This window comes from Perna viridis, chromosome 3, assembly GCF_037379345.1.
Source record: "Perna viridis isolate PV_CMFRI_1.1 ecotype Kerala chromosome 3, ASM3737934v1, whole genome shotgun sequence".
NCBI classification, from domain to species: domain Eukaryota; kingdom Metazoa; phylum Mollusca; class Bivalvia; order Mytilida; family Mytilidae; genus Perna; species Perna viridis.
This window is the reverse complement of record NC_142447.1, coordinates 58,885,990-58,958,078: the sequence shown is the minus strand read 5'-3', so window position 1 is coordinate 58,958,078 and position 72,089 is coordinate 58,885,990. Positions and strand designations below refer to the sequence as shown.

At 33.7% G+C, this 72,089-nt stretch overlaps 2 protein-coding genes across 7 annotated transcripts; both read left to right on the top strand.

Moving 5' to 3' along the window:
• The first annotated feature begins 8,684 nt into the window (after window positions 1-8,684).
• LOC148623130 (uncharacterized) lies at window positions 8,685-10,773 on the top strand. Its single transcript, XM_088573672.1, has 3 exons — window positions 8,685-8,763; window positions 9,067-9,156; window positions 9,379-10,773. Exons 1-3 carry the CDS (start codon window positions 8,757-8,759, stop codon window positions 10,623-10,625), a joined length of 1,344 nt encoding a protein of 447 aa, XP_088429798.1. The 5' UTR covers window positions 8,685-8,756; the 3' UTR covers window positions 10,626-10,773.
• Window positions 10,774-21,950: 11,177 nt separating this feature from the next.
• LOC148623129 (uncharacterized) lies at window positions 21,951-60,949 on the top strand. Of its 6 annotated transcripts, none has more exons than XM_088573665.1 (23): window positions 21,951-22,265; window positions 28,278-28,345; window positions 29,409-29,971; window positions 30,832-30,911; window positions 33,276-33,319; window positions 35,680-36,196; window positions 37,374-37,423; window positions 37,848-37,937; window positions 39,499-39,621; window positions 41,064-41,189; window positions 42,902-42,973; window positions 43,774-43,865; window positions 44,119-44,205; window positions 45,356-45,445; window positions 46,056-46,175; window positions 51,165-51,339; window positions 51,600-51,740; window positions 52,467-52,555; window positions 53,017-53,087; window positions 54,702-54,925; window positions 58,246-58,396; window positions 59,519-59,595; window positions 59,887-60,949. In XM_088573665.1, the coding sequence occupies exons 2-23, from the start codon at window positions 28,294-28,296 to the stop codon at window positions 59,895-59,897; spliced, it is 3,045 nt and encodes a 1,014-aa protein (XP_088429791.1). In that variant the 5' UTR covers window positions 21,951-22,265; window positions 28,278-28,293; the 3' UTR covers window positions 59,898-60,949. The 6 variants fall into 6 exon arrangements, with proteins under 6 accessions (XP_088429791.1, XP_088429793.1, XP_088429794.1 ...); XM_088573667.1 differs by having other exon boundaries at window positions 28,268-28,345; XM_088573668.1 differs by having other exon boundaries at window positions 26,945-28,345.
• The last annotated feature ends 11,140 nt before the right edge of the window (window positions 60,950-72,089 follow it).

Genomic DNA, 72,089 nt, shown 5'->3' with positions numbered 1-72,089 from the left:
AGGAAGTGTAAAGTAATCTGGCTCCTAACATCTTTGACACCGAATGTTCCAATTGTATTACTTTGGTCTACCAGTGTCAGTACAGGTTGATCGCTTGACTATTCAGTGCAGTGGTAACTATGCAATTAGGTTTACAACTTACTAGTGTATGTAACTAATTTACTACCGTATATACCATTTGATATAAGGTCTTCATTGAAAAAACGTGTCTGTTCCGTCTCTGTTTCGTTTGTTTTTTTACGTTTGATCACGATGGATTTTTATACGTTGTTGAGGTCTTATGTAATAAAATGACTTGTTGTCCCCGGAAGCACACTGGTTGACATGTATGTTGTCATCCCGGAGAGTACACTGGTTGACGTTGGATGTTGATATCTCCTTCCCCTCTTATTTAACTGTAGCTACTAGTATTTTTAAAACTAATGAAAACTATATTAATTTCATACAAATGTTTAATAAACTCAGGGTTCATTAATGAGAACAATAACTATTAAACCAAAGTAACCTTGACTTAATGATTATGAAGATCATATGGTTGAGTAAGCATTGAAGCTTAGGGCAAAATTACAGATTTAGAAATCACCATAATTTGACGCCAGATCACATTCCTGTTGATTGACATAATACTTTATGATTGAACAGTAAATTGTCTCACGTCTAATAATAAGAATTAAGTATTCATTATAAGAACAGATGTACTACCTGTACTACCAAGTATCATTGTAAATCAATTCATCAATCATGTGTATTGTTTACATAATGACATCGAAACAATTGGTTTTTGTTGTTTCTGATAATATTTTTAAGATGCTAAGTTAACTTTTCAGCACCCAATCGTCAGTGATCTTCAACGCAGAAATCAATTTATAGCCAAAAAAAGATGGTTGTCCTTTAAGGTGTCTTTAATATGGCTTCAATAATTGAACCTCTGAAGTTCCTAATGTCATTATTTTTCCACTATCATGAAAACATGTTTTATAGACAATCAAAATAGCATACCTGAGATTAAATTAAAAATGAAACTTCAAAGCCTTAAAGATTCATCGAAAATAGAAATCTGTTTACACTTATACTTCAATCAGGAACATACATCCATGGCATTATTTTAAATGTCTTTAATTTAAAAAAAAATGTTGTTTTCTGTTTTGTTTGTTTGTTGGGGTTTAACGTCCGAGCAGCAATATTTCAGCTATATTCAGACGATGAACATGAAATTGATGATAAAATGAACATGAAATGATGATGAAATGAAAAAGGGATGGGACACAAGGACAATTGGGTCGACAAATTTTGATGGCCACTGGAAATAGGGAGAGGTGGGTAGGGTCGGGCAATTTAGCCTCCTGTGGCGGAGCCCTATGGTTCCTACTCCGGGAAAATACCACAGTAGGGTTCTATAACGTGCGAGGAACGTGGCATCTTTCCCAACACGGTGCACCACTATGGTTTGCGGTCAGGTTTTCCGTATTATAGCCTGACAACCCCAGCATGTAACACGCCAGGGGTACCCCATTCCACCACCTGGGGCACACATCCCAGTTGCTCTGTGGGCAGAGCGTCCTAGCCCCCGGCTAGGGTTCTGAGCACTATTTAGTCGCCTTTTACGACAAGCTTAACGCTGCTACAGGCCTATTCTTTAAACACCCGGACCTGCACGGGGCTGTTGTTTTCTGCATGACCAATCTTTGGCTTGTATAAAAATGATAATTATAGATTTTGAGTCAGCGCAGGCTAAAAAAACTAGCTATCTCTTCTAAAGTAATGACGTTTATAGTCTACTACAAAACACACTCTGAATGACAGCTAACAACAAATTTACTTTAACAAAATAGTAACTAAATTATATATTTAAAAAAAACCAACTCCAACCAGATGAAATTGCAACTCTTAGGTGAAATTATCTACTCAAATATGAACCATGGCCATCGTAAAAACTTATGAAGTCTATTTTTACTCAATATTGGTACAAAATGTTTGACACTGTATGTTAAGTCAGTGCAACTTCATCAAGTTCCAAACAAAAGTACGTTAAAACGAAATAACCGTTGCAGGACCGGAAACATAACTTTAAAAAGAGCAATAATAGATAATATTTACTTATCGAAGTAGTCGAAAACAAATCATCTTTGTTTATAAAGAAACTATATGATTGATTGATTAATTGTTTAACTTCATTATTGTACTGGTTCACTTTCTATTGATTTTTAATCAAAATCCGATGGATTTATTTATCAACTGCCATTTAAAGATTTATTCATAAGGAATACGATTTTCAAATTATTTTCTTTTCTTTGAATTTTGTTTACGCGAATGGAGATATTCGACCTCTCATTGCATCTCCACATAAACACTTGACATTTTCAGTATTATGCTTTAATCAGGCCCATTTAGTACATGACCTTACTACTCCATATCCGATCCAATGGAATTGCATACTGACAGATTATTTCTAATGTTGGTAGTTTTGATGGTATTGTCATTCATTATCTAATATGCTCTGAGCTAGATTTTAGTAACAGTCTTTGACCAGTTATCTCATTTTTTCTATACTGTGTTTATTGAGATATTCCATAACGCTGACATTTGCAAGATGATGGTCATTAATGTGTATTTGTGTTGTTTTTTACGTTTTGTTTTTATATTGAAGAAGTGTCATCGTTCTGTTACCGTGGATTTTATTACTTTTAAGTCGGGCCTTACAGAGCTTTTTACACTTGTTAGAGAACTTTTGGTGATTTCTGAAAGCAACTACTACATTGTATTTAGGATGTATCCTGATGCATTTGTTGCGCATCACTATATCCGTTCTTTTTTCTACCATATAGACAGAAACAAATTTTCAATTAAAGAATGCTTGCAGTTACTGAAAGCTAGCTCAAAACATATCTTAGATTAAAAAAAACATCAAAAGCATCTGCATTAAAATTTATCGGTCAATACAATACCAGTGGAGAAGTAGTAACGTCAAGCGCAAAATGGGCAAAAGTTGGAAGCGTGCAAATACCCCAAAGTGATTTTTTTACGTAAGGATGCAATAAGGGATGGAATACATGTTTTTCTATTTGTGAAAACATTGTTCAAAGAATAGAAAGTTATTTAAAAAACGTACCCTTTAAGAATAAATCTATTTAGGGCAATCGATAAAATTTCGTTTGAAAACATGTGCTTTATAGACCATATTCCCGTAAAAACTAGGTCAGCAATGTCATTTTTAATTAAGAACCTGCAATTGTTAATATATTTTGTATTTTTTGTAACGGGATAATGTTATGTTCATTGAAATCTTACACTATATTACAAATACGAGCAAAACGGACAAGTTGTGAAATGTAAATATAATAGGAGGATGCTTCAGAAATATCACCATCTAGGAATGTAACATTTACGATAGGAAAATCATAATCACTTCTTTTGTCATGAATTTTAATATGAAAGCTGCCATTTACTTGTTTCATATCTGAATAAAGAAAAAGTGTACGAGTACTATTATGGTTAGACTTGGTCAACTTAAGCTCCTTTGGGGAGATTTCTTGATTATTCACGACCAAAGTGGCATCAAGTCGTTAAAGGTATCAAAATGTATTATTAAGTTTGTGCAGGAGTTTAGCAGTGAACTGTGATTCGTAACAGTTAAGAGAAATGTCAGCTTTGAGACAAGTACAATTAGTACACATTGGAATATAACCTGTCTATATGGAGTATTACTAAGTCGAATAAAAAAATGTCAATTAATTCAAAGCACTGATATCTAAAAATTCCATCCCGTATTGAATCACTAAAAAATGCATCGTAGTCATTACAAGAAATTAATTGAGAGCTAGATTAATGATAGGACCATTTAATTCAGTACTGTCACTTTCTTAAGTAAGTTTTATGTGCAGTCCTGTTCACAAGGAAAAAATATCAGAACTATCAACCGAATCATATGAAATTTGGAAATTATGAGATCGAAATAATACTTCAAATGAATTTTTACTCTTCAAAAATCATTTACACCAGAATTTTCATAAAAGTTATGTAAAAAATTATTACAATTATTACCAAGGTTTTGATAGAGGTCAATGTAGATGCATTTAGAAAAATTGTAGTTGTATATTTGCAAAAGGATGAAATAAAACGCAATTTGAATGGCTTTTTGTGAAGTTTTAGTGTTCAGTAAAGAGTTGGAAGTTCGACAGTCATGTGAACAGTATTTTATTTCTTATTGTGGAAATTGGTAAATAATCCGAAAGATACATTGTATATACCTTTTTTTTTAAAATGATATTCAATTTTGATATCTGCGATTGTCATGAATTTAATTGTTCAGAGATTTTATCTGCCTTTTTCTCTTTAATCCAGTGTTGGCAATAGACATTTAATGGCGATCCGATCTTTCCAATACATTTTAATTGGACGATATTCCGCTTCTTTTTTTCAAAACCCCATTTACTCATCCCTGTCTTCAACGATATCTAAGTATAATATGGCCACACAGTTCATATCGAAATCTAGAACTAGTATAAAATCAAGATAATGGGCAATTTGAACAGAAGTGTAATTAAAATGATATTTCTAGTAGGTGTCTTGTAGGAATAAGATACATTGTGGGTTCCAGATTTTTCAAATTACAAGAATAGTTTCAGTTATATCTACATAAGAATCCCAAAATATACTAAACAAATTTAGAAATAAATTCTTAAATTAATAGAAAATGTCTTTTAACGTATTCGGGTTTTCAATTTTAGGAAACACTTCATAGTATCAGTAAAAAATAATGATAAGGGCGACTTAAAATCATAAAAGCCCCGTGCAGGTCCGGGTGTTAAAAGAATAGGCCTGCAGCAGCGCTAAGCTTGTCGTAAAAGGCGACTAAATAGTGCTCAGAACCCTAGCCGGGGGCTAGGGCGCTCTGCCCACAGAGCAACTGGGATGTGTGCCACAGGTGGTGGAATGGGTTATAATACGGAAAACCTGACCGCAAACCATAGTGGTGCACCGTGTTGGGAAAGATGCCACGTTCCTCGCACGTTAAAGAACCCTACTGTGGTATTCTCCCGGAGTAGGAACCATAGGGCTCCGCCACAGGAGGCTAAATTGCCCGACCCTACCCACCTCTCCCTATTTCCAGTGGCCATCAAAATTTGTCGACCCAATTGTCCTTGTGTCCCATCCCTTTTTCATTTCATCATCATTTCATGTTCATTTTATCATCAATTTCATGTTCATTGTCTGAATATAGCTGAAATATTGCTGCTCGGACGTTAAACCCCAACAAACAAACAAAATCATAAAATTGCTATCGTTTAACAAAGCTTTATGAACTTTTTTCAGTCAAAACTGTACACTCTCAGTGTACGAAAAGATTTTTAGGAAGACAAATTACATTTCATAATTTGCATTCAGTACTGGTAGCGTTTCCTATTAAGCAAGCATGTGCACTTTTCAAAGTTGCATAGCATTCCAAGTTGAATCATCGCATATGAAAAGTAAGCAGAAAAAACAACTATTTACAAGCACATTCCTGGGAATTTATGTCATCATATGCGGAAAATTAGTTTTCTATGAATTAAATGTAAAATAATTAAAATTCAATCCATGAAAAGCGATAGACAACAAATGAACTTCTATTTCAGTTTAACTGTTATTTATTTTACATTGAAGCCGAATTTATATCTATGTCGGTTACTCTCCGCTGTAAACGTGCTGTATCTTTTTTTTTACAAGAACACCATTTAACTTTTTTATATTTATCACGATCATGCATTTTTAGAACCGACACGATCTTGGAATAATCTTAATATTACTATACAGTTTACGACTGAAATGTAAAACTTATAGCGAGAATGGTGATATGGTGAATATGTAAACTTACAGCGAGAATGGGTATATGGTGAATATGTAAACTTATAGCGAGAATGGGTATATGGTGAATATGTAAACTTATAGCGAGAATGGGTATATGGTGAATATGTAAACTTATAGCGAGAATGGGTGAATATGCCAAAAACGACAACAACCTCTCAGAGATGCAAAATGTCAGCTAGCTCATGATCAGCGGTACGTTTTCCAATCATGACACGCACATCAAAGTAAAATCAAGGAGAAGGAGACTACCAAGACTAAGTAACTAACAATACACGGGAGAACTGTAGGAGATAAAATACATTGATCCCTATTTCTACAATAGTATAATGACGTTCAATCGTGACTATTTGTACGTGTGAAATTTAATATACTGGCTGGGGTATATATATCTAATTCATGTTATAACAAGGAATTAATTACAGTCAAAGGTTTACCAGTAAAGTTAAGGAAATTATTGGAACAAGAAGAAAAAGGAAGTAGCGATAATTTATTCACTTTCGTGTTCTGTTGTGTATAATATTTATTTTTTTTCATCTTAATTTCCGTTTCCAAATCTAGGAATTGAATTGTCATTAAAATGTTGTGTTTCTTTTTCTTTAAGATAGAAGTCTTATAACGAAGCGACATATTTTATCACTTCTTGTTGTCAGTGATTTTACGTTAAACGTGCGTCACGCCTAAATGACCAGCCTCTCGATTCTTGTCCTTGTGATGCCATTTATTGGACCATATTCTTGTCCTTGTGATGCCATTTATTGGACCATATTCTCAACATATAAAAATGACGTCATTTAGACCTGTCATAACCGTCGTTACATACATCATTCGAGTGATAAACTATGTTTGATAGATGGGGTTTTAAGTAAATGATTTACGGTTTATGTGGTACTGTCAATGCTTGTTATTTTGTGAATGAGTCATTGTTAAATTTTTCAGTCTATACATCAAACATTTAGACTGGGTAATTATTTGCACTTTTCTTTGAATCACAATTTAGTCGACTATCTAGAAATTAGATTGCTTAAAAGTGTCACTGATAAACTGATAATAAATATCCAATGACGTCCACTGCTAGAAACAAAAACATTTACTGAATACAATCTTTCTAAACATAGTACCAACCTCTTACTTCTGGTTGTAAGTTCTAGCATAAAAAATACCGACTGATAAGATCTAGGCAAAAGAAATACTAGTACTTAGTCAAAAAGGAAAGTCAATATAACAAGATAAGGAGAATGGATATAATGAATATGTCATAGAGACAATAACCAAGACGGGATGAAAACTACCAACTCAAGGCAACCCACTGGTCTTCAATAAACGATGCGGAAACCCTCAAACCACTGGGCAGGCTGTAGTAGGCGCCATAACAACTTTATACCCCTAAAACCACTGGGCAAGCAGTAGTTGGTCCCATAACAACTTTATACCCCTCAAAGTTCTGGGCAGGCTGTAATTGGCGCCATAACAACTTTATACCCCTCAAACCACTTGGCAGGCTGTAGTTGGCGCCATAACAACTTTATACCCCTCAAACCACTTGGCAGGCTGTAGTTGGCGTCATATCAACTTTATACCCCTCAAACCACTATGGGAGGCTGTAGTTGGCCCCATAACAACTTTATACCCTCAAACCACTTGGCAGGCTGTAGTTGGCGCCATAACAACTTTATACCCCTCAAACCACTTGGCAGGCTGTAGTTGGCCCCATAACAATTTTATACCCCTCAAACCACTTGGCAGGCTGTAGTTGGCGTCATATCAACTGTATACCCCTCAAACCACTGGGCAGGCTGTAGTTGGCGACATAACAACTTTATACCCCTCAAACCACTATGGGAGGCTGTAGTTGGCGCCATAACAACTTTATACCCCTCAAACTACTGGACAGGCTGTAGTTGACCCCATAACAACTTTATACACAGGTACAGTTGCCTCCATTTACACCAGCAACATAAAGTAAACTGAAAGTGAAACCGAAACAAGACATGTACAGAGATTCCTGACTTAGAACAGGCGCAAAAAATGTGGCGGGGTTAATGTACTTTGGCGTGATCACAACCTTACCATACTACACAAAACTGGTCACTGTGGAAAAATATTACACAATTAAACATACTTAAAAATCAGTTAAAATGTCTGAGTTCCTTTTCAAACATAAATAAAGAAACTGATCGTACGTCATGCATTCAAATGCACAAACAAATGACTACTAACAGTTAACTGACATGGCAGCTCCAGACCATATAACAATAACGCGTTTATTCGTGAAAGTCGCACGGTTTTTTTTTATCTGCGAAAGCTTTCTTCCGGAAAACAGAATAATGTTATATCTTATAATTACAGTTACGTCACAATTTGATTTTATGATAATGGAGAAAAAAATCACAGCTCACACTTAGAACAAGTATTTATGGCATGGTACATGTATGTCAGAAAAACGCTATAATAGGCATACTTAGCGGAACAAAAAATATTTTTTAAATATCAGTTCATAATTGGCTAGGTTAGATATTCTTGACAGTGTTAACATTTTCTACATTTTCTCGGTAGATATTTTCCTGCTAGCAAGTTTAATTTTACATGTGCGGAAAGTGCTGTACAATCACAATAAACAATATCTCCCACAAGTCTTAACTAACAATCAAGTAATTGTCAAAAAAGTTATGCTAATGATGTGGTGGAATAATCAATCAGGCATTTCGTAAAATGTAGACTACTAGTATCTATATTTAGATATATTTTGAAAATACCTTACAAAATACGACAAAACAACAAAGCAATTTGTCAAATCGACTGTCTGGTAAATTATATAAATATCGGAATATCTTTTATTGCAGATCAATTGAGACTTGTTGTATACTACATATAAATATAAATATAGGATTTTACATTGCTGTGTAATCGTTATGCTTGGTATGTTTTAATTTATTACAAGTACATTTTAGTAGCGTCTGTGTGGAGTTGTTTGTATGAAAAGAGTTTGTAGATAACTTAATTTTTTTTCACTAAATGAAAATAAAATGTATAACATATATGTTTTCATTATTCAATTAAGATGGTCCTTTTTAAAGTGGTGATTTTAGAATGGTCCAATTTAAAGTGGTGATTTTAGAATGGTCCGATTTAAAGTGGTGATTTTATAATTACATTTGCTTTCTTGTTGTTATATACTTCTTGAGTTTTGTTTCATAATGTTTTAACGCACTTTTTTTTCAGCACAAACAGCTATAATGGAAATGTTACTGATGCTTTGTCTCTGTGAAGCAGCATTTTTCTGTGGGATATCTGCATATCAAGTTTCTACAAGTACGTATTTCAGTGTCGACCTTACCGACACAAAATCCTTTTTATATCATTCAGTTGTATTTGCCGAAACTATCGATGATTTGCATTTTCTTTCTATAATAACTACTGGTTTTAGTTTTGTTTGCTCTTATAAACTTTTATCGTTCACTATGTATACCATATTCATATGATTTTTTGTTACTTTTGTATGCATTACATATGTCTCGTATATTCTTTTTCCAGATTATAATCAACAAAAAGCACATCAACGGATCAAACTTGTTGGCAACTCCGAACCCATTACTGTAGCCTCTCGGGTAGTAATCCCTAAGCACAGTCCAAAATTAATGAGGGTTCTAAAACGTCCAGGAGTGTCGGTGAAAGATGGATATTCGTCTTATCAATCAAAGCCATCCACTTCTTTTACTTCTTTCAAAAAGTTTTTCAAAGGCCACGAAGCTCTTTACCGAGAACTAGACACTAGATCGTCTCCCTTTCTATGGGTAAACGATGCAGGAAAGACTTTTACTAAAAAGCCTCCAGTCGGTGAAACAGGGTTATTTAGTGCTAAATCAGCAATCCATCAAAAGCCCATTCCCAGTCCGACGGTTTCCATTCAGCCTGATCAGTATGATCGTTACCAAATACGGAATGTCGAATGGTTTACTCCACAACTACAGAGAACTATTCAAAACTTACGACACCAGATAAGATACACACTCAATCAGTTAGGTGTGTCAACCAAAGAAATAAATCCAAGTGAAAAGCAATACTTTTCTAAGGTCAAAAGTCTTGTAAAGGGAACGCCTCCTGCTACAAATACGATCAATGAAAAATCCACACAGTATCACAAGGACTCTTACAGTACGCACAGTAATCTTATCAGACGTAAAATCCTTCCACATCAAAGATATGTTGCTAAAAGTCTATTTACAACAGAGGGTTTGTCTAGAGAAGGGGTCACGAGGCGACGTATAAACGGTAAAGTTTCACCCAAGAAGATTCAGTCTACATGGACTGGTGAAAGAAAAGGAAATGCCGTTGTATTAAACTACAATCAGAAACAGAAGATATCACTCAATGACAACGTAGTAAACTCTTTAGTTAAAAATGTTGCCATTGTTCCTCCACCATTAGAACCTATTGATAAATACAGCCAAATCGGTGGTAGTCATGGTAACACCGATACATGGCAAAATAGTAAAATTGCTAGGATAGTCGATAAAATGTTGGTGGTACCAAAAGAATTTAACGTTGTAAAGACTGAAACAAGAACAAATTCGATTAAAAATGGAATATCGTTAAAAGATAGAGTTATACAAACTGGAAATAATAGTTCCAGGTTTGACATTACGGCTAAGGAAATTGGGGATCGTCATTCAAACATCGAACAAGAGAATCCCGAGACAAACATTTCAAATAAGCCTTCTAATAACAACATCAATGACAAAACACTAATGCAATTACTATTTCCTGATTCTTCTCAGTAATTGTTAAAAGACCAAAGAAAGTTGAACTAAGTTAACAGACATCTTAAACGAATCTTAAAAAATCCACTTCTCTCTGTTATCCATTCATACGAACTCATTTCTTTAATCCATATATGTTGCATGAATTGTACGGAAATGTATGTTTTGATTCGAAGCTTGTATTTGTGATAATCATTATACGTTATTCGTTTATTATTTCATTATTTAGATAAAAGTAGTATTTTTATACATCTCTGAAATACTTTTATAAATTTGTATGTGTTTATTTAATAAAAAAAAAATGAAAATTTCTTTCATCTATTGATCGATTGATTGCTATTTAATATTTCAGAACGTGCGTTATAACGCAAAAGATTAATTGTAGTCTAATGGTAAAGGTTACGATTTTCAAGTTATTGTCTATTCATTGAACCTTGTTTTCACAAATAGAGATATCCGATCCCCAATTGCATCCCTACATAAAAACTGATTATTTGAGTACTATACTGTATCAAATCTTCATTACTTGACTACAATCAGCTGGTTAAGTTTTGATCATATAACACTCTTTAATATGTTCTATACATGGGAGATCAGTTTTAACCTCTCACAGAACTGCCCTAGAAATCTCAGAAGAACAGTTCTATGACAGATTTAGAACAGTTCTAGAGCAAGCTGACATTTCTAGCATAGCCGGCTCTACTACTTGAACTGTTCTAATAGAGACGACTCTGTCAGATCTGTCAGAAGAGCTTGCTCTAGTAGTAGAACTGTTTTCTTAGAGCCGTTTCTGCTAGCAGAACTGTCAGAAGAAATGGCTCAAGAACTGTTCTATGACACTTTAAGAACTGTCCTAGAGCCGACTCTTCTGACAGTTCCCTTGAGAAGTTAGAACGGATCTCATCTGTACCTCTCAGTAACTGCGAGCATTCTCTAAGTGGATATCTCATTTTGTCTATATGGTGTATGTTGATGTATTCCAAGGAGAGAATTGGGTGTATTGTGAATTTTATGGTGTGTTTGTTAGCTCATTTACTTTTGTTACTTTGTATGTATGACTTAAGTTACTTTATGTTCTTTGTTGTGTATGTCTGTTTTCCATGTCTGGTTTTTGTCCCTGGATTATGTTCTTTTGATTACTAGTACGTGAGCAGAGATAACCCCCGTGCACACCCCACTCATCAACCAAAATATGATTTTCAGGTACCGTTATACCGCCCATTTCAGAATATTTTTGTCGCCAAAAAATTCACTGAAGCATTTTTGTATTTTTCGGCTACTCTTTATACCTCGTTGAGGCAAAAATCAATTTTTTGAGTATTTTGATTCTACGACCTTCTTCTTTCTTCAAAGCAAAGTAAACTCACATATATATGTATCATCACGTAGCCCAATGTCTCAGCTTTACAATGGTACCAATATTGTTGCAGTAACACTTAGGGATTTGGGGTCAAATAAATACAATGTACCCCTACCCCGCCGCAAAAATTGCTTAAATTGGACTTATTTTTCAATGTCAAAACCCCTAAAGTATTTATACGTGAGTAAAAAAACGGTTTAGTTGGTATTTTCTGTTTAGTATTATCACAATTTAAACTTCTATGGTTCTTTTGATGAATTTTGCCGATTTTCGTAATCAGAATTTATCCAAAAATGCAAAAAAAATGGATTTTCGAATTTTCCGTAAAAGTCAGATAAATTCTACTCTACAAGTTATTGCTCGACTGAAACGTCTCAAATTTGGTATCAAAGGATAGATACTTTTCTATATAAATAAACCACAAAAAAAACCTAATTTTCAAGAAAGATTTTTCCAACAATGGTAAAAATATTACCCCTGCCCCTAGAAAACTGGTCACAGTATCAAACAGAATTCTCATTCACATCCTACCAAGAGAGTAGAACTCATATTTTAAGCATTCATTAAGATAAAGATGTATAAAATATATCTGATCAATTCAGGCGCATAGTTTTTCCTTTTAGGGTGACAATTACTATAAAATCGGAAAAATGGGAAATTTAAGAATTTCTTAATTTTCTTCCATATCACCTGTTATTGTCTTTTTTTCAGAATTCCGTAGTTTAAACAAGCTTTTTTTTTTGTGATACAGCAAATTAATGAAATGACTAAGTTTCAAAATAAGCCTAAGAGATAAATATTTGAACATTTTCATGTCATGTTAGGTGGGAAAATGCCACCACAACCCATGAAAAAAATGCCTCAACATGAATTTAAATGTTATTTTTGGCAATATTTTTCGTACAATAGACATGTTGGGTTCTGTTGTTTTAATTAGCGATGTATCTGACATATCTTCTCATTTCAGGCGCCATTTTTTCAGTTTCAATGTAACAATAATGAGTTTTTCATAAAAAAGGGAATTTTCTTAATTTAATAATTTTACATATAATTGTCAATTTTTTTTTCAAATATCGTACTTCAAATCAGCTTTTGTATATTCAAACACAATTATATAGTGCCTTAGCTTTCTAATAAACCCGAGTAATAAATATTTGAACTTTTCCAAGACCAATTAGGTGAAAAATTGGCACCCATACCTCATCATGGACCAAAATGTTAATTTTAAGCATATAGTAGATAAAAAAGACATGTTGGGTACTTGTGTTTTATATATCGATGTATTAAACATATGTTCTCATTTCAGGCGAGAAATTTTCAGTTTGAAGCTGACAATAATGAGTTTTTCATAAAATGAGGAATATTCGGAATATTCTTCCATATCACAGATTATGGGTATTGTTTTTCAAGTTACCTACTTCGAACAAGCTTTTGTGTATTTTGGGCTTTTGACATCGAAAAATATGCCAATTTAGACTATTTTTCGGCGGGGTAGGGGTACATTATTTACATTTTACCCCTAAACTCTAAGTGTTACCGCAACTGTTTTGGTATGAATGGAAAGCTGAGACATTAGGCCATATGATAATACCTAAATATGTTTAGTTTGTTCACACATGCTATCCCAGGAAGACTCAGACGGTCAAACAATTGAGTCTAAAAAATCCTGGCTTTTTGACCCAGTGAGGTACAAATATAGGCTTATACTGAAAAAGAATCCGAGAATATTCTTTTGCGACAAATTGATGCGGTAATGGGAAGTATAAAGGTATCTAAAAATCACCATGAAGTTGATGAGTGGGGGGTGCACGGTGGACCCTCCCAGTCCATGGATTACACCGCTATAACCTTGGCTCCCTTAATCACTCTTTTACCTTATATTATGGGGGTGGTTAATCTGATAAATTTCATGATGAAATGGGTAGAAAGAAAAATTAGCTTTTCGTCCTTCTGGAACAATGAAACAAGAATGCACATTGTCCTAACATGTTGGACAAGGAGGATGATTTGTTGGAAAATCATGAAACAATTAGGATTTCAAGTTTCTGTGTTTACAGTGAAAAATATTCAATTTTATCGGAAGCCATGTGCATAATAAGATGCATTACATTTGTATGTCAGGTTTGAGGTGTTTGAGGTGTTACTAAAAGACATTGATAGAAATGTTAATCTAATTGAAAGCCGATCTCGCAGCTCCCGGTTTTCTGTTATGTCGCGTGTGAGCGACATAACAGAAAACCGGGAGCTGCTAGATCGGCTTTTAATGCTATTATCAAGTTTATTCCACTGCATAATAGTGTTCGCAATAACATACAGACTTTCGTTGTATGTTTTTTAACTAACTTTGGGGGATTAAAAAAGGTTGAAGTAAATCGTCAAAAATCACACATCTTTTCAGTTGAATAATTACATTGTAGTTTCAGAAAAAAATATATTGTGACTATTTATGGTTGTATTTTCACAGATATGCAAGGAGAAAATTGAGGCGAGGATGGATTGTAGGACATTTAAGTATCAGTCTATGTAAAATTCAGACACTACCAATGGCAATTTAATTAAAAACCGATCTCTTAGCTCGCGTGTGACATAACAGAAAACCGGGAGCAGCGAGAGTGGCTTTTAATTAGATTGTACCAATGGTAAAGTGATTAATGGTGTAGAAAAACCCACCAAACAAATGACGCTTTTTCAGTCTACATATGCTATATTTTCACATAACTATAATCATTTCTGCATTCAGATTCGCACTTTTTAGAAAATCATGCATTAATCTACCACTCATATCAACAAAATGAAACCAAATCAAAAACGATTACGCTTGCAAAGTGGCAATCACATGTACAATCTATACTCGGCGTCACATAAATAACATGCTGTTAAAATTTGAATAAAAATATTTTCTACTACTTTATTGACACCTACCATCGTTTAAATTGTCTTAAATGACTTGCTCATTCGTTTAGCCAAACGGCTTCTCCCTAAACATTGAATAGTTAAATTCCGGTCAGATTTTAATTCTAGGTGCCAATATTTACATTGTAAAAAGTCGGCCATGTTTACAGTGATCGGGTTGCTAGGAGATGTTGTTTATGTTTAAATGGTTTGTCCAAAAACCGAAGAACCCAGAATGCACTTCGGCGTTATTTCGGATATCTCGGATTTATTTTACGCGAACAACGTACAATACCGAGAAGTTGATCAAGCAGACGATTGTCACTGGAGTTCGACGGGAACTTACGAACTTCGTTTGTAAACAAATCGTCCCGTAAAAACCAACATGGCGGATATTAGTATGGGATTTTCCCGTAAGGATTTGTTACGCATGATTTAAGCTAATAAGCGACTTGTTTTTGAGAAGCTGTTTGGCTAAACGAATGAGCAAGTCATTTAAGACAATTTAAACGACGGTTGGTGTCAATAAAGTCGTAGAAAATATTTTTATTCAAATTTTAACAGTATGTTATTTATGTGACGCCGAGTATAAATAATTTTATCTCAAAAGCGCAACAACCAAATGAAAAACTAAGACACGTTATGTGATCTGAATAATAAATATAACTGAATTCGGTGGGTTTTTGAAACACGAATCACTTGTCTGATTTTATAAAGATTCTAACGAATATAAATACCAAGAGAGATAACCCAAACTCGTCGGTGCATTTAACTGAATAACGGCAAAAAATACCGGTCGAAGCATTAACAATTTGACAAATATGTAAAAATCCAAATACATAGCCAGAGCGTGAAAATAAGACACATTTTTGTACATACACAATGTAGAAAACCGAATAAAATAGATGAAATAGTAAAGGATAAACTTTACAAAATTATTATACATTACTGGAATGACACTTCGATCTGAAGTAGCTGCGGCATGTATGCGTTGCGCACGGTGTCAATCTGAAGCAGCTGCGACATGTTGCGCGCGGTGTTAATATCGTTCAGTGTAACGTCAAAGATAAATGACGTTTCAATAAAAAAAAAAAAGAATGTGCTAACGGTGTGTTTTTGCTTTGATATAAAAATCCTGCTGAACTTGAGTTCAAATAAAGAGAGTGGCTAAAATGCATTTGCCAAATAAAGAATTGATATTTTTTGCGTAAATTAAATCATCATACATTCATGATATTGGGGAAAATTTCGAATTTACGAACTAATAACATAAGAAAGTCATTACAAATGCGTCCATGTACATTAGATAAAAGAGTAATCAAGGGAACCAAGGTTATAGCGGTAATCAAAAGAATGTAATCCAGGGACAAAGACCAGACATGGAAAACAGACATACACAACAAAGAACATAAACTAACTAAAATCATACATACAAAGTAACAAAAGTAAATGAGCAACTCGGACTCCACTAAAAATGGGAGCATGGACCAGGTGCACCGGTAGAGTAAGCGTCCTCTGCTTTTCTAGAAACACCCGCAGAGTTGCTCATAAAAAATCAAGTCCGGGTAAACAAACGAGGAAAGGAAAACTATAACCCGTTGAATAAATCAGTTTTCATGGTGCTGATGGATACACCATAACGATCCACGAGTTCATGATGACGACCATAAGACTTCTGTAGTGATGACTTCAATCTTGTAGCAACATAACCCTGTTCCAGAAGCCTATTTGTTAGAGGTCTAGCGCGATACAAAAAGTTTGCGTAGTTTCGGCAAGCTCTGGCATAACGTATGAGTTATATGAACACTCCATGCGCAGTTGCTGAAGGGATGTTGTCACAGGTGAAAGGAAAGTTGACAATTCTGAATGAACACATGAACACAATGAACACTATCATGTACAACTGTGTCTAATACCGGCATGTACAACTGTACCGAATACCGGCATGTTCAACTGTATCAAATACCGGCATGTACAACTGTACCGAATAACGGCATGCTCAGCTGTATCGAATACCGGCATGCTCAGCTGTATCGAATACCGGCATGCTAAACTGAGTCAAATACCAGCATGCTCATCTGTATCGAACACTATCATGTTCAACTGTATCGAATACCGGCATGTTCAACTGTATCAAATACCGGCATGTACAACTGTACCGAATACCGGCATGTTCAACTGTATCAAATACCGGCATGTACAACTGTACCGAATAACGGCATGCTCAGCTGTATCGAATACCGGCATGCTCAGCTGTATCGAATACCGGCATGCTAAACTGAGTCAAATACCAGCATGCTCATCTGTATCGAACACTACCATGTACAACTGTATCGAATACCGGCATGCTCAACTGTGTCAAATACCGTCATGCTCAACTGTATCGAATACCATCATGTACAACTGTATCGAATACCGGCATGCTCAGCTGTATCGAATACCGGCATGTAAAACTGTATCGAATACCGGCATGTTCAACTGTATCAAATACCGGCATGTACAACTGTACCGAATAACGGCATGCTCAGCTGTATCGAATACGGGCATGCTCAACTGAGTCAAATACCAGCATGCTCATCTGTATCGAACACTATCATGTACAACTGTATCTAATACCGGCATGCTCAACTGTGTCAAATACCGTCATGCTCAACTGTATCGAATACCATCATGTACAACTGTATCGAAAACCGGCATGCACAACTGTATCGAATACCGGCATGTTCAACTGTATCGAATACCGTCATGTACAACTGTATCAAAAGCTTTTTTGAAACCTACAAAGCAAGCAAATAGTTTACCATTTTTTTTATTATTATATTTATCTATCAATGTTTTTGAAACAAAAGTATCGACCTTTTTCTAAAACCAATTTGATATTTACTATGATATTATTTTCTTTTAAGAAATTATCCAATCTATTGTATACCGGCATGTACAACTGTGTCCAATAACGGTATGCACAATTGTATCAAACACCGGCATGCACAACTGTATCGAATACCGGCAACTGTGTCCAATAACAGCATGCACAACTGTATCAAACACCGGCATGCACAACTGTATCGAATACCGGCATTCACAACTGTATCGAATACCGTCATGCACAACTGTATCGAATACCGGCATGCTCAACTGTATCAAATACCGTTATGTACAACAGTATCGGATACCGGCATGCTTATCTGTATCGAATAACGGCATGCACAACTGTATCGAATACCGGCATTCACAACTGTACCGAATACCGTCATGCACAACTGTATCGAATACCGGCATGCTCAACTGTATCAAATACCGTTATGTACAACAGTATCGGATACCGGCATGCTCATCCGTATCGAATACCGTCATGTACAACTGTATCGAATACCGTCATGTACAACTGTGTCCAATAACGGCATGCACAACTGTATCAAACACCGGCATGCACAACTGTATCGAATACCGGCATGTTCAACTGTATCAAATACCGGCATGTACAACTGTACCGAATACCGGCATGCTCAGCTGTATCGAATACCGGCATGCTCAACTGAGTCAAATACCAGCATGCTCATCTGTATCGAACACTATCATGTACAACTATATGGAATACCGGCATGCTCAACTGTATCAAATACCGGCATGCTCAACTGTATCAAATACCGGCATGTACAACTGTACCGAATAACGGCATGCTCAGCTGTATCGAATACCGGCATGCTCAACTGAGTCAAATACCAGCATGCTCATCTGTATCGAAAACTATCATGTACAACTGTATGGAATACCGGCATGCTCAACTGTGTCAAATACCGTCATGCTCAACTGTATCGAATACCATCATGTACAACTGTATCGAATACCGGCATGCTCAGCTGTATCGAATACCGGCATGTAAAACTGTATCGAATACCGGCATGCACAACTGTATCAAATACCGGTATGCTCAACTGTATCAAATACCGTCATGCTCAACTGTATCGAATACCGTTATGTACAACAGTATCGAATACCGGCATGCTCAACTGTATCGAATACCGTCCTGCACAACTGTATCTAATACCGGTATGCTCAACTGTATCGAATACTGACATGCTCAACTGTATCGAATACCGTTATGTGCAACAGTATCGAATACCGGCATGCTCACCTGTATCGAATACCGTCATGTTCAACTGTATCGAATACCGTCATGTACAACTGTATCAAAAGCTTTTTTGAAACCTACAAAGCAAGCAAATAGTTTACCATTTTTTTTATTATTATATTTATCTATCAATGTTTTTGAAACAAAAGTATGGTTTGATGTCCTCGACCTTTTTCTAAAGCCAATTTGATATTTACTATGATATTATTTTCTTTTAAGAAATTATCCAATCTATTGTTCAAAATGCTGTTGAAAAGTTTACCAACGCAGGAATTAATAGCAATTCCTCGATAATTTTCGGGTTTATTTGTGTCCCCCGATTTGAAGATTGATGTTATATATGCCGATGACCATTGCATAGGATAAAAACCCGAAGAGAATACAACATTAAATAGTCTTTGTAAAACTGGAATTAACATAGAAGACCCTGTCTTTAACATTTCTGCAGATATGCCATCTAAACCTGAGGCTTTCCCATATTTCAATTTTGAAATACAGTCTGAAATTTCGTTTGTCGAAATTCCAAAATTAAAATTACAAAATTGTTTATTTTTTTCCCATATTTTCTATATCAGACATAATTTCATGTATTCTATTTATTGATTAAGGTAATAGCTTTGACCATCCATTTTTAAACTTGTTAAGTGTTTAGAGGAAAGTGTATAAGTATAAAGAATCACAGCCAGCTTTACTTTTTTTTATTCTCATTTTTCTTTTTTTTTCTTTTTGTTTTTGTTTTTTTTTTATTGAATTTTTTTGTTTTTTGTTTTTGTTTTTTTAACAAAATTAAACCAATAATACCCCACTTGAATACAAGACATGATAACACAGATATACATCTAGGAACAAAGACTAAATAGGAAAAAATATAAAACATTTCTCGACATCAAATAACCATAAACGTACACACATGAAGTCGAAAACAAATGAATCTTTGAGACTGTGTTTGCTATACGTTATTATACGATGCCCTGATATTAATACGGGATTAAAAGTTGTATTTTGCGGTTGCCATCAGAGGCAAAGATATTAATCACTGCGTCGAAATCAATGTCAATCTCCGGGTGAACATGTATCATTGGCAACCTATTAAGCCTTCCCTCAACCATTGTCGAGAACAGGTAGGTTTTCACTCGTTCCAGGGCACTAAAGGATCTTTCTGCAATTGATAAAGTATTGATTGTCGCCAATATTGTTCAGGTGTATCCGCTGGTGTGTTGTTTCTATGCTGTTGCCTTCCTGTCGTTCTAGGTTTGCTTGGTTCTACACGTTGATCTTTTGCCAGTTTGAGGGTGTCCCTATACCACTCCTGCCAAATGCTGTCATCTTGTCTGACTCTTAAAAGAAGAAATCACAGTTTGGCTTCTGATGCTGCCTCTACCAGGTCAAGAGAGGGTTTCTGTAACAAAGTTGATAGTTTCAAGTTAATTTGCAAGAGGTGTTCTGTTATAACCAATGCGACCATGAATCCAAAATCATGAATGGCCAGCTTCAGCTACTTTGCATTTTTATCACCACCTGACGCGAAATCTTCCAAGGTGTCAACAGTTATTGGATGGGCAGCAATGAATGTGTCCAGAGCGTCAGCTCTACTTGACCATCTCTCACACATACTCTTTATTTGTTCTACCATCATGGGCCTCTCTCTGTTCCGGCTCAGCCTGTTCTATCTTTATTTGTTCTACCATCATGGGCCTCTCTCTGTTCCGGCTCAGCCTGCTCTATCTTTATTTGTTCTACCATCATGGGCCTCTCTCTGTTCCTGCTCTAGTATTGTTTTAAATCTTCCAGCCCTCTTTGAAGAATAATCAAAAGCCAATAAAACATTCATAGGTCACCGGTAGAGCGAATTATAGGAAGTGGACATGAAAATTTTCATAAAATTTTCACTCATTTCAATACACTTGTCATGACCAGGTTGGAGACCAAATGACGTTTTATCAAAGTTGTCAAATTTGATCATTTACAGGGGTTCATTATCAGAATTATAGAAAAAAGAACGCAATAGAAACAATACACTGCATTTGCTGACTCGGACTATCTTAACCAAGGATGTTTATCGAGTCATGTTCGATTAAAACTCTTTTTCACTCCCCGAATTTCTGTAAGAGGAAATACAAACGAAGCGGGAAAAACCCTTTCAGTAGAAAGAACCTTTGCTTGTCGTCAACCTTTCCCTTGTATGATGCAATATCAAAGTTTTGTGCCTGTAACGATTTAGGCACTAGCGTATTGTCTACACATTCATTGCTACATGGAGCAGGACGAGCAGACGTTATATCTGGCTCCGACAAAACTTGAGGTTCTATTAACCCTTGTTTACTTGTATCTGTGGAAGCAGTTTGTTCCTGTTTTCAAAAATGTATTGTGATTTTGCTCAAAGTATGGTTTGGTGAAGAGGGGTGACTTCTCTTCATTTTAATTTACATGTAAAAATAACTTGAGGATGATAATGTTTTAATTTCGAGTTGTCGGTTAAAGCGTGATACGTCAACGTAAACGGTGTCCACTTAGGTTTTTTTAAGTTCAAGATCAACACACGGACGCTTGTTTAATTGAACTCGATCTTGAACATATGAAACTTAAGCATCAAAGTTACATTTAAATGATCGAATGTTTAATAGAGATCAATAATAAGTCCAGATGTGATTGTTACAAGCAAATTAATGTAAATGTAAAACCAAGGTTGTGAAAAAAAAATTATCATAAAAACGGCTGCTTTGAACGCATGTATCAAAACTAAAAAAAAAAACCTCGACCCAAATACCTGTGCCATCTGCAGTCGACCCTGTGGTATGAGGGTTTCCTGGTCGTTCATTTTCAAAGAACCATCGGTGGCCTTGGGTTGACATGTTCATCCCGATGGGTTGTTGACTCTTTGACAGATGTGAACTCGTTATATTAAAAAGGGGTCATTACCGGAATTGATCTCCGCATGTTAGCTATAGTCAAGCCCAGTAGCTGAGAAATTCTATACCGCCTAAAGATATTACTTATACAGTCTGAATAGAGACCTATTATTAATTACAGGTCTATGGTCTAAATGTGGGAATGTTGAAGGGACCTTTTTTTTTAAAAAGATGCACAACAACTTCAATGTTCTTATAATTTCATGCATATATCTAAAAATAGCTTTCAAACTCCATTAATATTTTTGAAACTGAAACAAGGAAGGGATTTCCATTATATGACAAAGTTTAGTTGGTAGTTTCGGTTTATGATTGAAAAAGTTAAGATGTGATATTTTTAACTGTTATCAGTAATTAGACGTTATATTGTAAGTAAATAAAACTAAAGGTAATCAATTATACTATTTAATTTATTAATATATACATTGTTTACCATATTATTGTTTTAGTTGTCTGTTGTATATGAACATGGAGTTAAGCTATATATAAATCCTTAATATGAACAAAAATTAGTGCATTGCAGGATAGGAATTTGTCTCAGACCAAATATTTATTTGAAAAAATCCAAATAGAATTATATTGGTTGGGCCAAGACAAATAATTTGTGTTTTTACATGTATCAACTTGGCAGTCAAAGTCTGCATGATAATGAATGACAGGTCCCATTTTTGCAATTTTAATTACAAGTCAAGCAAAAGACCTTGTGCCACACTGTTATGAAAGGTTGTTCATGTCAAAAACCAAAAAAAAAAACCTACGCTTTAGTTGTTGTTTTAACATAATAAATCTTGTATTAAGTTGTTAAATATAGTTTTAATGTGGTAAACACTTCTTTAATGTGATGACTGATATCACTTCAAATTTGCTTCAGTTGCATTTTAAGGTATCAAATAAAGTTGAAATTTACAAAGTTAAGTGGCCAAATGTGTCATGTTTATTTCAATTTACTCTTTAAAACTTTTCAAAAGCTCTTAAACAGTACCAAATTAAGTAGCAAAATCATTATTAAATACTTGCACAGCTAACACATTAAACTTGCATTTGACAAGTGAAAGTTATATTTTTTTTAAAATGAAATAAAGTCATTATTCAATGTATTGCATTGCATTTTTTTTTATTCTAAGTAAGTCATTTATATTCAATATTCTGACCAACCACCAAAATTGAACAACAACCCCTTACTGTAGTCATTGAACAACAACCCCTTACTGTAGTCATTGAACAACAACCCCCTTACTGTAGTCATTGAACAACAACCCCTTACTGTAGTCATTGAACAACAACCCCTTACTGTGTAGTCATTGAACAACAACCCCTTACTGTAGTCATTGAAAGACCAACCCCTTACTGTAGTCATTGAACACCAACCCCTTACTGTAGTCATTGAACAACAACCCCTTACTGTAGTCATTGAAAGACCAACCCCTTACTGTAGTCATTGAACAACAACCCCTTAATGTAGTCATTGAACAACAAACCCTTACTGTAGTCATTGAACAACAACCCCTTACTGTAGTCATTGAAAGACCAACCCCTTACTGTAGTCATTGAACAACAACCCCTTAATGTAGTCATTGAACAACAAACCCTTACTGTAGTCATTGAACAACAACCCCTTACTGTAGTCATTGAAAGACCAACCCCTTACTGTAGTCATTGAACACCAACCCCTTACTGTAGTCATTGAACAACAACCCCTTACTGTAGTCATTGAAAGACCAACCCCTTACTGTAGTCATTGAAAAACAACCCCTTAATGTAGTCATTGAACAACAAACCCTTACTGTAGTCATTGAACAACAAACCCTTACTGTAGTCATTGAAAGACCAACCCCTTACTGTAGTCATTGAACACCAACCCCTTAATGTAGTCATTGAACAACAACCCCTTACTGTAGTCATTGAACACCAACCCCTTACTGTAGTCATTGAACACCAACCCCTTACTGTAGTCATTGAACAACAACCCCTTACTGTAGTCATTGAAAGACCAACCCCTTACTGTAGTCATTGAACAACAACCCCTTAATGTAGTCATTGAACAACAAACCCTTACTGTAGTCATTGAACAACAAACCCTTACTGTAGTCATTGAAAGACCAACCCCTTACTGTAGTCATTGAACACCAACCCCTTAATGTAGTCATTGAACAACAAACCCTTACTGTAGTCATTGAACAACAACCCCTTAATGTAGTCATTGAACAACAACCCCTTACTGTAGTCATTGAAAGACCAACCCCTTACTGTAGTCATTGAACAACAACCCCTTACTGTAGTCATTGAACAACAACCCCCTTACTGTAGTCATTGAACAACAACCCCTTACTGTAGTCATTGAAAGACCAACCCCTTACTGTAGTCATTGAACACCAACCCCTTACTGTAGTCATTGAACAACAACCCCTTACTGTAGTCATTGAACACCAACCCCTTACTGTAGTCATTGAACAACAACCCCTTACTGTAGTCATTGAACACCAACCCCTTACTGTAGTCATTGAACAACAACCCCTTACTGTAGTCATTGAACAACAACCCCTTACTGTAGTCATTGAACAACAAACCCTTACTGTAGTCATTGAAAGACCAACCCCTTACTGTAGTCATTGAACAACAACCCCTTACTGTAGTCATTGAACAACAACCCCTTACTGTAGTCATTGAACAACAACCCCTTACTGTAGTCATTGAACACCAACCCCTTACTGTAGTCATTGAACAACAACCCCTTACTGTAGTCATTGAAAGACCAACCCCTTACTGTAGTCATTGAACAACAACCCCTTAATGTAGTCATTGAACAACAAACCCTTACTGTAGTCATTGAAAGACCAACCCCTTACTGTAGTCATTGAACACCAACCCCTTAATGTAGTCATTGAACAACAAACCCTTACTGTAGTCATTGAACAACAACCCCTTAATGTAGTCATTGAACAACAACCCCTTACTGTAGTCATTGAAAGACCAACCCCTTACTGTAGTCATTGAACAACAACCCCTTACTGTAGTCATTGAACAACAACCCCCTTACTGTAGTCATTGAACAACAACCCCTTACTGTAGTCATTGAAAGACCAACCCCTTACTGTAGTCATTGAACACCAACCCCTTACTGTAGTCATTGAACAACAACCCCTTACTGTAGTCATTGAACACCAACCCCTTACTGTAGTCATTGAACAACAACCCCTTACTGTAGTCATTGAACAACAACCCCTTACTGTAGTCATTGAACAACAACCCCTTACTGTAGTCATTGAACACCAACCCCTTACTGTAGTCATTGAACAACAACCCCTTACTGTAGTCATTGAACAACAACCCCTTACTGTAGTCATTGAACAACAACCCCTTACTGTAGTCATTGAACAACAACCCCTTACTGTAGTCATTGAACAACAACCCCTTACTGTAGTCATTGAACAACAACCCCTTACTGTAGTCATTGAACAACAACCCCTTACTGTAGTCATTGAACACCAACCCCTTACTGTAGTCATTGAACAACAACCCCTTACTGTAGTCATTGAACACCAACCCCTTACTGTAGTCATTGAACAACAACCCCTTACTGTAGTCATTGAACACCAACCCCTTACTGTAGTCATTGAACACCAACCCCTTACTGTAGTCATTGAACAACAACCCCTTACTGTAGTCATTGAACACCAACCCCTTACTGTAGTCATTGAACAACAACCCCTTACTGTAGTCATTGAACACCAACCCCTTACTGTAGTCATTGAACAACAACCCCTTACTGTAGTCATTGAACACCAACCCCTTACTGTAGTCATTGAACACCAACCCCTTACTGTAGTCATTGAACAACAACCCCTTACTGTAGTCATTGAACAACAACCCCTTACTGTGTAGTCATTGAACAACAACCCCTTACTGTAGTCATTGAACAACAACCCCTTACTGTAGTCATTGAACAACAACCCCTTACTGTAGTCATTGAACAACAACCCCTTACTGTAGTCATTGAACACCAACCCCTTACTGTAGTCATTGAACAACAACCCCTTACTGTAGTCATTGAACACCAACCCCTTACTGTAGTCATTGAACACCAACCCCTTACTGTAGTCATTGAACAACAACCCCTTACTGTAGTCATTGAACAACAACCCCTTACTGTAGTCATTGAACACCAACCCCTTACTGTAGTCATTGAACACCAACCCCTTACTGTAGTCATTGAACACCAACCCCTTACTGTAGTCATTGAACAACAACCCCTTACTGTAGTCATTGAACAACAACCCCTTACTGTAGTCATTGAACACCAACCCCTTACTGTAGTCATTGAACACCAACCCCTTACTGTAGTCATTGAACACCAACCCCCTTACTGTGTAGTCATTGAACAACAACCCCTTACTGTAGTCATTGAACACCAACCCCTTACTGTAGTCATTGAACACCAACCCCCTTACTGTGTAGTCATTGAACAACAACCCCTTACTGTAGTCATTGAACACCAACCCCTTACTGTAGTCATTGAACACCAACCCCCTTACTGTGTAGTCATTGAACAACAACCCCTTACTGTAGTCATTGAACAACAACCCCTTACTGTAGTCATTGAACAACAACCCCTTACTGTGTAGTCATTGAACAACAACCCCTTACTGTAGTCATTGAACACCAACCCCCTTACTGTGTAGTCATTGAACAACAACCCCTTACTGTAGTCATTGAACAACAACCCCTTACTGTAGTCATTGAACACCAACCCCCTTACTGTGTAGTCATTGAACAACAACCCCTTACTGTAGTCATTGAACACCAACCCCTTACTGTAGTCATTGAACACCAACCCCCTTACTGTGTAGTCATTGAACAACAACCCCTTACTGTAGTCATTGAACAACAACCCCTTACTGTAGTCATTGAACACCAACCCCTTACTGTAGTCATTGAACAACAACCCCTTACTGTGTAGTCATTGAACAACAACCCCTTACTGTAGTCATTGAACAACAACCCCTTACTGTAGTCATTGAAAGACCAAATATTACAATTTTTGTTGTAGTTGAAGACCATTAAAATAGAGACTTTGAAGGGATGAAATGATCGTTATGACCAAGCACTGTGTCATTGACAATATACCGTACAAGAATTATTGCTACGAAATACCTGAAGTGACAATATAACTTACCAGAGTGTGCGTTTAAACGCACGATAGAAGTGTTCGTTTCAACGCACGATAGGAGCGTTTGTTTAAACGCACAATAGAAGTGTTCATTTATCTTTGTACTTTGATTATTTCCTTTTATTAATTATTATATATTATTATAACTATTATTAATTTATATAATTTCATTAATTTTATTTTCTATTTTTTCTGCCTTCATTATATGTCAATATTATTTTTCGTCATTCGTCTATCATGCGTTTAAACGTATGCTGGGAGTGTTCGTTTATCGTGCATTTAAACGCATGCTGGGAGCATTTGTTTATTGTGTGTTTGGTGAACATTTAGCATGCGTTTGGGTATCGTGTGTTTGGGAAGCCTAAACGTTTCAAGGAGTGTTCCTCTGATAATTGGAGATTTGACTGTCCCAGTGGAAGATTCACTTGAGTATTGACTTTGAAGTTATCACCTTGGTAGTATTGTGGTTGTGTATTCACCTCCAGTGTGGAAGGTCATGTGATACATTCCCACCAAGGTCATACCAAACATTAGTAGTCATTAATTGCTTCTACAACAAGCATACATTAAACAGTAATTAGAGTGCTGACTGCATCATTGGATCTGAGTCAGAATAATGAGTGTCAGTAGTGGGGTGAAATGCTACATTTGGGCTGTTTCTTCTACGAGCTAGCCTTGAAAGCATGTCAGTAGTGGGGTGAAATGCTACATTTGGGCTGTTTCTTCTACGAGCTAGCCTTGAAAGCATGTCAATAGTGGGGTGAAATGCTACATTTGGGCTGTTTCTTCTACCAGCCTTGAAAGCATGTCAGACTAGTATAAATCAGTATCTAATGATGTTGTCCTGAAATACATGAAATATCTGCCACTGGACCCCTCATTTGGACATTAACCACAATCAATCAATCAATCAATTAATCTTGTTTGAGCTTTTGCCCTTCATGTAATTACAACTGAACTGGTGAGCATACAGGGGAGGCTCTTTAGAGACTACAGTTTTAAGTTATGTGTGTACTTTCTAGTCCACTGATAGAACATGTGCTTACTAATTTAAAGAAATTTATTAACTTACTAAAAATGTCCACTAATTATGTTAAAATCCAATGTCATTAGTGCCAGTAAATAAAGCTATCAAATATAAGTGTAAATATATAAAAGGAATAAAATTAACTAAAAAATGTACATATGTATATTGTTCATTAGTGTCTTTCAGCACTTACAAATGAGAAATGGGAGACGAGCAGTCAAAGATTTCACAGCAATTTCTTGATCAACATGCAGGTTTGTTTTATGCAAGTAGAGTACAAATAGGAAACTTTTAACCACTCACATCTTACTGTTAAGCAAGAGAAATAATTGTGAGCAGATCTAGAACAGAAGTCACATTTTACAGGAAGATGTTAAGGAACTTGTTACTTACTCTACAACTTCAACAATCAAATCAAGGAGGCTTTGAAATAATACCACTAACTTTCATACCACAAAAAGGCTGGGAATGATTTTGGGGGCTGTTACTTGAACATTTTAGGAGTTGAGGGCCAGAACCATGAAAACATTTTCCTGATCTTGCTGATGTCCGGATAAAATTAATGAATCACTATGTGCAATATTAGGAAATGAAGGCTAGGATCTATTTTGGTAGATCTCTTTTGGAATACAAGCCAGAACATCATTTTCATGATGTAAAAATATGAGTAAAAAAGGAAATTCTTTTTAAAACTGTACCACAAGATTTCATACCACAAAAGAAAAGTTTCGATAAATTTAAAGGGTTATGGTCCTAATATTATAAGAATAAGGGACCAAAGGGGTCAGAAATAGTCATTTTCTCTATCATTGCTTAAATTTCTTTTGTCTTGGCTTTGACCACTTTCATTCTGGTCAGAATATTATACTGTGCCAAACATTTAATCACAGTCCTTATTCAGAGCTGTATCAAGTTAGAATGTAGTGTCCATACTTGTCCTAACAGTTCAGGGTTTGACCTCAGTTGTTGTATCAAGCTGTCCTCTGTAAACCATTTTATTATTTTCAAAATCGATAATTTTTTAAATCTTTGGGCTCATAACTCAGAATTGATAGCAGATCAGGAGGAATTATAATTCAAGTTAATATTAATGTAGAATTGTAAGGACTACATTTATTATTGTTTTAATTTAACAAAATAAAAAACAGTCACTTACTTTCATCGTTAGGAATTTCTATTGTTTTTTTGTTCCCTTGTATCATTTGCCACACATGTGGGTGATCTCTGCTTTGTTCCTCCATTCTTATTACATACACATAGATACATTATTTAAAAACAGTTAATTCTGTTACATTAAATCTTATGCACTGTTTTTAGATATAGGTTCCCATAGCAACCAGAAGGAGAGAAGCCCTAAACAGGGTAATAAGATGTCTGTATCAAACAGAATGGATTCTGAGGGAGAATCTGATACAAGTCAAATGAGTGGTTGGTCAAGACATACTGATATAGAACCCCAACTTAATGGTAGCAGGTCTAGTCATAAATCCATTCAAATCGATACAAGGAAAAGTAGAATTAAGTCTACAACTAGTTCTAGTCAGATTGGCTCCCAAACAGATCAGATGAGGCATATTTCATCTTCAGTTCCAAACATCTCAAAACTAGGTAATGGAAAAAACACACCACATAAAAGGCTTGGTATGAAGAAATATTCATCTTTAAAAGAAACAATACCTGGCCATATAACTTTCAAGAAAAAAATTGATGAGTGTCATAACTCACTGATGGGGTCCCAGTTGGTTTTTGTCAGCTCTGCTGAAGATAGTCAAGATGAACTTTTGAATGGGCGACAATCTCGTTCCTCAAGTGGCAGTTCTTCTGTGGGAAAATCAAGGTGTCCATTGGATGGTATCAATATGGATAATTATGTTCAACAAGTAAGTACCTACTGGTTATTTTAAATTGTTGAAATGATTGTTGATTACTTAGAAATGCTTAGATACATGTACATGGTTTTGTAATTTGGTGCAATTTTTGCCTTCATTGAATAAACCTCCCTTTCAATTTTCTGATATATTTATTTACTTCAGAGTTATGGGACTGTAAGCACCTGTATAAATGTGATGGATGTCAATTGCTTAAGTGAAGTTGTTAATTTTGTAAAAAAAAAAGGGATCATTTATAAAACTTTGTCCCTTATTCTTTATATGACTGCAAAAGTAATTTTCATTCAAATAATAGTATCACACAATTGGCATCATCGTCATTGTCCTTGGCATCTGTTAACTTTTGTTTATTTACAATAACTTGAGAAATACTTTCCAATGTTTTTGAAATTTAAACACATGTTTCCTAGGGACAAAGTGGAGAGCCCTGTAGTGGTGGATTTGCCCACTCATCTTGAAAGGGGGAAAATGGGGGTTATCATTAGAAATGATTTAAAAAGTTTGTTGATGATCCTATAATTTTTATGATTCAGATGTCAATGTGGTCCTTATGTTGTAAAAGTATGTAACAGTGTAGATTTATCATTAACCATAAAAAATTGAGCCATTGATTTTGAAAATTTTTAATTGAATTTAAATTTTTGTGCAATATAGTGTCCAATCCATTTGTTGTGTCAATAATAAATTGTAAGTCCCTATGCTTAAGTGTGTCAAAAACTAATATTGTGTCCACACTTGCCCCAACTGTTCAGGGTTGGACCACTGCAGTCGTATTATGTATTTTACATCCCGATTCCAAAGAAGATGAAAATGTGAAAATTATTGATTTTTTTTTTTTTGTTACAAAAAAGTGTGATGAGATGAAGAGGGCTTTGACTCAGTTACAGTCTGGCAATCAACAAATATTACAGAGGATTGATGATAATGAAAGGTAATGTTTCCCATAGATCTGCATGCACATAATACAGAGGATGGACGATAATGAAAGGTAATGTTTACCGTAGATCTACATGTACACATTACAGAGGATTGAAGGTAATGTTTACCGTAGATCTACATGTACAAATTACAGAGGATTGATAATAATGAAAGGTAATGTTTCCTGTAGATCTACATGTACAAATTACAGAGGATTGATAATAATGAAAGGTAATGTTTCCTGTAGATCTACATGTACATATTACAGAGGATTGATAATAATGAAAGGTAATGTTCCCCATTGATAATGAAAGGGAATGTTTCCCATAGATCTACATGTACATATTACAGAGGATTGATGATAATGAAAGGTAATGTTTCCCATTGATAATGAAAGGAAATGTTTCCCATAGATCTACATGTACATATTACAGAGGATGGATGATAATGAAAGGTATTGTTTACCGTAGATCTACATGTGCACATTACAGAGGATTGAAGGTAATGTTTACCTTAGATCTACATGTACAAATTACAGAGGATTGATAATAATGAAAGGTAATGTTTCCTGTAGATCTACATGTACATATTACAGAGGATTGATAATAATGAAAGGTAATGTTTCCCATTGATAATGAAAGGAAATGTTTCTCATAGATCTACATGTACATATTACAGAGGATTGATGATAATGAAAGTTAATGTTTCCCGTAGATCTACATGTACATATATAATATTGAAGATAATGTTTAAAATGTATGAAAACTACTTCACTAAAGATACTATTTGAAATGCATGTAAAAATTCTACAATAACTTATTTGTTTTTGTTTTTATGTCAGATATTCCTAGGTATTTTTATTGACCTCTGCTCAACAAGTCAGGGCTACATAGCATTCTCATGGCTTTCCATCTTTCTGTCACTCTTTTGGTTTCAACATAATAATAATAAAAATAAAAACCCTTCAACTGAAGCTCGTCAAATATTGTGCATATATTTACATCCATTCTAAATGCAAGTCAATTCTCATTATATTGTAATGTCCATTTAACATTCAGAAATAATGCCCCTTTTTCCATTTCAAACGTTATCTTTGATCATCAAATCAATTTCTTCTAGTTAGTTTACGTGGACCAGTCGTCTATTGTCTGTTAATCACGTTTCTGTGAAGCTAATTTTTGGTCACCATCATTCATAGAGTATGTAGTTTAAAATTGGATTTGATTTGTTCATATTCAAAACAAAATGGCCACCATAACCATAAATTCTGTAGATCAAGGGTTTAAATCACTTTATTGTGCCTATATCTTGAAAATTTGAAGAGTTGGAGTGAAGTTGAAAGCATTCTCCAGGTGCAAAATTAAAAGATTTACTACAAACAGTCTTCCTCATTTCCTTTTGCATTCTTGTGCCAATGTAAATGATTCTTCAAATCTGTAATAGATAGAAAAAACTTTCAATGATGAAATGATCCACATGGTAAGGTCTTCAAAAGTTTATATTGGGTCAAAGTTGAAGGAGGACTCCTTTTTTTGACTTATGACCTTTGAAAGGTGAAATTTTTTTTTTTTTTTTTTTTTTTTAAAGTTTTAAGCCAATATCTTGAAAACTGTAATAGATAAAAAAAAATTTCAATTGATGAAATAATCGTCATGATTAGGCCTATAAAGTTAATATTTTGGTCAAAGTTATAGGACAACTCTTTGTGAGAGCTATTGCCCTTGAAAAGTGAAAAATGACATTTTTTAAAGTTTTTAGTCAATGAAGATAAAAAAAAACTTTTCAAACAAGTTTAAATGGGTCAAAGTTGTAGTTATTGCCCTTGAAAGGTGAAAAATGATGTTTATTTGAAGTTTTTAGCCAATGTCTTGAACATCATAATAGACAGAAAAAAAATAGGTTCAGTTAATGAAGTAATCCTCATAGTTCATTGTAATTAAATCTACATAAGTTTAAATGGATTAAAGTTGTAGGACATTTTTAAATACTTTTTAGCCAATATCATGAATGAAAACTATAACAGATAGGAAAAAAAAACTTTCATTTGGTGTAATGATTGTCATGATTAGGCCTACAAAAGTTAATATTTGGTTCAGAGTTGTAGGATGACGAGTTTACAAAACTACACAGCTTGATTATTGATTTCTTCAAGATTTTTGTTGCATTGTTACTCCTAGATTCTGAATAGAATTGTTTAAAATCTTATGTTTATGTATTTGCTATGATGAATTGTCTTGTATTTTCAGTTCTGCTGTTCTTAGTTTAAAGGAACATGACATGTTTGTTTATATTGACATTGATTTGATTTTTGAACTGTACTGCATAAGTGAGAATTTCATGAAAAAAATCTGAAACACAATAATTTGATTTGTTCTAGGGGAAATAAAGAATGGATCTCCATGATGAACAAAAAAACTTCAGGTAGTTATTGTATTCAATCATCTTTGTTATATACATCAGCTTCTGTCTGGTTCAGTATTTTTATATATTTGTACAACCACAAAAAATTGCTTCAGTCATTGTTGGCATCTGTTTACTTTACTTTATTTATGAAAACTTGAGGAAAACTTATCCAATCTTTTTGAAATTTGAACACATTGTTCCTAGGGACATGGCAGAGGGCACTATAGATTTTGGGAGGTTTTTGCTCCACCACTTTTGGAAATAAAGGGCTTAAAGGGTGAAAAAAGGTGTTATTCCATTATCATTAGAATTAATAGAAAAAGCGTATTTTTGATCCAATTTTTGTCATTCAGATGTCAATTTGTTCCTTTTGAAATTCTGTTTTGAAATTTTTACGAGGGTAGGTTTTCTTTTACTGCTTTACAGTTAAAAGGGTAAAAAATTGGGCCATGCCCCAAAAATATCAACTTTTTTATTTATGAATGTTCCCTAGAGTATCCTCTGAACTGACATGAGGATATATGATTGCCTAAAAAACATGGCCGCTATTACTAGAAATAGAACAATGGGGTCAAATTACAGAATTTTGCAAATAATTCAAAAACAGATGAGTTCAGCTAAAATTGTGCAGGGAATAAAATTTTTCAGCATGATGGGATGGATCCATCCCCCGTCTAATTTTTCTCTATACTCTTATCAAATATTTGGCCACCTGACATTTGGCATCTGTCATAGTGGAAATCTGTCTATGACAATATCAGCTGTTATGGAAGATCAAAGTACATGTATTAGAATTGTCATTTGGGCAGGACCTTTTTGGAAATTTTCAATAAGATCCATTGGTGGATGAATGCGTTATAGGTCCTGAATGGATTTTTTTCCTCAAATTTTACATTTCAAACTTTGAAAACCTTCTCCTGGAAAACTACTGAATGGATTGTAACAAACTTGTTGTTTGGCTCAGCTGACTCAGTGGGTGGCTATGGTCTCTCAAAATTGCCATTGAAACACTATGGGGTGGGGAAATACATTTTGGTCCATATCTTTGCTTTTACTTAGCCAATGGTGGCCAAACTCATCAGAAATGATAAAAGGGCCAACTTTAACATCTGAAAAAAATTTGGTTCCACTTGATTAAAGAAGTTGGCTCCAGAGGCCATTTAAACCTCTGAATGTCCAACTTCTCTGATCCACAGTGCTAATGTCTTGAAACCTAATAGGATTAATTCCCCAAATTCCTTCTACAAACAATTCACTTTTTATGTGGGTAAGGTGGTCCAGCAGGTGGCTGGGGCCACTAAAAGATGCCATTGAAATCCTATGGGGAAACATATTTTGGCCTACTTGTATATCTTTGTTTTAACTAAGCCAATCACCAAACTTGGCAGAAATAATGACAGGGACAACTTTAACATCTGATAAAATTTTCGCTTGATTAAACAAGCAGCCAGTGGCCATTTCAGCTTTTAATGATCAAGTGATATGACCACATGATTTCAAGTATTCCAGGTGAGGGATTCAGGCTCTAGAGCCTCTAGTTATTTTTGGTCTGATTTTGAAAATATTTACCTGTAATTGAATTTCAAATTTGTGCTGTATTGTGTCCATACAAATTGTTCATTATGAACTTTAAGTCTCTATGCATAGGTGTGTCAAAAACTAATATTGTGCCCATACTTACCCCAACTGTTCAGGGTTTGACCACTTTGGTCATATCATGCTGCACTCTAGGAAGCTATTTACTAGGTATATAGGGATTTGACAGTAATCAATCGTTTTTTTATCTGCCTACCTAGTCACTGACCCCATAATTTTATATATAAAATATTAGATCTCATAATGATATGCTTGAAATATCTGCCAAAAGATGTTAAACCACAATCAATCAATCAATCAATCAGTCAATTAATCTTATATTTAGTAATATTTTCTATGACATTTTACATGAAACAGAGCAAAAAAAGGTAAAGAAAAACATAATGGTTTTAATGCTTTTTAGTATTTCCTCAATGACCTTCTTTAAAATAACCAGCAAGTTAAAGTTGAATAGGCATCATACTTCAGATTTACTCAATCTTATATGACAGCTTTGAAACCTTGTAAGCCTAACTGCACCTAAATCACAGTGGATTTTAACTTATACAGAGGGAAGGCATCATATGTAGATGTGTACAAAGTGTATAAATGAAGATAATTTCTTGTTTATTCATCGCTAACAGGTATATGTATTATTTCCTCATTGACAATTATTTTTATTTCATCATGTTTTATCAGGACACATAAACATGGTTGGGGAAGCTTTTCATGAAATTTAAAAGAACTAATTCTATGTTAAAATGTTTCTGTATTCAACATTATCAGACATACATATCCTTCAGGTATACAGAAAAGGTTACTTAGAATTGGAGAAAAAGTTTGTGAGGATGAAACAGCTTTACAGCAGCTTACTAACCTTGTAACAACCATTCATCAAAAGTTTGAAGAGCTAAATAACCTGATGAAAACAAAATGTATCAGGGTAGATCATTCGTCATCTTCTAACACTTCTACATCTCCAAGTAAAAGTGAGATTGTAGATGTTGATAATGTGAAAAATGAAAATGTACCGGAGGAAGTTCCCAATATTGACCTTTCATCACTTCCATCAGTATCTAAAGATAGGAAAGGTTATAAACAAAGATGTACAGAGAGACATAATGATAATAGGAGACAGATGAGAAAAGAAAAGAGGTCATGCAAGTATGAACAGGATCGATGTAATACAGACAATCTATCATCAGTTCAGAATAATACAGAAGCTGACAATATTGAGAAGCATGGAAACTCCTCATCTAGGTTGTCAGAGGACAAACAGGTGACAGTAAGAAAGCCACGCTCTACGGTAAAGGCCAATAGGTATGTTGATGGTTTAACTTCTCCCAGACATACATGTAGACCTTTCTTAGTGACCACATGTATATAGCTATATCCTGACTTAAAAAACTATAATTAAAATATGCCTACATTCAGCACATTCTATATAAAGTTAACCTGTATACAGAAACCACAATGTTTGATTTTACTCTCCCTTGGAAGGTTTTCATTGTAGTCATTTAGCCACATAAACAAGAACTAACTAGGTACACTTATAGCAGTTGATATTAGCCACATAAACAAGAACTAACTAGGTACACTTATAGCAGTTAGTATATGTATGTTTAAGGAGTTTCTGGTGTATGTTATGAGATGACAACATGTTGGTTACTTCACCCAGGTTACTAGATAAAGAATACTAGTACACATTAATGTAAAGGTCAATGATACTTCAACCTTTGTTTGCATTTATTTTACATTTGTAATAATGAGATGTTGAGTGGCAGCTATATTAAGGACTAAAAGTCAATTTCAACACAAAGGTAAAAGATACTCAATTTATAGGTTATGAACTCTTCATACAATTAAGCTGGAGAAAACTATGATGAGATATAAAGCGTTCATCGTCTATTGTGGATGTGACTTTGTTGAAGTTGATCTTGTTTGGCCAGTGGAGTGAATGTTATTTGTTGAATTTGATTTTGTTTTGCCAGTGGGATGGTTGTCATTTGTTGAAGTTGATCTTGTTTTGCCAGTATGATGGTTGTTATTTGTTGAAGTTGATCTTGTTTTGCCAGTGGAATGGTTGTCATTTATTGAAGTTGATTTTATTTTGCCAGTGGGATGGTTGTCTTTTGTTGAAGTTGATCTTGTTTTGCCAGTGGGGTGGTTGTCATTTGTTGAAGTTGATCTTGTTTTGCCAGTGGGGTGGTTGTCTTTTGTTGTTGATCTTGTTTTGCCAGTGGGATGGTTGTCATTTGTTGAAGTTGATTTTGTTTTGCCAGTGGGGTGGTTGTCTTTTGTTGAAGTTGATTTTGTTTTGTGAGTGGGGTGGTTTTCATTTGTTGAAGTTGATTTTGTTTTGCCAGTGGGGTGGTTGTCACTTGTTGAAGTTAATCTTGTTTTGCAAGTCGGGTGGTTGTCATTTGTTGAAGTTGATCTTGTTTTGCCAGTCAGGTGGTTGTCATTTGTTTGCTTAACCTTTGTTTTTTTATGACAGTTTTTTGGACTCAAGAGATGATTACAGAAACTTGCCAGTCCTTGCCAGTGGTATGATTCTACTATAGTTAGATTTCAATGGCATTTTCAGTCATCATTTTTTTAAATATGAAAATTTCCATAATTTTTACAAATCAAGGTTTAATGATCTAATTTTTTTTTGAAAATCTTGTGCTGAATAATTATAAGAAATTGGTAGACTTGGAATAAAAGCTTCAAGTAAACGGACACAACATCTATTAAATTCTAAGCATGTAGAATATCCAATGTCAGTTAGACTGTGTCATATCAATAATTAAACAAATAGTTATATTTTATTTATTTTCTTGTACCAAATTGTATTTAGGATAAATGGCAAAACACGTCATCTACAATGTTTGTCTCAAGTTATTTTCAAAACCTGTATGAAATTGAAATGTAATTCTTTAAAAACTCTCATTGAGAGATCACCACTTACATGTATTTTGTTTTACAGGTGACCGTGTGTATGCCAGTATGCCACAAGAGATTATACATGATTGTCAAAAGTTTTGGTTAGATTTAGCTGCAAAGGAAAAAGATGCAGGTAGGTAAAGATAATTCATATTATAACAAGAATGGATATGGTTAATATGTCAAAGAGACAACAATCCCACCAGGATGAAAAATGTCAGCTCAGGTCCACCCATTGGTCTTCAATGAATGACGAGGAAAAACTCACACCACAGGGCAGTTGGCCCAAAGCAACATTATACACAGGTACAGCAAAACAGTCGCCCCTATATACTCCAGGGCAGGCTGCAGTTGGCCCAAACACATTATACACAGGTACAGCAAAACAGTTGCCCCTATATACTCCAGGGCAGGCTGCAGTTGGCCCAAACAACATTATACACAGGTACAGCAAAACAGTTGCCCCTATATACTTCAGCCATAAAAAGTAAACTGAAAGTGAAAACAGAACAATACATATAAGCCAGAAATTCCTGACTTGGAATAGGTGCAAAGATAAGGTGGGGTTAAAAAACTTTGGTGTGATCACAACCCTCCCCCTTTTTAGATCAGGCCACTGAAAAAAAATATTACACAAACACATAAAAATCAGTTTGAGATTTTATAACAGAAATAAAGAAACTGATTATACGTTACACAAATGCACAAACAAAGGACTACTAGCAGTTAACTAACATACCAGCTCCAGATCAATTTAAACCTTTAAAATGTTATGCCCTCGCCATATGTAAATTTATCCCAATTCTTCCCATCGAGGTTGAGAACCACAGTACATCATAAGTCATAAAATAAGGACACAACCCGTGTGATGCCGAAAACTACTTTTAAATATAGCATGTTAGTTTCTATATATAGACCCTATGAGCCAACCAATGTAAACACCAAAAAATGTTGTTTTCCTGTCCATTCCAAAAATTAGTGACAAACAATGCATACTGCTTATTAACAAGGTGATGAAGTTTCTAGTGCTTAAATTGATGTTAAGTATTTCTGATGTTATTTATAAACTTTGTAAAGATTAAGGCTCTGAGCATCATTTCACAAAGCTTAGATAAGACTTATGTGCACATAAATCCTCTATGTTTGTTAAGGATTTTCATGTATATAACATATGCTTTGTGAAACAATGCCCTTGTGTCAATTGCACAAAAGCTCTTAAGAGTTAAGTTGATTGTTACTAATAACGTCACAATACAAAACAGCATTGTGACGTTATAACTTACAATTAATTTTACACTTACGACGTTTGTGGAGAGGTTTTTTTTTGTACAGGGGACACATTCACACATCATAAGATTTAACTACTTAGTGTAAGCAAAAATGATTTTATTCTTTATATATTTATTATTTTATTCTTTTGTCAAAATTAAAAATGTATGTTTTTATTATTGGTGATATTTTTTTTATACTGATTAATTAACATTCATTTTGATCAATTGAAGTAGTATATTAACATTAGTGACTTAGTCAGTAAAGATATAATTATAAAATGGACATTTGTCAAGTATTTGAAAAATTTCTGAGATTTTTATTTTAAAATTGAAATAACTGCTGAGTTACAATATTTAAATAGAACAGAAAATTCTGAAATACACAAAAGTGATTAATTTCAAATAGTTTATTGATGATTTCAGCTAGACGAAGTACTTTACCCAGACAAGATGGTGTTGAAAACTTCCTTGTTTTAGATACATCAGCAAGTATGGATGGTGGAGCCTTCACAGAAATGATACAAACAGCTCAAAATTATATTAATGGTATATTTGAAAACAAATATTTTATTACCACCTCCTAAGTCTTATCTTGGTTTCTGTGTATTTCTTTGTCCATCACACTTCTGACATCTCTAGATGATAATAAAGCACCATTCAATCTACTTCCTACCATAAAATATGTTGGATCACAGTTGTATCTCACATTTATCTCTTATTTTGTGTATCTTTTTTCATGAAGAAGTTCCAGACTTTTAAGTTTGTATTTACTGTAAACATGGTTATTTTCATGGTGTAACAACAGAAAACAGTGAAAATTAGTAGTCCCCTAAATTGACTTTAAACACTATACAATGCTAATAATTTTTTTTGAAACCATGAAAAATGATACCCACAAATATGTTCACTTGACAGAATCCGCAAAAAATAGTCACTGTGAAAATTAATAAATTTACAGAGTATGCATATCTTTCTAGACAGCACATTTTACCAGTGACCATCCATTAGTCTGTCTGTGTGTTGTTCACACTTAACAGAATAAATCCTGCTGCTACTAATTTTTATGCATTTTATTGTGAATAGTTTCTGTCTATTAATGTAGGGTTGCATTTGATTTTTGTAAATAATTCCACTTTTTTTCGTTTTTTTTGAGTTATGTGACTTTATTCATACAAAAATAAGGAAATTCTTGGATTTTGGGTGTAACTTAAAAAATCTCAATATCCATGGAACTGTTTATGTTTATTTTTATGTAAGGTCCCTTTTGTTTATTGTATTTTTTTAAACTTTGGAATACAGGATATCTGATTACAATTAATTTTGCTGCTATGCTACAAAGTATGCTAGAAACAAGGGTCATAAAAAGTAAGGGGTATTCATATTATATCAGAATGAAGATGCCTTTTGATGAGAAATATTTTGAACCAAACATGAGCCTCGCTCAATATATTCATTCTATTGCTTTTCTTTTAACTTACTCAGTATGTACTGCAACATCAAATATATCAGACAATTCTGGAAATCAGCATTGACATATCTTATTTCCAAGGATATATTTCCATGGTGATCAAATTTATAATTTAATACAGATTATAAATATTTAAGTAAAATTCAATATCAAAAGGGCCATAATTCAATGTATTACTTGATAAAAGAACATATGGGAGAAAAAGATATGATATGTTTACTACTGAAATCATAGAATTCAATAAAGATTGATTATCCTATTTATTGTTGTAGACTTTTTGAATAATTTTATTGCTATTTTTAACTTAAATGTTAAATTTTGTGACCTGTGGATTGATATTTGTGTTGCGACATTTTTGCAGGAGAATGTCGAAGAGTGTAATTATTGAATTTGTTTCACACTGTGAATTATAAATTTTGGGAACATTTGATAAATTACTTCTATTTATATGATAAAGTTGAAATAAAAGCTTGTAACTACATGTACATTAATATCCTAAAAATAATTGTGTATATCTCAGGTTTATTAGAGAATTCAGTAGCAGTGACCCGTGAAAGTTTATGTATTGTTGAAGTTGGACAAAGAACAATGACCAGAGTTTTGGTACACATGACCAATGATATCAGTCTACTACTCTCAGCCTTAGGTATTATTTAGAGTTTCAATTTCAGGCAATCATTATAAAATGAAATATATTTTCTGGGAAAAACAAGTTGACCAAATATGACAGATTTCACTTAAAAGAGATTGGTTTTTTTTTTATTTGTTTTTTTGTAGTTTATAAAAATTCCATGTGTAATCCTAAGTGTTTGATGTTATTAAGGGATGGGTGTGATTACCGACAAAATTCATTGATTATCAATTAATTTAAGGATTTTTATGTAATCAATTATTTAATGAATACTAAATTTCTCAGTCATATCTATTATAATCCATTACTTAACAGAATATGATTACCTTTTAATTATACTTATGAACTTTGAATCATTTTTAACAGATTTTGTGTTTAAGTGTTTTCAGCCTTTGAAATCACTGTTTTTGAACTACTCCCAGTTTCTACTGCATAGCAGCTAATTTTAGTGTAATTGATCTGTCTAAAACACCAAAATAAATTTCGTCGAATATATACCCTGAGCTTGGGTACTTAGAGCACAACTCAGCATCCAAAATTAGAATTGTCAAAATTTTTGGCAAACATTTTTGCCTCAATATCGCCAAATTTTACACCTGCCAAAATAAGCCACTATATGGTATTGTTTACAACTTATTGTAGTGTATAGGGAAAGCAGTGGCTAATTGTGGGTAAATTGTCATTTGATATTAATTCAATAGAATTACCATCATTTTCCAGTTGCTATCAGTATCCCAGATGTTATAATGAAAAATATCATTGCAATGTCATTAATTACAATCAGTTTAAGTTTTATCTCTGATTTGTGAGTTCATCTACTGGATGCTTAATTACAATAACTTATTATACCCACCCCTCCCTCAATTGCAAAGTATTTCTTTCTAGACTCTGTTTTCATGTAGATTAACAAGATCTATGTATGTAATTGTAAATAAATGTGGTTTAAAACTTCATGATTATTTCTGTAGTATTTAGAACTATAATTAAAAAAACAATAACTTATATTGGATTCTTGGTTTATTTCAACCATGATAGTTACCTTTAATATTTGTTAGATGTAAATACTGAATGGGGTGTTATCTTGCTGGATGTAAAATTTGGGGATTTTTAAGTAAATAGCTATGTGAACAATTTTCGCCTTTCTAATTTTGATGGATGATAAGTGGTGCACTAGGTATTCAAGCCCAGAATAAACATTTTGCATACTTTATTTTAGTGTTTTCAGACAGACTGCTGAAATAGGCCAAAATTAGCACCTCACAAAAATTACCAGATATAAAGTAAGACCTACTGGTTAATCTATTTAAACTAAGAGTAAAGTCTGAATGATTCAGTATGATAATTATTAGAGAAATATACTTATATCATCAGAGAAGAGGACTGCATAAAAAATTTTACTAACTTTATTATCTACATGTATATCAGTGTTAGGTCATATGTATACATAACAATCCATAATAGTAATGTTGTTTTAATTGTAATTTTTCCTCTACACAGAGTTATGTTGTTTATATTGAGAAATGACTATTGTAACTTTGTTTTGTATGCAAAAGTGCTCAAACTAATTGTAACATTTATATTACAGCTGTTGTTGTAGAATATCGTATTAAAATAGAAACATAAAGGTTTCTAATACCAGTATTTGTTTACCCGGTATTCACTGTAACAAAGAGACCAAATCTTACTGCTATGAATCAAATAAAGCAAATTGAATCTTTGTTTTGTAGATGAACTGAAACCAGGAGGAATGTCTCCAATGGCAGCAGGATTAATAGTAGTGAAAGATCTTGTACAGAGAGGTGACAATCTTACACATGTACACTGAAGTTATTGAACTAAAACTCAACAAATTTGTTCATGAACTTGTCAGATGATTAGTGTTTTAATTTTTTGTGCCCTACAAATGGCTGCAATAAGTGTCCAGGGCAGTAAGACACATTCATGTCCAAAAACACTGTTAGGAAAAGTCAACAAAAATGGGTTCTCATATGAAATTGTCCTTGGCCGCAACAGCAAGTTTTAACTCTCATTACCCATCTGTCTGTGTGTCAGTCAATCACATCTTGTAAGTCCTCTCACCTACACATTTTGCAATAAATTTGGATAATTCATACTAAAGGTTGCTGCCATGAATCTCTCTGACAAGTTTGAAAATGTTCAGATAATATTGTGTGAGTTAACTCCCATGGAAATCAAAATTTCTTTAAAAAAGTTGTTTTTGGTCTTTTGGGACTACCATTCCCAACAAGCTTTGATCAAATTTATACCAAATAGTTACAATAATTAATTTGTTACACCACTTTGAAAGCTATGATGACCAAGCTAATATTGTGCAAATTATTGACTAAAGCTGGTGAAGGGCAAACATCACTTTTGTGTGCCTAACAACCTTGCAGGTATCCCATGAGATGCCCTAGTATTCCTCTGAGAATTAATACTGTAAATAAGGTTTATGAGAATACCTTTACCATTAAAATGATAAAATATCCATATAAAACTTCTAAGTGAACTAATACTACTTCTGAGATCTCAAGTTGATTTACTTACAACCATTTTGAATTATATTGTATATGTTTATAAGGTTCAATTTATTTTTCAGACAATACTAACATTGTTGTAATATCAGATGGAAAAATGACACCAATACACATTCGATCAGGAAATGATTCACCTGAATTATTTGATGAACAGGTATTTGAAGTTATAGTTTTCAGTTTTTCAACATTCTAATGAAACATTCCCAAATATACCCAATGATGCAAGGATCAAGTACAGGTCTTATCAAATAGAGAAGAGAGATATTAAAATTTCTGATCGATGGGTTTGTGCGCATGTTTCAGATTTTTCCCATTTGCTTGATTTTTACGTTAAACTTGTACTTAATGATTTATCATATGCATAACATAATCTATGCAAATTTGATTGTGTGTTTAATTTTTTTTAGATTAAATACCAAATGAAAGTGTTAGGACTTGGGTTTCAGCAGTTGAAGTGTAGATTGTTTTTTATTCCTGTAGGACCTTATGATTCTGTAAGTATGTAACAGTAAGACTTCAGCTCTTGTTGGTGGAATTTGACGAAACGTATAACTATAAAACACTTTCATTTCAATAGTAAATTACCATTTTATGATTGTTTACCATTAAACTCAGAACTCTTCATTGTTGTTCACTTAAAAAAACATTGAGTATTTATATCTGTCTTAACCCCATTACATATAAATTTTTATAATAGCTAAATATATGTATTTCAGAGATTGAAACATTAGGAGTTCCATAATAAATTGTAATTTTCGTTCATTTTAAACTCACCTAGCCAAAGGCCATTTGTGCTATTGCCATCACTTGGCATCTTTCGTCGTTGTCCGTCATAGTCGTTAACAATTTTTCAAAACTCTTCTCCTCTGACACTATTTGACCAATCAGAACTAAACTTAGTATGAATGTTTCTTCGGGTATCCTGCATAGAACTGCTATGTGGATTTTTGATCTACCTGAAAACATGGCTTCTGTTACTAAAAGTAGGTTTAGCCAAATTTTGACTGGGTAAGTGTTTAAAAACGTGATGAGATCTATCTGTGGTCAAATTTTCATGTTAATCTGTTTTTGTCCTTTTTGGACATTTTTTGGTATTTTTAACGTTATTTCTTAAAAAGTCTTTTCCTCTGACATTACTTGGTTAATTGGAATCAAACTTGGTATGAATGTTCCTTGGGATATTCTGCATTGAACTGGTGTGGGGATTTTTGATCCGTCGAAAAACATGGCCACCCTTACTAAAAATAGAACACAAGGGTCAGACAGTAGTTTTTTGCATATTATATTTCCAAAACCATTAGGTTTAGTCAAACTCTTTCAATTGCTGAAATGATCCTTATTATATTTCCTATAAAAGTCATGAAATGATCAAAGTTGTCAGACGACTCCATGTAAGAGGTATTGCCCTTGAAATGTGAAAAATGACAGTTTTTTTACAGTTTTCAGCCTAAATATCTTGAAAACTCTAGTAGATAGAATGAAACATTCAACTGATGTTATGATCCTTTTGATAAGTCCTACCAAAGTTTTCTTTGAGTCAAAATTGTTTGACAACTCCTTGACAACTTATTGCCCTTGAAATGCAAAATTTAACCAGGTGAGCAATTTGGGCTCCTGGGAGTCTCTTGTTAATTGTTTTAATAGAGTCAAATTGAAGACTTGGTAAAGATGACTGGTGGGGAAGAGGTATTACCCAGGAAGATAAGTCGGGTGTATAATTATACAATGAATGTTGTAAGTATAAATGCTACCATATAAACACACAGACATCATGGTATATACCAATTGTAAAATCCATAAACCAGTAAAAAAGTAACCATACAGGATTTATCTTACATGTGATTTAAACTGAGACAAGGATTATATAATATTTCCTTTGCGAAGGTTTGAAGCCTCTGGCACACAATTGTGGACATTTATTTTTGGTGTGCTGATTAGTTTTCTTGCACACTGTTTGTGGGAGATTTCCTGCACAGTTGTGGCAGATCATGTTTTAGTTCTGTTACAATGAAGATACATGTACATAGCACACATGGTGAAGATCAGCATAGAATGTTGATACAAGGATATATATATATATGAAATCAAGTCTAATCTACACCCTAACTTGAATCAAAGCAAATTTGGTTGCCCCCAAAACAGGATTCAAACCCCTTCTCTGCTGTGATATCTATGGTGGCACTGCCTGTACTAAGTGTAAATGCTCTAGACTTCTTGGCCAATTAGGCTATAAAATACAACCTTCTTGACCATATATGTATGTATATGCTGCAAATGTATCATTGTATCATTAATGAACTGTTCACTTCTACTTGCACAAGTAATATTTATGTTTTATTTATAGATAATTGCAGTTAGACTGGTAGATGATATAAGAAAACAGAATCCTGGTGCTTTTGTTGTAGACGACCAAATACGTCAGATTGTAGAAGATATATCCCATAATAGGGCAATAACTCCAGAGGTTGGCATAGCATTATTATTTTTAAATTATTAGAGGATCCGATAATATAAATCATAGGAACAGTGTCAATATTCTTTGCATGTTTTTGATTTTCCTGTAAAATTGAAGACATGCCACAGAGGATTTTTTTTTACTTGTTTTGTACCTCATTGAATTAAATCTGTTTATCTTTCTATAGTTGTAGAAGATATACATGCATTATCTATCAATCATTTTAGAGTTTAAACATCTGACTCATTGATATGTTAATATTTGGTTCACACTTTTAAGAGTTTGACTTCTAAGGTCTTATGGTATTATCAGTCTGCACCCTGCATAGCTTTTTTTTCTAAAAATGCAGTTATGTTAAATAATGGCACATTTCTTTACCATTGTGGAATTGGTTGATCAAGCAAATTGTACTTAGATTTGTTATCACTTACTATTGTTCATTTGAAACCTGAATAAGTTTCTGCAAAATTGATTGTTTTTAATATGTATTAAAATATAAAAAACTGCCGTATAGTGCCATCAGAATCCACAGACCAAATATTAACTTAGACTTTCTCAGGTTTATTAGTTTATACTAGATCTAAATTTTCAAATGATTCTGTAATGAATTAGATATGAATTATCTTTGAAATGTTTCTGAGAACTGCATAAAAGGAGTGCTCATTAAATGTTATTTTTCTAAAATTATGGCTTAATATTTAGTGATGTCACTTTTATAAGCAATACTCAATATGATTCTGAATGGAGCACAATGAAAGAGAAGTCTAATATGGTAAAATAGAAATTAAGGATCTTACATATCCTGGGCCCTAACAAAGAATCTTCAAGATGGCAGAATGGGGGTTTCCAACATGTGAATTTGTGACAAATGGACCAAGGCTGATTTTACCATATGTACACAAACTTTTCTGAAACTTTCGTTTCTTTATGAATGTTTCAGAGAGCACTTGTCTCAATGAAAGCCCTGGTTGATTAGAATCTTTCATATTGCATTGTTATTCATGATATATATTGTAATTATCATAATTTCTCGATTAACTGTAAAGTTGCTACATTACAGGACTTGTCAGTATCATTTGATGATAATGGTGACATATTGATAGTGGGTGTTCAGTTCTACTATTTCTTTATAGTCTGTGTTAATTTCCGCTAAATGTACATTAATTACATTAAACTATACACAATATGTAATAGATTCCTTTTCTCCTGTCTTGTTCCCCTTTATTTTTTATCAAGAAATTTTCCTGTTAAAACCACTTTGTATTACCCTGGTTAAACAATATGATGCTATCAAAATTATTTCCAAACCTATACAGTGTAGTTTACTGTCATATTTCTTCAGTAGGATTGTGGAGTTTACTTGATATACTTTTGAATGGGAGTTTGGGACCCAGTCTTGTGAATTCTCATGGTCATGTGACCATTTAATGATACACTACATGATACTGCTATACTGTTAATAGAATCTGATGATGGCATCAATTTCCCCGATAAATCAGAACTTGTTATGTATTGGTTATTGCATCACCATTTAAAATTACAATCTCCTAGGCAGACCTATAACAGTTGCCGGCTTTATACATGTATGTATCACTCAATCCTCTAGCTTATAGGCTCTGCTATATAGAATGTGAAAATGTTCATAAGACCTGAACAATTACTTATTGAAGATCAGTGGCGCTATTTACAATTTTTTTAATAAAGAAGCAGGGTTAAGTATGTAACATGACAGGCAAATAACAATAATAATTCCTCTGCACACAAGATTATTAGGATCATGCCTCATACAAGGTTCAGTATTGCATCAGACTGTGCATATTTTGAATTGTCAGCACTCTCATCATTGAATGGGCCTTCAATTTCAGTATGATGCACATGTATTTGGTTAATTACTATAAGAACTGTATGAATGCCTTAATGTGATGTTTTAATGTTTCATGAAATTATTCTCAGTTCATATATGGACTTGCATTTGAATACCTTGTGTTGTAGTATTTCATTAGTACCCAGCTTGTTCTACACAAACTCCATACTGAGTGTGATAGTATTTTATTTGTACTCAGTCCAATCTGTTCAACACAAATCTCCATACTGAGTGGGATAGTATTTTATGAGTACTCAGTCCAGCTTGTTCTACACAAATCTCCATTCTTTGTGAGATAGTATTTTATTAGTACTCAGTCCAGCTTGTTCTACACAAATCTCCATTCTGAGTGTGATGGTATGTTATTGGTACTCAGTCCAGCTTGTTATATACAAACTCCATACTGAATGTGATAGTGTTTTATTTGTACTCAGTCCAGTCTGTTCAACACAAATCTCCATACTGAGTGGGATAGTATTTTATGAGTACTCAGTCCAGCTTGTTCTACACAAATCTCCATTCTGAGTGTGATGGTATGTTATTGGTACTCAGTCCAGCTTGTTATACACAAACTCCATACTGAGTGTGATAGTATTTTATTTGTACTCAGTCCAGTCTGTTCAACACAAATCTCCATACTGAGTGGGATAGTATTTTATGAGTACTCAGTCCAGCTTGTTCTACACAAATCTCCATTCTTTGTGAGATAGTATTTTATTAGTACTCAGTCCAGCTTGTTCTACACAAATCTCCATTCTGAGTGTGATAGTATGTTATTGGTACTCAGTCCAGCTTGTTTTACACAAATCTCCATACTGAGTGTGATAGTATTTTATTAGTACTCAGTCCAGCTTGTTTTACACAAATCTCCATGCTGAGTGTGATAGTATTTAATGGTACTCAGCATAGTTTGGTTCTCCTTACTGAGTATGATAGTATTTTATTAGTACTTGGGCCAGCATGTTCTACACAAATCTCCATACTGTGTGATAGTATTTTATGAGTACTCAGTTCAGTTTGTTCTACACAAATCTCCTTACTGAGTTTGATGGAATTTTATTAGTACTTGGTCCAGCATGTTCTACACAAATCTCCATACTGAGTGTGATAGTATGTTATTGGTACTCAGTCCAGCTTGTTCAACACAAATCTCCATTCTTTGTGAGATAGTATTTTATTACTACTCAGTCCAGCTTGTTCTACACAAATTTCCATTCTGAGTGTGATAGTATGTTTTTGATACTCAGTCCAGCTTGTTCTACACAAATCTCCATACTGAGTGTAAAATTATTTTATTAGTACTCAGTCCAGCTTGTTCTACACAAATTTCCATACTGAGTGTAAAAGTATTTTATTAGTACTCAGTCCAGCTTGTTCTACACAAATTTCCATTCTGGGTGTGATAGTATTTTATTAGTACTTGGTCCAGCTTGTTTTACACAAATCTCCATACTGAGTGTAAAAGTATTTTATTAGTACTCAGTCCAGCTTGTTCTACACAAATTTCCATTCTGAGTGTGATAGTATGTTTTTGGTACTCAGTCCAGCTTGTTCTACACAAATCTCCATACTGAGTGTAAAATTATTTTATTAGTACTCAGTCCAGCTTGTACTACACAAATCTCCATACTGAGTGTGATAGTATGTTATTGGTACTCAGCACAGTTTGTTCTACACAAATCTCTGTACTGTGTGAGATAGTATTTGATTAGTCCAGCCTGCTATATTCTGTAATGTGTTTGTGTTGATGGTTATTTTGTATTTCCTTCTGTTTCAAAGTTTCTTTCATGTCTTGATTTTGTTTATTCCAATCTTATCTGAAAGCATGGACTAGGAAACTTAGGCTGTCATTCCATTTTATAATTGACTTTGAAAGTTTAGGACCTAGATCACTGGTCTTGTTATTTTAGGGGGTCTGTTTGTAACTGTCTTGTAAGTACATAGTATATTATTTGGGAGGTTGAAAGAATTGCCAATTACTTCTTTGATTCTAATTTAAAGCAAAGGAGTATGTTGAATATCACAAGTTTCTTTAAAAATAATCAAGTGAACCAAGGTCATTGTGGTATCAAAAGAATATAATCCAGGGACAAATACCAGACATGGAAAACAGACATACACAACAAAAAACATGAAGTAACTAAAATCATACATACAAAGTAACAAAAGCAAATGAGCAACTTGGACTCCACTAAAAACTGGGAGCATCCCCTGCTTTTCTACAAACACCTGCCGTGTTCCTCATAAAAAGTCAAGTTTGGGGTAGATGAAAGAGGTAAGGAAAACTATGACATGTTGAATAAATCATTTTTCATTGTGCAGATGGATACACCATAACGATGCACGAGTACATGAAGAGGACCATAAAACTTCTGTAGTGATGACTTCAATCTTGTAGCAACATAATCCTGTTCCAGAAGCCTATATGTTAGAATTCTAGTGTGATACAAAAATTCTGCATAGTTACGGCAAGCTCTTGTATAACATATGAGTTGTGATATGAACACTCCATACGCAGGTGCTGATGGGATGTTGCCACAGATGAAAGGAAAGTTGACAATACTGAATGAAAAGTCATCACGTTTGTCGTAAAGTTTGGTCAGTAGTTTTCTTTACCATCAATTTCTTAGTGTAGGTCAAGATATGAGGCTGACTTCACAGCTTCTGTAGTATCCTTTATCTCAAGTTCTTTGGGGTAGATGCGATGTATCAAATCCCCGAAATTAGGATTGTTTAAAGATATTACGTCATCTATATAGCGGAAACTGAGATTAAAGGATCTAGCTAAACCATATTCTTTTTTTCAGATCGGATCAGCTATAAAATCAGCCTCATAAGAGTGAAGGAATAGGTCAGCAAGTATAGGAGCACAATTTGTTCCCATTGGAATGCTGACTGTTTGTTGAAAAATGCATTCACCACACTGGACAAATATGTTTTCAATTAATAATACCAGCATTTTGTAAACATCTTCTGCTGTATTTTTGGAAGATAATTTGGAATTATTTTTTACAAAGTGTGAGGAATTTCTGCCAAGAACTATATATTCGTATCTAACAATCTAAAGTTTAATTTTTTTGTATTGGTATGACATACAATAATCATAAATAAATCTGTCATCTTCTATTAAATAGGAAGTAAGTGACATTTGTAGAGTTGCTAAAGTACATGCTGATACTTCATGTAACTTTGTTGAATGTGATCCTAACATGCCACCTTTGGGTACCAGAGTTCGCAGGGGACCAGACTGGAAATGGGGTAACCAGGATTGTGACATGCCAGGAACTGTTGTTTCTCATACCAAAGATGGTAACAATTTTAATAATCTTAGCAAATGTTATTTGGTGTTTAAAAGGTAAAAGTTTATTTGATTTAAATTACACAAGGAAACATATCCAACACATTATTTTTGAAGCATATCCAAATTTAGTTGATTTACCATCTGTTTTAACTTACATGTATTTATTTTTTAAAGCCAAGGTTATAGAGTATCTTAAACAATTTCAACTGTAGCAAGAACTATCTTAGTCTGCAGTTATTGAACCCTTTATAACAAAATTGTTTTATAGGTTATATATGGGTAGAATGGGATCATGGTTTGGCATTTAGGTACAGATATGGAAGGGAGACCTCTTATGATGTTGTTACATCAGAAGATCCTAGGATACCTGATGCTGAGCTTATTTCAGTAGGCTGTGTTGTTACCAGAGGTATCTGACATTAGTTGATAGGGTGGGCAGGTGCCCTGATGCTTAGCTGATTTCAGTAGGCTTTCACCAGAGGAATTTCAACATCAGGGGATAGGGTGGGTAGGTGCCTTGATGCTACGCTGACTTCAGTAGGCTGTCACCAGACGAATCAGACATTAAGGGATAGGGTGGGTAGGTGCCCTGAAGCTGAGCTGATTTCAGTAGGCTGTCACCAGAGGTATCTGACATAAGGGGATAGGGTGGGTAGGGGTTGAGCTGATATGATGAAAGTGGAAGAGTGTGAATAAGTAGTTCATGATAGTATGATTTCTGATAATAACTTTATTTAAATATACCAGGTCACTTGAATATCTGCCGTGACAAATGCCAAATGACAACCAGGCAAATATAACAAAGTAATCATAGAGAAAAAGGTTTGATAACTCCTGAAACTTGAAGATTGCAAAATATAAACAAAGTTTATTTAATTTCAATATCAAAACAAACTTAGCATGGCTGGTTTGTTATAATTTTGAAATTAAATAAACTGATATTTTGCAATAATTAGCTATCACTCCTTATGGAACTTATGATAAAATAAGTTAAAATCAGCATCTTAGAAATATTTCAACTTTTTAGTACAGTATGGCTGGTCATAAATGCAAACTGTATTCTTTTATTTGAACATAAACATTTTTTTATATGATTAATTCTTTATGTATTTGTATAATTAGCTTGTATTTGAAGGAAAAGGATGGAATCCAAGTAATACTGAAGATGGTGGACCAGGAAAGACTGGGGCAGTATATAAGGTTGATGATGACGGAACTTTGATGGTTTGTAGCAGTTTATACTTCCTTAACTAGTGTAACTGTAACCCTGGTTAAACAGGAAGAGCAGGCAAGAAACCTGAGGACAAGTCGTCATCCAAATATCTAAATATTCCCTATAATAATGGTTGAGATATCAGTGAACAAAATTTGTATCCAACTGAAGGACATAAGTTAAACAGTATATCCCCCTCTTCTACATAGCAAAGGTATAATAATCCCATATGAATTAATGGACTGGAATCCATTAGAAGTTAAATGTTAGGGAATGATCCTATTTTTTAAACAAGTGTGCAAAATATAAATAACATGGTTTTGGCCAATTTACATTATTTATTAACCTCTTCGTGGTTTTAGGATGTAAAATGCCACATTTCAATTACTTGTTATTGCAGTACTCAGTAAGTGTGTCTAGATAATAAACAGTATGTGTGTCTAGATGATGTATGTGTAATATTTGTTGACAGGTAAGATGGTCCAATGGGAAGTGTGGAAGCTACAGATTTTGTGCTGGTAGTTCAGGAGAAATCAAATTATGGTAATTCAAGTAGTATCTATATGGTCATATTAGGGTAGAAGTTGTAATGTTTATTATATTTTTTATCTGAAATGTGAATTTTCAAAACAGGGCACATGTGCAGATTACCAATACTATACAGGTAAGTGTATTGGTTATTTGAAGGATCTGTCACCAAAGCCAGTTGAGCATGAGGTCAGGGGAATTAACTCTGTATGCTTGGCTCTAGTGACTCGGGATATGTGTGTAGGTTAAGACTTTTTTACTCATATATGGCAAAGTAACTACAAATAAAGTTTTAACAATTTAATAATAACAATAGCCAAAAGTAGCCAGAATATAAAATGCACTATTAAGATTGTCACAGTTTCTGGTTCTGTAATATTAACTTTCAAATTTAACAATGTCCAAATTCACTAAATTCAAATTTGAATTAATTTTGATAAAGTCCAGAAGTTAATTATGAGATAATAATTGAGTGAAAGAGGAAAATCACTTGTCACTCTTATTAAGCGATTGAACAATAATAATTAAAAGAGAGTAACTTTAAGCCATCTGTGACATTTGACATATTAATCTCAGGTCTTATTCCTTAATTGCTTACAGAAATAATATAGACAAGAATGAAATTGATTCATAAAATTTCTACAAAAATGTTAAAAATTTGTGCAATGAGTTTTGCACATATGACAGATCCTGTCTTAAGGCCTAGTGAACGACAATTGGTGTTTGTTTATAAAATGATTTAATTATTTCCTCAATCACCTAATAGGGTTGTTGAACAAAGTGGAAAATGTCTTTTGAAATTCAAAAAGATACTAGAATTGAGTTACTAATATCTCTGCAAAATTTATATATTTAATTGTGCTGTAGTCTGTGAAATGGTCTTTATACACTTGGTTTGTGTCATAAAGTGTAATGAAATTAACACAGTGTTTCTTACCACAAAGGAGGGTTTGATTGATTTTGGGGTATGTAATCCCAACATAATCAACATCTGGGTTGAGTCCTTTTAAATTTCATGTCAGATTCATTGACCCCATTCATTTTGTGTCAGAAACAGAATATGCTTTGTCAAGTGATGTATTAGTGGTATCCATATATACTCCAACAGTTCAGGCTTCTGTAGCCATGGAATATTTCATTGTGCATTTTGCAATATTTTTTTTAATCTAAGTGCATTTCAATTAAGTTTAAATGATGTTTTATTCTTGTTGAATTGTAACCAAAAATTGGAAGATATTATTCGCATATTTTTGGTTTTTTATGTAGTAAATCATATCCAGACTTTTATTAACTTTTATCTTTGACAATAGAGTTTGTAAATATTGCATGTCAGTTATCATCAGACTATTTTAGCACATTTTCAGTTGACTTTATTAATGGCAAGACCCACTAAGATGGAACACTTCTCATGAAATCTATACTTTTTTTCTGCTGGTTTTAAAAAATAGCTACATATTGAATGAAAAATTAATGTTGGCAATTGTGTAGTCTGGAATTTAGGGTGCACACACTCTTTTATTTCAGGAGCTTACATACTAGAAGATGTAAAGTTATATTGTGATTGCTTGTAATTTGTAGACTTAACTATCACTGAATCCCAAAGGTTACATGAATGAATATTTGTTGTAGTGACCCTTGCCACCAGAGGGAATTATTAGAAGCAACTGGTGGACTGCCAAGTTATAATGATGAAATAGACCCAGCATCTGATGGACTACCAAGTAATGATGATGAAATAGACAAAAAAGTGGCAGAAATGAACAGAAAAAATGCATTGATTTCTAAAATACCATCAAAAATAGAAGACAAATCTCCCGAGAAAAGACCCCGGGAAAAAACCTCAGAAACAACAGGTGATGAAATTATTATACTTAATTCTGATAAATGCAATAGTATTATAATTTAAGGTAGTTCATACCTTATATTTTTAGTATTTAGATTTTTCTTGTTTTTCTAAGAGATACCCTTGAATGAACATACTCTTGAAGTTCAAAGTAAGAAACTTAGCTTAACAACCTTAATTTTGAGATAATGAATTCTATAGGGAATTTCCACTGTTTTGCAAACTATTAAAAAAAGCTTGTGTATAAAATTTCTTATAAATTTATGTAAAGAACACTTCAGTGACATTGTTTTATATTTAAAAAAGAAAATTGGAGGTCACCAAACTCTTGTGATATCAAAAAACTAAAACTCCCATTACATTTCTGAAGAACATTTTTCTGCCAAATATATCCCCTTTGAAAGAATTTTCCCGCCAATTATCCCCTGCTTGAATGACGTCGTTTTAAAATTATTGTTTATAATTTTACTATATAAATTTTTATGTCATAATTTATTTTAGAATAATTAAAACTATTATTTTTACATTATTTTAAATACTATCAGTTATTTAAAATATATATTTCTGTATGATTTTACCTGATGGCAGAAAAGAATGCTCTGTGTTTTTATGCCACTGCAAAAATGTGGTGGTCTTATAATGGTATAGTTCAGTCACTTGTCAGCTCACCTGAAGGTTCATATGAACTATAGTCATCACTCAATCCTAAATTATTTTGATTATACTGATCTGGAAACAAACATGGCTATCATGTCTATCTGTAGAACACAGGAGTTAAATAAATTATTTCAATTTATATCACAAAAACTATGAGGACAAAGAAAAATACAGGTGACTTTCTGTCTATGGCTTGAAAAACTGAACATATATCTCCATAGGTTTGTAGGATGACTCCTTGTTAGAACTACTGTTCTTGATAGTAAAACAAAGGATCTGGAAATTTGGAAAACCCTAACAAATAAATAGAAAATGAATAAATGTTCCTCATAAAGCCTACAAGTCTCAATTAAAGATGACTCATTATCAATACTATTGTCCTTGAAAGACCCAAAATGACAGTTTTTGTAGAATGAAGCATATAACATGAAAAATATAACAAGTAAAAAGAATCTTTCAATTGATAAAATGACATTTAGGTCTACAAAAGTCTCTGATGGGTCTAATTTGTAGACTCCATTTTAGAGTTATTGCCCTTGAAAGGTGAGTGTTTTTTTGCGTCTCGAAAATTATAACAGCTAGATATTGATGATTTTTATGTTAAGGTCTACAAAACTCCATGTCATGGTTATTGTCCTTAAAAGGTGAAAATACTGTTGTATGATCATTAAGAAAGGACATACACAAGTCACAAATGATAATTGGCTGGGCTTTGTAAATAGAAATTAAGCAGTTTGGCTGTTGTGCTTGATCAGATGATTTGGCCACATTTTTTTAGTGAGCTTTTTGTGTGTGTCCTTTCAGTTTATTTCCAAGTGGTCTCTAGGTGAAAGTTTTTTGTTAAACTTTGTACAATCATTATGAATAGTTGGTTGACCCTACCCTGGTGGTCCAAATATTAAACCTCCAATAAATATTTGAAACAACAATTGATGGACATGTTTTGTTTATATATATATAGTCTGGATATTCTTCTATGAAAAGTTGAAAAAATTATTATGATTGTAAATGCTGACCTACATAAGGAATGTATGAATGACAAGGGTCATTGGTCACCATTTTTGTTTTTGTTTAACCTGGTTCCAGTGCAAAGGTTTAATTCTTGGTCATATGTGCACTTAGTATCTTATTTTAGTGAGAAATGTCTCCTTTGTAACATAGCAGACCATTAATCAGTTCTGTTTACTTTGTTGAAGGTTGAAAATCAATATTGAAATATGAATCTGTAAATAATTTTGAATGCAAACACAGATTTTTGGAGTCTACAGTAAATCACAATGGAAATATGTCAGTAAACACTTCTTGATGTGACCTTGATGATTTAAGATTCACACCCACAGACCCCTGTTCACTGTTACAAAAAAATCCTAATTTGTGATTGCAACAGAAATAGGTTAAAACGCTAGTCTTCAAAATATGGATAAAGCTTGGTTTATTTATAGTTTTATGCTGATGCTGGATAAAGCCTGGTTTATTTATAGTTTTATGCTGATGCTGGATAAAGCTTGCTTTATTTATAGTTTTATGCTGATGCTGGATAAAGCCTGGTTTATTTATAGTTTTATGCTGATGCTGGACAAAGCCTGGTTTATTTATAGTTTTATGCTGATGCTGGACAAAGCTTGGTTTATTTATAGTTTCATGCTGATGCTGGATAAAGCTTGGTTTATTTATAGTTTCATGCTGATGCTGGATAAAGCCTGGTTTATTTATAGTTTCATGCTGATGCTGGATAAAGCCTGGTTTAATTATAGTTTTATGCTGATGCTGGATAAAGCTTGCTTTATTTATAGTTTTATGCTGATGCTGGATAAAGCCTGGTTTATTTATAGTTTTATGCTGATGCTGGATAAAGCTTGCTTTATTTATAGTTTTATGCTGATGCTGGATAAAGCCTGGTTTATTTATAGTTTTATGCTGATGCTGGATAAAGCCTGGTTTATTTATAGTTTTATGCTGATGCTGGATAAAGCTTGCTTTATTTATAGTTTTATGCTGATGCTGGATAAAGCCTGGTTTACTTATAGTTTTATGCTGATGCTGGATAAAGCCTGGTTTAATTATAGTTTTATGCTGATGCTGGATAAAGCCTGGTTTATTTATAGTTTTATGCTGATGCTGGATAAAGCCTGGTTTATTTATAGTTTTATGCTGATGCTGATTTGAAGGTTTAATAATAATATACCAATTAATTATGATTTACAGCAGCACCCCATTTTCTATAACTGCAAATGAAATTCATATTGCGTAATATTATCATGATGTCCTTTGGTGTCTGGACATTACATTGTGTATTGTGTACGCTGGGATTGACTTAAAAGGGTATATCACAATAGAAAGGCTGGGATTGATTTTGGGGGTTATATCACAGTAGAAAGGCTGGGATTGATTTTGGGGATTATATCACAATAGAAAGACTGGGATTGACTTTGGGGGTTGGTAAACCATTTAGAAATAAAGAAGCCAAAATGGCCTAAAACAGGAATTATGCTAATAACCATAGTAAAAGTGAATGGAACTCTTTGATATTGTACCACAAGGTGCCATATTCTCGAGAGTGGGGCGTGGTTAGTGAGCTCACAGTTTTTCTAGTTTATTCCTTTTTTTTGAATTATGTAAGGTAGGGTACATGTTTTTCTGTAATTTCTGAGTGATATTATGAATGTTTTACAGACATTATAGAGAGCCCTGGAGAGGGAGTGTGGCAACGTAAAGATGGTTATGGAGGTTGGAAATCATACTGTTCTGAACATAACAGTAAATTAGAGACTGTCTACTGTAAACATCCTAAAGGAACAACAGTTCTCTCTGAAGGAAAATCTTCGTATGCTTTTAATTAGTACATTTATTTATGAATAAAAGTTAAAAGAATATCAATCTATAACCTAAAAATATATTTTTTATGAATAGATCTGATAAGCATAGAGTTGTTCATTAATTACAGTCAATGAAATGATATTAAAAATGAGAGATATCATAAAATAGCAGGGTATTACTTGAACCTAGATTATTTCAAGCTTTTATTGCTCTCCATTAAAAGGACATGCAAAATTTACCAAAACATACAACCATCAAATACAATGATTCACATATCATCAAATATCAGCTATAATTTGAACATTTTATTATCTCTAACATCTTATATTCTTGTTCATTATACCTCCACTCAACTAGTTGGTGGTATATTGAAATCACAGTGTCTGTCATATTGTTGGTGGTATATTGGTATCACCACCTCCGTCTGTCATGCTGTTGGTGGTATATTGGAATCACCTTGTCCGTCTGTCAAACTGTCGGTAGTATATTGGTATTACCTCATACTGTCTGTGGTATATTGATATCACTTCGTCTGTCTGTCATACTGTCGGTGGTATATTGGCATCACCTCGTCCATTTGTCATACTGTTGGTGGTATATTGGTATCACCTCGTCCATCTGCCATACTGTCGGTGGTATATTGGTATCACCTCGTCTGTCGGTCATACTGTCGGTATATTGATATCACCTTGTCTGTCTGTCATACTGTTGCTGGTATATTGATATCACCTCGTCCCTCTGTCATACTGTCTGTGGTATATTGGTATCACCTCATCCGTTTGTCATCCATCGGTAGTATATTGGTATAACCTTGTCCATCTGTCTATGCAATGATCTTGATTCCAAATGGATGAGTTGATTTTAAAATGTGGTATATTGCTTTATATAGATTGGGAATACATTATAAGCATTTTTGGCAGCTGTCCAATATCAACTTCCTGTTCCATGAGACTTTCCCTTTTTTCATTATATAGAAAAGCTTGGGTATACCTGGAACAATTACAGTACCACTTCATATTATACATGTTCTTATGAAACTTTTATTCAAAATGCCATTGAGTAGAAGTTGAATTTAGTACTGCTTTAAACTTTTTTCAGTTTTATTACTTTGACCTATGCTCACTTTCAGGTATAGAATATTATTTCCTAAATTAAAACAAGTGAATATGAAAACAAAAGAGATGATAGATATTCGTAGAGTTCTGTGTAAGTATTAAAGTACAAACACTTTATACACAACTTGTCCGTTTTAACCATGTATAATATATAGATATGGTACTACATATAGCATTATTATCAGAGATGATAAAGGATGAATATTTCACTAACTTGTAGATCTCTACCCAACTTAAAACAAGATTTTTCAGATATGATTTGTATGTTGTATGTTGTCATTTTTTTTGTGTGTGTCAGAAATTCACTGCTATCAGTTCCATCAGTGTCTATAGATCCACATCCTTTATGGTATTTATACATTTGTTGATAATTATATTTCAGCTCCATCCTGAGATTAGATCAGATGTCATTTGTTAATTCATTAATGACAAATTAAAAAAAACTTACGGAATCAGCACTAAATGTAATGGTAGAAAACCTTACAGAATCAGCACTAAATATAATGGTAGAAAACCGTACGGAATCAGCACTAAATGTAATGGTAGACATAACATAGACATTACTTCATCAACCTAATGAATAAAATGATTTTGTTTTTTTTTTGTTTTTTTTTTATAAATACCCCTTGTATTGCCTGTCAGTCTGTACACATAATCTTATATTACAGTTTTCTCTGCAACTACTGATCAGAGATACTTTTAAAATATTTAATGAAAGTTTTATATAGGAATGCCATACTGTGGCATTCAGAGTGAAACAACATCAACTTCCTGGCTGTCTGTCTGTTTATATTTGGACCATATGGTTACTTAGCAGCAGGGGTATCCTTTAGCGAGCTTTGTTAACTGTTTTTCAAGTCTAAATTTATTTAATTAAATATGTTCATTGATTAAAAATGTTACTGAATTATATATATATATGCATCAGTAAGTAAGTGTTAATGAGTTGTATAAGTGCATATCAGTAAGAAAGTGTTAATGAGTTGTATATGTGCATATCAGTAAGAAAGTGTTAATGAGTTGTATATGTGTATATCAGTATGAAAGTGTTAATGAGTTGTATATGTATATATCAGTATGAAAGTGTTAATGAGTTGTATGTGTGTATACCAGTAAGAAAGTGTTAATGAGTTGTATATGAGTATACCAGTAAGAAAGTGTTAATAAGTTGTATTTGTGTAAGTCAGTAAGAAAGTGTTAATGAGTTGTCTCTGTGTAAGTCAGAAAATGTAATGGGTTGTGGATATGTATAAATAAGAAAATGTTTATGGAATTTACATGGATACCAGACTATATATTTATGTGCATTTGTTGTGCCGTGTTTATGTTTTGTTATGCATTATTAATGAATTTGTGCTTGGAATGTGTAATCAACATGTTTATGGAATATTTATTCTGATTATGAATACAAATAGTTCTTTTACTAAATACATTTGTGCAATGTATGATCAGTGTCTTTTTTTCTGTTTTAACAAAGGAGTCAGAAATATCTGGTCTTTGTATGTCTTGTTTCGTTATCACTTTCAGTTTATTTTATGTTGCTGGATGTATATAGAGGCAACTGTTTCATTATACCTGTGAATGATTTTGTTTTGGGGCCAGCTGGAGCCTGACCAGTGGTGTGAGGGTGTCCTTGTCATTCATATTGAAGACCCGTGCGTGGCCTTGAGCTGACATTTTTCATCCCTTTTGGGTTGTTGTCTCTTTGATATATTCACCATATCCATTCTCCTTACATATCCATTCTCCTTATATATACTTTACTGGCACAATCTTGAAATGGTTAAGGCCCAATACAAATGTTACAAATATATAATTAACATGGTAATACACATTATTCAATTAATGTAGTTATTAAAACACCATTAATAATAGGTATGTATAACTATAGTCGACTCTTCCTTTATATGAATTATCATATAATAAAACAAAAAAAAGACATGTTGACTGTATTTTTGTTATATATTATGTTCGATATTTTCTCATTAAAAGTAACTCTTTAATCATCAAAGGATTTGTATGTTAGTTACATAGGGGCAGTATCTTTCATTTCTAGGTTTATTTGAATGTGTTTCTCATTCATTGGAGACTGGAGTAGAGCAAAATGACAACAAAATAAAACACTTAATTTGACTTGTTATTTCTCCCTCCTCCCAAAACAGTAAGCGGTATTTAGTGATCATCCGTCCATTGGTCAGTTTTCTATTTGTCTGTCCATTTGTCAATCCCTCTGTTTGTTAGTCATCTGGACTAATTCACAACTCCTCTAAAACATTTGAATGGAATGTCATGTACTTGCACACATTCTTTATCACATGATGACATTGTGCACCACCTATTTCGTTTTTGTTTCATCTGAATGACTATATAGTTTCTGCGGAGGGTAGAATGTGTATCCGTTTGTGAGATTTGCTCGCAGTTTTCCTAGTTATATGTTAAAACATAAAAAGGAAGAAAGAAACTTATTTATACCCCTTTTCGTTAATGTTTATACCCCACTTTGTTAATGTTATATTTCCCACTAATTGATACATATCGCACATAGTGACAAGTCGGGCTGCATGTTTTGATAGTGGAGCAAGTCTGCATCATATATGTCCTATGATACCAGAACAATTAATTTAACATCGCCTCGCTAGTTAAATAGTATACTTGCTCAACTACGATGATCAGTGTCGTTTCTAAATTATGGCCTCTAAAGAACAAAGATTATTTTAAATCTGGAGTAAATGTGATTTTGTCATAGAATACCAATATCTCCTTGAATATTATAAAAACTTGATATACAATCAACAGAACTGATCTCATGAATATCATTAATTATTGGAACAAAACATTTGAAAGCACTATTGAACGAATACATGAACAGAATGTAACTATGTTTTGAAAAATATTTTATTTTATATCAAGAATTAGAATCACTCACGATAGGTCTCAGGCGTGTAGCTGCCGTTATGCAAAAAAGCTTTTGCCTGCACTTAATTTTAAAAGTTTTTTTTTTTTTTTTTTTTGATAAAATACATCCAGGAGAGGCATAAATGATGCTCTAAAACGCTATCTCCGGTGGGTCTCATCACATGACACTTTTATGTTCTTTTTTTCTTGTACATCAAACATTTTAAGATTTTTCTACGTATTCTTGTACTGTATAAATTGCACCTAGGCTTCATTTTAGCATGAGATAACTTGTATCCCATTCGTTCTGTTAAATTACAAATACAATATGTCTTAACTAACATGTTCGAGTGCTATATCAGTGATTTTATTTCCCTTTCATCAAAATTTAAAGTGATTACAATATCAACAGCTAGACACAACTTGATACTGTAAATAGTGTGGGAAAGGAAAACGTTGAATCAATAAACATTATACTTGAGGTATTGTATCATTGTAAGTTTAGAATTATTGTTTATAATTTATATTGTGATATTTATATTTCTAATCAAAATTTGACTATAATTGGAGAGAACCTTTATTTATAAATAAATTGTTTATAATTTATATTGTGATATTTATATTTCTAATCAAAATTTGACTATAATTGGAGAGAACCTTTATTTATAAATAAAAAAAAATACAAAATTACAGTTAGTTGCAAATTGTTTTTGCAATTAAAAGAAGGGTATAAAAACTGTCCCTGGTCTATGTAATTATGATGACACTTCAAGTTACTTGTTGCCCAACAACGCTGGCTGTCAGGTGGTTGGACAAGTCTATATGTATGTATTTGTTTCGATGAACAGGTGAATAAAGAGTTTGTTATATAATTTAAAATATAAAAGTTTTCCCATAACCGACTCTTACTTCTCCAGTTCCCTAGCTTACAAACAAAACCTTCCATACAAGAAGTCACGATGATTTAAGTTGCAAATAAACAAACTTAATATATCGATTAGAATGCAACTTATGTGGTTTAGTATATGTCGGAGAAACACAAGAACGATTAAACAAAAGAATGTGCGGTCATCGTTTGGGAATTAACACCACTGAATTCCCCACAGTTTATCAACATTTTAATCAACAACATCATTCAATCCTCTCTATGAAAGTCCGTACTTTAGAAAAAAATTACCATCCTACGAACAGTCCTGTTCTGAGTAAAAACTATCGTAGGGAAAGAGAGAAGTACTGGATACGCAGAATAGGTACTGCAATACCTTACGGATGCAATGACAACATCAAAAGTATAGGAAATCTTTCAAGCCATTATAACAATAGCATAAATGTGATGAATTTATGTGACAAATATCCAAGACGGGGAAAGGAGTCACGGCAATCGCCACTATACGTCACCTAAGTTACAAGATGTCTCCATAGATGGTCTCCTTCCTTTCATACAAAAACCTGTTGGACTTCTTCACATTAAAACCAAACTTTATTCTATACCTCTCACTCTACTACACTCCCTTTACAAAACAAGTCTTGACACTCCTGTTTCTGACCCCACCTCATCATTATACAGACTTGTTGCCATTATTTTGGATATTGGTTTCCACAGACTCTCTAAACCAGTTTGTGTGAAAAGTCAAGATGAAGAAAAATGATCATTTCTTCCACTACCGTTCGTCAACAAAGGTATAGATGCAGTTAGTTTGGCTAACATTCTCCATCACAAAAACGTTACCAACAAAATTCCCTCATATTTCAATGATTGATTGATTGATTGTTGGGGTTTAACGTCCGAGCAGCAATATTTCAGCTCATATTTCAAAGACAAATCCATACCAATTATTTCATATTCCTATACTTCACCCATTGCATCCAAAATTTTCAATTATAAAAGGCTATTGCAGAACCTCGAGATTGAGGACTTCAAGGCTAAACCACCTGATTGTTCTTGCAAAAACTCTCCATTCAAATATGGCCCTTCTGGTTACGGGGCGCCGAATGGGACTCTTGTGATTTTGTACTCAAAATTCAATTTTGTACAGATAAAAGTGAATTTTGTTCAACAAAAATGAATTCATATTAACAAAATTTATAACATACTACAAATTTTCAATTTTGTGTGACAAAAGTCTAATTTGTGTCACAAAATTCAATTTTGTGAGACAAAATTGAATTTTTTACAAAAAACAATTTTGTGAGACAAAATTGAATTTTGTCACAAAAGTCAAATTAGTTTACATTCTCATGAATTCTCTCATCATGATTTTGGATAGCAAATTTGGTATCAGCATACAGGAAAATGATTCCTGAATCCAACTAGGTAGGTGTGACATGCACAATTTCAACTTGAAAGTCGTTACAAGCGGTTGAAGGGCGATACTCCGCGGTACCGCTAAATCTCCAACTTTTTGTATGGCACATCGTTCTGACCCCAACCCGACATATCAATATCCAAATAAAAAGGAGGAGGAGGAAATTCGGACTAACCGACTTAGTGACCTCGCGAGCCAATCGGAAGCTATCGGTAAAAATCAATAAAGTCTGCTTATGATCTTCCTTCACGTAGGAGAGTTCTGCAAGATGTCTATCCACATTAATTTCAAAGATTTCGAACTTTGCATAGCATTGAGCATTTTATAAAAGCGCATTTTTCATTAAAAGTTACTTATTTTTGTTTACGTGGGTATGATTTATCATAAAAGCCTAACTTAATGCAAAGGTGGTCTTTCCCTTTATCCATTTGTCCCAAATTTTGCTGGAAAAAGAAATGAATCGTCAGATTAGCCAACCAAATCATATTAGAAATATGTTGTTTGGTGAAATTTGTTAATCTGTCAAAGTCGGTGAAAGATTATTTTGTTCTACTATCCCTCACGATTTTTTGCCAGATACAGATAGATTCCATATTTCATTCCGATTCTATTGATGTATGACACAAGAATTTCGGTTGAGTGGAACAGGTCGGGCGAGATGAAAAACCGACAGAGTACGTGTCAAACTTTCATATCCCTTGTGTTTACAAACGCTCAAATGATCTATCTACAGATTCAAAATTAAGTGAGTAGGTTGTACGATTACGATATTCGATATTTCTTTCACTTATGTGCTTTATTATATATGTTGTACTTTTATCTACTGTATTGCAGTGAATGCTTTAAGTTTGTAATACACGTGTAAATGATGTTGCACATTGCATTTGTAAATCCAAAGCATTCTGTAAACTAATTTGCATACAAAATTGACTTTTGTGACACAAAATTGAATTTTGTTTCACAGAATTGAATTTTGTCTCACAAAAGTGAATTTCATCTCACAAAAGTGAATTTTATCTCACAGAATTGAATTTTGTCCGACAAAAGTGAATTTCGTCTCACTAAAGTGAATTTTATCTCACAGAATTGAATTTTGTCTGTCAAAAGTCTATTTTGTCTCACAAAATTGAATTTTTGACCCAAAAAAAATGCTTTTGTCTCACAAAATTGATTTTGATTACAAAAAGATCAAGTCCCATTCGGCGCCCCGTACTGGTCACGTCGTTACGGGAGATTTAACCATCATCGAAAACGAATATTTGCGAAATATCCCTTCTAAAGGTCCCAAGTACCGTGAACCACGCTCCATAAACTGGAATTGTAACTTCTTATGAACGCCGTGGAGAACTATGCAAGAAAATGAATAAAACGAGAACAAGAAGACATTGATTCTCTGCCAGATTTGTTAAAGGCCATGATGTCTTTAATTTTGAAAGGGATGAAAGTTTTGTTTTAAATTGATCAATAAGTGCCAAAGACCCCGATGTAGCAAAAACATTGTCTATTATACATGACAAATATGTTGTCGTACCAGCAGACAAAGCCCAAAACAACATTGTTTTTGTCTGCAAAATGTTTTACATCCAATGTTTATTACCAGAGGAAGACGTAGAAAATAATAGCAGTGATAAAACCTATACTGCTACCACACTCTCCAAAGAAGAGATTGTGGAAAACCATAAATCTGTGCTATCCTCTTTTTGTCACTCTAACAAGGACGATGATTGTGATTTACCGTCTATGTACTGGCTTTCTAAACTTCACAAGAATCCATATAAACAACGTTGCATAGCTGGATCTGTAAAATGTACCACCAAATCTCTTTCAAAATTTTTAACTTCTATACTCACAACTGTCAAAGGGGGTCTGCAGTCCTACCACAACACTTGTTACTCCCGTAGTGGTATTAATTCAATGTGGATCCTGAAAAAATTAAAAGATCTTTTGGAGACAATCAGTTCAAGACTATTGTTTGAATATAATAGCATTAAAACCTATGATTTTTCAACACTGTATACTTCTATTCCCCATACTCAGTTAAAATCCCGACTTAAAAACATTATACATCGTTGTTTTCCAAAAAAAGATGGTACACCTAGATACAAATATATAGATCTCTGTAGAGATTCATCATACTTTGTAAGGAATAATTCCAAATCATATTCCAAATATACAGAGGAAGATGTTTACAAAATACTGAAATTTTTAATCGTCAACATATTTGTCCAGTGTGGTGGACGTGTTTTTCAACAAACGGTCGGCCTTCCAATGGGAACAAATTGTGCTCCTTTATATGCTGCCCTATTCCTTCACTCTTATGAGGCTGACTTTATATGCTAATATGATCCGAAAGAAAGAATATCGTTTGGGTAGATCCTTTATTCTTAGTTTCAGCTATATAGATGACGTACTATCCTAATTTCGGGGATTTGATACATCGCATCTACCCAAAGAACTTAAGATAAAGGATACTAGAGACACTGTGAAGTCAGTCTCATATCTTGACCTACACTTAGAAATCGATGGTAAAGGAAAAATATTGACCAAACTTTACGACAAACGTGATGACTTTGGATTCACAATTGTCAACTTTCCTTTCATCTGTGGCAACATCCCTTCAGCACCTGCGTATGGAGTATTCATGTCACAATTCATACGTTATGCCAGAGCTTGCCGATACTACGCAGATATTTTGTATCGCGCTAGAACTCTAACAAATAGGTGTAGTATCGTCACAAATATGACAAACTATCTGCTAGGGTTCTTATAGATTTATTGGAGATTAAGAAACACCTTGTAACATAATAAACACTTAGACATTGACAAAAGACAAAGACAATACACATAGCATGCAATTCACATACATAGGTAGATAACTCTAATTGTCTTTTGTTACTTAAAATGAAAAATATAAATCATTCTGTCAAGTCAATTCATTTTGGAATTAACCATTTATCTCTAAATATATTTAGCTCATATTCAATGTACAAAACTATCAAGCCAGCCTCTGGTAATGAATTAGTTTGCAAAATCTTATAATGTATAACACTTCATATCACTGATCTATACTCAGTCACTCAAATGGAAAATTACAAGTTAATCCCAAGACAAATAAGAAACACAGACAATATAAACAAAATACACATATATAAACACACACAAACTGAAAACAGCTAACCATGTAACTGATTACATGGGCTTAGCTGGCTTCCTCTCAGTTAGCCAAATTCTTTAAATATAACTCATACTGGATCTGAATAAAATAATGACGACTTCATAAGTCTTCATATCTATATAGTTGAATATATCCAATATTACTAGATACAAAACAATAGTATAAATATCAAAATAATATATTATGTATATTTAGATCCAATATCTTAATCCTTAACTATAGTTAAAGCTATGTCTATGGAGTGTTCATATCACAACTCATACGTTATGCCAGAGTTTGCCGAAACTACGCAGACTTTTTGTATCGCGCTAGAACTCTAGCAAATAGGCTTCTGGAACAGGGTTATGTTGCTACAAGATTTTAGTTACTTTATGTACTTTGTTGTGTATGTCTGTTTTCCATGTCTGGTCTTTGTCCCTGGATTACATTCTTTTGATTACCCTATAACCTTGGTTCCCTTGATTACTCTTTCCCAAAATATTGTTATATTCCCTTAATACCATAATAAAGTACAAAAGTAACCATAGAGTCTATAAAAATTAATACCTTATTCAAGTTAGGATTTTGTTTATTTTGCATTTCCACAAACGATTAATTGTTATATACAAGCATTTACAAATGTAATGGAAAGGGAACGGATATAGCGAAACTGCACCAGTACGAAAGCCCATTGAGCTCATTTTCATAGACTAAAAAAATTGTCGCGTAATAACGCGAAATATTTTTTATACATTTTATGAAAACACTCATTATGGAGGCCGATATACTTTTTTTCAAGTGTCTATCATTTAGTTTAAATATAGTTACGTAGCATTGAGTTTCCATGAGGGTCATGAGGGTCATGAATAAACTTCTCATTGAAAGTGAAACCTTATTGAATCAATTAAGCAAAAACCTACTTAACGGCCGCCATTTTTTAAATATCAAATCTTCATCGTGCATCGCTGTATAATCATGCTAGATTATTTGTTTAATTAATGAAATTAATTTCTCCTGGGTATTTGTATCATTTGTGTATGGGTGGTTGTTACGATTTTATCCGTTCTTATTTTTTTCCGCTTAAAATATTTTGGTTTTTTGGCGGGCTTTCGTTTATATCATTCATTCAGCACGACGACATCCTACTGATCGGTTCGGTTATATGGTTTTTAGCTGTATGTGGCTAAGTGTTCCATTTGGAATATACTTTGTGGTACATTACACGTGGCGTTGTTGTGCGGCTATTTACTTTATCATCACTTTATTTTTATTCCCTTCAAAGATTCTAGGTTACCGGTGTTTATTTGTGTCCGTTGTTTGTGTTATACACAATGATGAGGGGTTGTTACCCTGAGAAGCATATAGAATACATATAGAATAAGAGGGCATGCTTTAACAATATATGAACTATACATTACTGTAATGAGTGTAACTAAAAGTCAACTAAAGAGAAAAACAGTTTTGGGAAGGGTTGTGATGGTGACGATCTATAACAGCAAAAACACAAACAAAAAATATCAGCTTGATTCACAAATCATACAAGAAATCTTTTTGACCCTTTTATATACTGAAAACCCTGATGAAAAATACAAATGTTTCCTTCATATGTTAATTCAAGCTTCCAGATAGTAAAATGTTCGAGGATATTATTTTGGGAATTGCTAACTGCATTGTGACATTTTCAAATTATAAGTAGATGGAAAGAAGAAAAAAAATAGGAGAGCATACAAAATTTGCAACTATTAAGATAGGACGTGAATTCTCCTTACTCGATCATACATGTATAATACAAATCTTATTCAAACATTTATCTGTATAATTAACACCATCAAGAAAAAAAATTGTATTTTTTAGAACAATTTGTCATTGATTTTGTTTGTTTGTTGGGGTTTAACGTCCGTGCAGCAATATTTCAGCTATATTCAGATAATGAACATGAAATGGATGATAAAATGAATATGAAATGATAAAAAAAGGATGGGTCACAAGGATAATAGGGTCGACAAATTTTGATTGCCACTAGAAAAAGGGGGATGGGTAAGGTCGGGCAATTTAGCCTCCTGTGGCGGAGCGCAAAGGTTCCTACTCCTATCGAATACCACAGCAGGGTTCTTTAACGTGCGAGGAACGTGGCATCTTTCCCAACACGGTGCACCACTATGGTTTGCGGTCAGGTTTTCCGTATTATAGCCTGACAACCCCAGCATGTAACATGCCAGGGGTACCCCATTCCACCACCTGGGGCACACATCCCAGTTGCTCTGTGGGCAGAGCGCCTAGCCCCCGGCTAGGTTTCTGAGCACTATTTAGTCGCCTTTTACGACAAGCTTAGCGCTGCTGCAGGCCTTTTCATTTGACACACGGACCTGCACGGGGTCGATTTGTCATTGAAGCCAACTAATTGGCTGAAGGGGATTTCCCGACTTAGTGAAATTTGTACACGGGTTCAGATTCTGATTCAATATTTCATTAAAGTTTCACCACTTGTACAACATATAAAAAACATAATTTATACAACATGCTTACGATTAAATGTCAACAATAAAAGACATGAAAGTATAAAAAAACAGTATGCAAATGCCATTCTATTAAGAATTATGAGAGCCTATTAAGATATATTCATATATGTACACATGCAAAATAAAATACAAAAAGAAATATACAGCACATTTATAAAAGTTAACTATTTATATAAAAAACTAGTCCTCCTACATAAAATATTATAGCAGGTTTTAGCAGCTAATTGACATAATTCTTCACAATTAAAAATATAAATAAATTTATCGTTATCAGACAATGTATAAAACAATTCATTATATTTACACGCTTCCTCAAATAATAAATTACGATGATCTGCATATAATGGACATAAAGTTAAAACATGTTTTTTATCTTCGATAATATCTTTAAATTAAAACAAATGCGCTCAGATACTGGTTTGTTTTTATAACGTCCAGTTTCTATTCTTAAAGGAACAACACCACATCTAAATTTTTCAAATGCACTTCTGTGCTTTTTGGACATATTTTGTGTTAGATACGACTCTGAACAATAATTTGTTTTATATAATTTATAAGTTCGTAGTTTACTACCATTACTTTGTAACAATATTCTATTTTGCCATTCACAAGTAAATTTATCAAATTAAAAAGTTTCAAGTTGAACAATAATATGTCTATTTAATACACTGTCTAGATTTGCATATACATCAATTTTACACTCTTTAAGTTTACACATTACTCTAAAACACCAGTTTTTCTTTTTATTTATAACATTTCTATGCGACCATTTAAAAAAACTTCATAATTAATTCGATCACTATACATAACATTGCATCTAGCCCAATGTCCAAAAACACATGTCCATTGCTTAACATTGGGTGGTCTCCAGCCCATATCACTATGAATAGCATCATTTGGTGTATATTTGCCAACCCCCATATAAAATTTAATAGCCCTGTTCAGGACAGCATTAATACACTAAAAATTGCGAGTGCCCCAAACTGACGCTCCATAACTTATTACTGACCAGACAATGGTACCAAAAAGTTTAGTAAAAGTACTGTGTTGAAAACCACCAAGTGCTTTACATTTAACAATGTAGACGAACAGCACGACTTGCAGACCTATCTACAGCTTTGGCCATTTCATTATCATCAAGAAATTCGGTTAAGAACAGTCCAAGATATGTATAACTTGATACTATTTTTACATTATTACCATTCAAAATATACAAATTCGATGTTACCTTTGCAGAACGGTTCCTAAAATGTACTATTTTTGACTTATCTAAATTGACTTTTAAACAATTTGTTACACACCATTTATTTAAAACATCCAATAAACCTTGTAAATCATTTTCATTTTCAGCAATGAGGACAATATCATCAGCATATAGCAGTATACCAAGTTATTCATCATCAATATCTACACCAATATTTAATAACTTTATGGCATCAATTAAGTTATTAATAAAAATGTTAAACATAATTGGGGTTAGAGCACACCCTTGTTTCAATCCAGATTTTACATTAAACTTCCCTATTTTTATTATTAAGTCTAATACAACATTCTACGTGTGAATATATTGATTTCAAACTACATAAAATTGTGTACTCAATCTTAAATCATTCAGTTTAGTAAACAATACTTTCCTATCTCCAGTATCGTACGCTTTTTTAAAATCTATAAAAGCTATAAAGGTTGACATTTTTTTTCAATTTTCTGGTTT

What these genes read in the sequence shown, in the direction of transcription:
- LOC148623130 (XM_088573672.1), top strand. An exon ending in TGCATATCAAGTTTCTACAA is followed by an intron (nt 9,157 to 9,378) that starts GTACGTATTTCA and finishes TTCTTTTTCCAG; the next exon opens with ATTATAATCAACAAAAAGCA.
- LOC148623129 (XM_088573665.1), top strand. Translation starts at nt 28,294, where the DNA reads ATGGGAGACGAGCAGTCAAAGATTTCACAGCAATTTCTTGATCAACAT. An exon ending in TGGATAATTATGTTCAACAA is followed by an intron (nt 29,972 to 30,831) that starts GTAAGTACCTAC and finishes GTTACAAAAAAG; the next exon opens with TGTGATGAGATGAAGAGGGC. An exon ending in ATGATGACGGAACTTTGATG is followed by an intron (nt 52,556 to 53,016) that starts GTTTGTAGCAGT and finishes ATTTGTTGACAG; the next exon opens with GTAAGATGGTCCAATGGGAA.